The sequence below is a fragment of the Siniperca chuatsi genome, linkage group LG11, assembly GCF_020085105.1.
Source record: "Siniperca chuatsi isolate FFG_IHB_CAS linkage group LG11, ASM2008510v1, whole genome shotgun sequence".
NCBI lineage: Eukaryota > Metazoa > Chordata > Actinopteri > Centrarchiformes > Sinipercidae > Siniperca > Siniperca chuatsi.
The window spans coordinates 18,322,170-18,394,258 of NC_058052.1; the positions used below are offsets into that span (position 1 = coordinate 18,322,170).

The window sequence follows — 72,089 nt, forward strand, 5'->3', positions numbered from 1 at the left end:
TTAAAATGTGTCATTACCAAAAACTAAAAAAATGTTTTAAATAGGCTGCTGAAAGTGTCTGGCCCATCTACATTTCCTGGTTTTAAAATCTGGCCCAATTGAATCTAAACTAAAGAAAGTTGGCTTTAGTGCAGTAGTGTTAGCTATGCAAACTAACACATAGACTCAAAAAAAGCTAAAACTAACATCTTATTCTCATTATATACATTTTTTTTTTTTAAATAATCATCTTTGGGACTTCTTGCAGGTCTTTGCTCTTGTATGTCAAGTTTGCATGTTGTTCCCATTGACTAAGATTATTTTGTATGGCTTTGACGTAATCCCCCACCCCTCCTTAAGAAATGTAGTATATATTGCAGACCTTGGATTGCATTAGACAGTACAGGCATTCATATTCTTACATCCATGCCCTGTAATAACAGTACTTTATGAATCATTAAGCCATGAACTTCTAACAAATTTAGAGAAATCTAAGACATTTAAGATGTCCGCAAAATCAATATTCCCTGTTTTTCAGTGAAGTACATTCCTCTCTGTGCCTCTCTCTCTGTCTCACTGTCTCTATTACTCCCTCTCGTCATTTCATTTTCTCTCTTGCCTCAGATTCTCATTAACTCTGATGCCCTGTTGGCTCTTTGCCTTCTCTGTTCCCCTCTTTATGGAGCTATAGAGTCACTTCTCTTTTCCTTTGCTCGATTCATCCCCCTTCACCACCTCTCATAAACAATGTGTAAGATGTATGAAAGTAACGGGGGCCAGGAGACATCCAATTAAAAGCACGATGCATTATTATTTCACAGCTCCCCCTCTCTGCCATCTCCTGAAGCCCTTCAGATTATATAACAGCTCAGTGTCAACAAAGCCAGCCTGGGGAGGACAAGTTAAGGAGGTCTTCGCAGATGATGCAGCTCAGCGACTCTGGACTTTCCCCAGCAGCTTGCGTACTACCCCTCACTCCTCCTCCTTCTTTCTCCCTTTGCCATATCCACCCACCCATCCACCCACCAGCCCACCCTTTCCCTGCCTTTCTTACACACACATACACACATACATTCAATCACGAATGCACAGGGATTGCAGCAACAGCAGCAGCACCGCGAGATGGAGATCTCCGCTGCGTGTGTGAGTGCCTGTTCCCGGTGAGTGCAGGGACAAGAACGAATGAGTGTCAGTGATGCTTGAATGAGGTGTAAGAGGGAGAGAGAGCAGAGTTAAAGGCAGGAGAGGGATATCAGTGAGGACCCGATGAGGTTTTGAGGCAATGTCTTTCTGCTTTTTTCCCTCTCCCATCCCGATAACCTGAATCTTTGCCGGATGTGCCACAACTACTCCAGCTGTCACTGCACCGGCTGCCTCTCTCTCTGTACTCCCGCAGCCTGTGAGAGCTGCTCCAGTGGCTGGACGGTACCCCGGCACCCACTGAATACATGGATGAACACTGGCTCTACAGGGGATCTGTGCTTTCTTGTCCTTTGCACCTCTGATCTGTTTCTCAAGGTAAGAGTTATGCTTCCTTTTTTGGAGTTGCACACATATTCACAGGTATTGCAAAAAAGAGTGTGGGATTCATCTGGTCTGCCTTTTCAAATCTTAACTGAATCAAGGTGGATATCAGAAGCATGCATGAATTATGATAAAATACTGTTAAAAGTCTTTGGTTGGTGATGCATGCATGTGTATGATCCCTGCATGCATTATATGGATAAATTAGGGAGGGGGCATTTCTGCATCCAAGCATTGAAAGGTTTCATGACTAATCAGGAGAACACGTCAAAGGTTTTTCTTCACAATTGAAAATGAAGATGAATGGTGATATAATTTGACTTGATTTATATACTTATCATAATGCGTGTCTTTGCAGCCTTTGACAGACATGCAGTATTTATCTGATGAGGCAGAGGCTGATTATCGAGATTGCTGTACTTGTGTTTTGGGCTTAATAGTGAAGAATATTGATGAGCCCTCACTAATAGACTATTGTATATTGTACTGTAATAGACTGTCGGAATGATGATTATTATGATCGTATTTTGTGGCATAGACTATATGACAAATGCGATGAGTGATGTGCTCCTCAACGCTGAATTTGATCAAAGGTGGATTCATGATAAGTCTGAATCCACCTTGTGTGATCTGGGAAGCTGTAGGGCACTGCATCACTAACACAGCGACCCCCTCCCCCCGTCCCATCCCTCTATTTTCTACACGTCGTTCCTTGACTGAATTTATAGGAAACACAGACGGGTACACCTGTAAGGTGCCAAACACACTGTGGCTTGTCTATCTCAGCATCTTTTTCACTTATAATTCATCTTCTACATTGAACCCAAGTCATCAATTTGACCTGAGTACACATGTATGTCCGTAGCCCGACCCCTTATTAATCAATGAACTCATCAGGGTGATGCACTATAGCACTCTCTATGCACTAAGGCAGTGACTGCCCAAAATGCCCTTCTGCATATCAGCCACTCCAAACTTAGTCCTTCCAAGGATCCATTTCACAGCCAGTGCTCTCATGCAGGAGATACAGGGATGGGAGCTTTTTAAAACCTCCGACTATTCCCCATAACATAAAATGCTGCTCAGTGATAAATCTTTTAAGCCAATGTCATAAAGCAAACTTTCACAGGTTTAGCCAGCAGCCCGGATAGAAACTGATAGCTCTGGATGACAGTAGGAAGAAGATGGTGTGTGTATGTGTGTGTCTTTGTGTGTCTTGCATGACAGTGGAGCTCTCAAAACTGGCTGGGATTGTTTTAAAAATTTGAACAAAAGACAGTATAAAAATCTTGGACCAAAGGGGCTTACATTGTTGCAGGAAGAAGAGCTTGATGTTGTATTGAGAAGAAGATTACTGCAACGTGGAGTGTGTAGGGACCTGAACCTATACCATACAAATGCACAGTGCTATAGGAATGCAAATGACTACACACACACAACCTTATGGATTGGACAAAGGCAGTGATATCTCGTCCTTTACGTTGTCCTTATGAAGGCATACTTGGTGCAATGTCACTTGCAAATAATGAGAATACAAAATGGATACATTGCACAGTAACAATGCACACAGTAGAATGCATGATAGTGATGAGCAAAGCGTCAACCTGTGTTATAATGAAGAGTGAAGCATTGACCTTGTAATACACAATTGTTTGAGCACATATTACTTAACTATGAGCTGTAGCATTGACGAACATCCCGTGTTTATGATGCACTCAGTTTGTATTGATGGTGCAGTGGCGATTACTATGTTTGAGGAGTGGTAGGCCACAAGAACATTACTTAACTATTAATGAGAGTGGCTAGACAGTGTTATCCTATGCAAATATATCCTACAGATGCACTTCAGTACTTATTGCGTTGATGCAGGCTGACAAGGATGTAAGGCAATCTAAGCTAAGCCGTCGCTTTCTCTCTGCTTTGCGATGTGGCTTAAATCATGAGTCAGCAGTGTTATAGACCTGCTATTGCATGCAAAATTGATCTGACCCCCCCATTACAATTCTTTACAAACAACCACGTTGTGGTCATAATAAATCAACCATGATACTGTAGCTAAAGGTGTTTTTTTTCTCAGAACTGCAGCATTTTAGCGTGAAGAACTGAAGGGCAACTGGAACTGACAACGTGGTCTGCCAGAGTACATAAGGAGATTTCAGAGGATTACTTTTGCAATTTTAGAGTCAATGCATTATTCATAATCCTTTGGATAGCTGAGGCCAAATCAGGGAAGGACCTCAGGTCATTAGCAGAGATATAGCACGCTTTGAGAAGAGGAGGAGGAGAAAGAAGACGACGAGGCAAAGGAGATTCTCACTCAACTATCTGAATATATCCATGTGTCACATCAGTCTCGCTCTCACTCTCTGTGTATCTGACTTCCAACAATAAGTCATTGAAGAGCTTTTCTTGATTCCCTTTGTGTGAATTACCATTTAGCTGCTTTACATGCCTTACGTGACTGCATAAGAAATTGTATGCGCTTAGAGGAGACTTCCTGCAGATGTGATTACCTTTTCAGTGGTGTGAGATTGGTATTTCTGAGTGTGAAATAGCATGATCCCATGTGAATCAGCCTCAAACAAATTCTTTTTATCTGTGGAACCGCTTCTGACAAACAACTTACGCTAAAATCAAAGTGCATACTAAGCTATGTTTCAGAACAAATACCACCCACAATAAAATTCAGCTGCTCCAAATTCCAAAACAACTGTGTGTAAATTCATGACACAGCATACCATATTGTTTATGTATAATGAGATTGAGCTAGTTGCTTGTTTTGGGGGGTTTTTCTCATCTGGCACTGAATGTATTGCAGTGACTGAAGTGACACTAGAAGCTGTTGGCATGCAGTGTTTTTTCCCAGTATTAATAGGAAGCAAGATGAAAAACAGTTACCTATAAATATATTCAATTTCATCAACAGTTTGAGCTGAGGGTTAGATTACAGTGGACAGTCTGCAAGGTGAAACACATGGCAGGAGTCCCAAGAAATACAACCTTATGCTTTTTATTATCAGTCCTGTGTGTGTGTGTGTGTGTGTGTGTGTGTGTGTGTGTGTGTGCTTGTGTTTGTGTTTGTACACACGCTCCTTAAGATGCTGGCAAAGGCCTCTCTTTCAAAAGGTGACAACATGGCCCACACTAATGCACAGAGATATGCAAACATGTATATGTGCATGTATGTACTCACACAAAAAAACAACGTAGAGTCACATGGAATAAAGACAGTTTTGCCATCATTAAAAAGTGTGTATTGTTTTCATATTACACTGAGTTATTCGTTCTTTTGTAAGCACTTTTTAAACACTGAGTCATTACGTCACTGGAACTCTATATGCACTGCAGATGTAGATCAACTGCAGATCAGAAATAAACATAAATCTAATCTACCCCTGCTTTTTCTTTTACAAATTTCATGGGAGTAGTGAAACTGACAGTAAGGAAATGTCTCTTCAGTATAAATTTCCCCACCAGAACAATCACACTGATGGATTTACAATGTCTCAGAATGATAAAACATGATTACTTTCAGAGAAGCTGTGACACCATGAATAGCTTGCTTTTGTGTGGTAATAAATGATTCATTGGAGTTTATTTATCACATGGTGTCTTGTCATATGAAAATGATTAACCAGCTCTTTCTGATGTTTCCTTTCAACCATATCATACATCAACTCATTTCCTTCTGCTGCTTGATATATTTCATGCTCTAGCTACGAAATGTGTTTCATCACAGATGAGACAGAAAATGCAATATTTCTCATTTGATCGTATGGACCTTCATTTGAAACTCTGCATGGGGAGTGACTATAAACAAATAGTACTTTTTTGTATTATGAAAGTAACTTTTATCTTCTTTGTGTGATCAAAGCAATTTGTGATTTATTACATAATCAATATAAATCAAGCTATGCTATTGGAAATGTTAAAAATGAAGGAAAGACTTAAAAATGCTTTAAGCTGTTTGGTAATAATAAATTAACATGAAAAAATGTGTTACTAATTATATGAGAAATGTATGTTAATGATTGGGGCATGATTAGTTTTACAGTAGTTAAACGAGACACATCTTGTAAATGAACATTTCTAGTTCAGTTCTAGCTCATCATAGTGCTACATTTACAAACGCAAGAAGTTGTAATTTTATTGAGGATCTAAAAATGATTTGCTGATCTTAAACAACCATGGTTTGAATGCTTCAGAGCAGTTATTTCAATTTCTGTCATTAAACTGTTGCACAAACCCATGTATTATAAACCATATTCTAAAGCAGTTGTTGGAAAATATGCTTAACACTTATTGGAGACACTCCTACTCTAAAGTGAAAACTGTTTCTCATTTACAAATATGTTCAAGTGATTTCAAGCCATTCGTAAACTTATTCAGTTACTTATGGTTGAGTTGCAAATGTCTTCAAGAACTGTTTGTTTTTCACTGCAGCCCTTAATATAAAGTTGTCAAAAACAGTAATCTGTAAACATTTAAAGTTTAAGGTCAGTTCAGTAAGCCAACTCACATGGAACAGATTTATGATGTGATCACAGAAAATTTGCGGAGTTTGTATTTGGTGTTTAGGCTCTGACCTCGTCACTCCGCTCAGCACAGCAAAGATTGGGGAGTGATGATAATAAATTTCCCTCTAGGGACTTAGAGCCTACAGGTGGATACCGGTGGAGGAGCCCAACACCAGCTATTATGCAGAGTCTAGTATGTGTGGGCCACAGCTGCTGTGTGGTCATTTCCTCTGCTAGGGACCTCAGACCACAAGGAGAATATATTATATTATAAACACCTTCTACTAGTGGGCAAAGCAACAACCGCCCCGCGGCCATTTCTTAACAAGACACCTCCAACCATTGTGGGGAAAATACTGTCACGCAGAACCTTACAAAAATATCTCTTATGAAATGTTATGTAGCATTGATAAGGAGATGACCATAAGTGGGTGGATTTACAGTAAGCTTAAGGTTGGTAATGAATGCAGCAGTGCAGAGCAGAGAACAGGAGCTCAGCAGTTCAGATGTAATTATGATATGAAGAGCTGTCACATAAATCCATTTGTTTGAGTTGGAATGTTTCCCTAATGTATAGCTGAAGATGATCTGCGTGGACAAAATGTAAATGCGACTGTGCGGCAAAAGAGACTTTCCCATGAAGCCAAGTGAATGCGCTGTGTGCAAGACAGCAGTCATGTTTAAATCACTAAAGCTAATGTACACTAGCCTCTAAGAAAGACCGCAGCTTGCAGTAATCCAATAGGAAACCCCAAAAATGACATCTGCTAAGGGGGAAATAAGCCAAATCAACTGAGCCCAGAACACTTACAATACTGAAACATGAGTATTACTGTTTCACCACTACATAATTCAATAACATAAATGTTTCATTTGTAAAACAAAAGCCAAAAGAAAAATAAGGTCCGCTACTGAAAGTTAACACTTACAAGCACATATACGGGAGAGCAATAACAGCTACGAATACGTATATGTTAGCATAACTAGCAAATACTTTAGCTTGATGAGGTAAAGCAGTGATCTGGCATCTCGACAGTGATAACACTACAAGTTAACAGCAAAATTGTGCTTCTAGCTTAAGGTGTGTATTTGAGGCTGATATAAAGAACAGTCTGAATGGTGAAAGCAGCAGTTGCAAGGACCGCAGCACAAACACAATTATTATTCCAAACAAGTGTCCTAAAGTAAATGATCAGACTTTTGGAAGGCTTATTAAAAATTAACGTACATAACTAGTAGTTGTAAGTGTTGGCAGAGTTAGCAATGAGCTGTGCAGCACAAGCGCTAGCAATAAGGACGTTCCATTAATTTTCTCGATAGACAATGTTAAGTGACTCACAGTTGGAGCACATTACAACTTGGATGGACATGAAACTAACTGAGTCAGTAAATATCTGGTTCTTTGATAAAAAGTCGAAGGTACAAGCTTGCAGGTGGAAGCTAAAGATTATTTTGATGCCTTAATAAAGTTTTGGAGTCTGGGTCAATTATAATTCAGGAACTATTGCACAGAATAGTTACATTATCCATGAGATTCATGTGTTTCTGTGTTAAGCAACCCTGAGGATGTCATTAAAAGAGACATATGAAATGGGAAATACAGAACGGAAAACACTTCCGTAACATCCTAATCAATAATTTGTGTGACTAGATACAAGTGTTTTCACATACATAATTGGAGAGTTTGACTTGTAGATGAAATAGAAGTTATTTATATCTTTGTCGTGTAGTGGTTTTCGATGTTTTACTTTTGGCACATTTCACCATGTGTATTGATAAATACTGTGCTTTCAATTTTGGATCTTGGATTTTGGATTTTAGATCACAGATCGCGCCTTTAATAGATGCTTATAATGTGTTATCAGAATGTAAAGTTATGGTCCCATAAGGAGAAATGAATCAGGTCATCTGCTACAGTATCTTACTGGAGTGATCATAGATCAGTTCCCTTCCACTAGATAACAGAGTAACACACAGTCTCTGATTTTTTTCTCTTTTACCTTTTTCAGGAAATATGGTGAGCAAAGAAGACACCAAATGCATTGTCTCAAATTCAGATGAATCGGATTCAGAGACAGGGCAATCACACAGCCTTGATGCGCAGTCTGGACCAGAATCAGGCAAGCAGCAGGTGAAGAAGAGAAACAAAGCCTTACAAGTGCGTTTTAAGGACATCTGTGATGCTCAAAATGAGCATCGGGGAAAGCGCTCCAGATCCATTTCCTGTAAAGTGACTCACAGAAAGTACATGACCATGCCTGCCAGACGTTCTATTCCAAATGTGACCAAGAGTACTGGTGTCCAGACGTCGCCAGACCTCACTAAGCGATACAAGACTTTCCCTTTTGAGAGGAAAAAAGGACATACATTTAAACACACTGCTTTGGTGGAAGATTACAGAGGACAAAACAATGGTTTTTTGAGTGATATAAAGGCAGGAGGAGAGGATGGACAAACTAGCGGGGAGTCCTCTAAGTACAAGGGTAAGATTGTGGGGCAGACAAAAGCATTGCTTCACCACACAGATGACAGCAGTGATACAGAGGATTTGCTTTCCAGTGCCAACTGTGTGGATGGACCCTCCTGTCCAGACTCTTCACATTTCTCGGAAGAGTGCCATCCGCACAGCTCTCCTTCCAAAAGAGAAACAGAGTACCAGGTTTGTGGGACAAGAACCAAACACAAAGGATTACCCAAAGAAGACATGGACGCTGGCACTTCCTCAAAGCGCCAGCTGGCTAACACAGAGTTTTTACAGGACAAGTCAAAGGGCATGGGCCCTGTTGCGTGGAACTCTTTGACACAGGTGGAGTCTTTAGGAAGCCCGTCTGTGAGCTGTAAACGGAAAAAGGGTACACAGCTAAACGAACAGCAGTCACAGACACTTCCCCATAGTGCCAAATGTTCTGTACAGTCACAAGGGCAGTGTCGGACAAGGCATGTGTCAGCCTCCTCTAAACTCCAGCAAACAGTTGGGGGGGACGAGGGCTTTCCTCCAGGAGACAAAAGAGCCCCAGGCATGGGGAGCAGCCAGCAGATAATGCCCTTATCTGGAGACAAGGATATCAAAGCACAGCTGCAGGCCATGGAGAGCCTCATCAGCTCGAGCCAGGAGACCATCAAGGTCCTACTTGGAGTTATTCAGGAGCTGGAGAAAGGTGAAGCACAGAGAGAGGGGTGAGTAGAGTGAGCTTTATAGTGCAGTACGTACATTATACACTGTACATGTGTGCACATTTCACAGTGTGCTGTCAGAAAAAGGCTATGATAAAGGGTAATTCCAGTTTATTACAACTTGAGTCGTATTTTTGTAGCTTTAGCCATTATTTCTATTGGTTATCACCAAAGTAATTGTTAAGATCTGGGAACACGTCAACATCAATACAATGCAGTTCGATGCCAAGCAGAAATACAAGCAGTCGAACTGGTTGTAAACAAGCCAACAGTTCAGCCAGATTATTTTAACCACTTAATTTGGAGTTAAAACCAAAAGACAGAGAGCCGGAAATGTTGGTACTAATCTCTCTTCTCAAAGGAAAACTGTGTGCAAGTATGGTAAGTCAAATTTGAACCAGGAAGTCGGTCTGTAAACTGTTACGGATGTTTACAATTGGCATTTTTTGGTGCTAATTTTACAGTGTATTTTCCAGATAAGTTTGGCTATAACCTGTATGATTGTATGACAGCCGGTGTTTATTGCCTCGTCAGATTTCTTTTTAGCGATTTCACTGTATTCCCAGATTTCAGCAATTATCTTGGTAAGTGCAATTTTATTATGAACAATTGGAATGGAACTGGGGATGTCATTAGTTTTGCAAGTATTTGGATGTAAACCGAAATTTTGACCTCATGATTGTGCTAGATGAAAATCATTAGGTTCCAACCTCTGGGAACCATGAATATCTGTACAAATTTGGTGCCAATCCATCAAGTAGATGTTGAGATATTTCAATGAATATTGAAAACTTTGCTGCTCGTGGCTCAAGAGTAAAAGTCAGAGGATTGCCAAGCAATGACTAAAAATTGTATTAGTGGTGTTATGTGATAATCAACCTTCAAGGTCTAATGGGGCATTTCAAATTCACAGTACAACACATGTCAGTACTGTCTCTCTGTGTAATTTTAATGCAAGAACAAATAATTCTTTGTCATATTTCATTAGAGACTTACGTGTAAAGGAGAGAACGCAATAACAAACTTAATAAAGTCCTCAAGCTATGTCCATAGCCAGACTCTTACAGCAGTGCAATTGTAAGAATCAATGTACTCCATCTCTAAAACCCATAGCAACACAAAGCAAATTGTATTTAAGTCTTATCCATATGCAGTGAAGAACAAGGCACCCTAGTGTGGCTCTGTGGAACTTGGTTTTAAAGGCCCAATTAGTGCAGCCTCATAACACTTTGCCTTTCATCTCCACAAAACTGTGCCTGCTATAGTGCCTTCACTGTGTTGTGTTCCATCAGCATTATTAGAGAGGTGCAGTTACAGGGTGCAAAGCCTGCCTTTTACATTCCCAAATACTCTTCCCTTTTTTTTGCATGGCTGGACAGTCAGATAGCCTTCTTTAAAGCTATACTTTGAGATGAGCCAAAAAGCAACTAAAAGCCTCCTTGTTCTCACTGGAAATAAATACATGATTTACTGTGATTTTTAACTGCTTTTAGCATACATGCAGTGACAAAAGGATAAAGTAATCTATTGGTCCATCAAGGGTACAGGGACAATGTTTGTTAGAAGGCATTGTATTCATATTGATTCCACTTCACTGTTTACATTGGAAAAAATTTCATTGATAAATATCATACTTCTCCATTTTTGGGGGATTTTTCTTGCTGTCCCTCATGTGTCCCATGAGCTGATTACAAATACGGAAAATATTTCTTGTAAAACTCCAACAGGAACTCAAAATAATGCACATGCTAGTCATCTGTTTCACACCTCCTTAAGCTTGATGATTCACACTTAATGTTGGATACTTGCTGGATCAATAACATCCTGCAAAACGGAACTAGAAACAATGTTTTGTCTTAAGGTTTTCCAGACATAAGCAACAGTGGGTCAGTGACACTTGAGAATGCTTGATGTCAGACACTGATGAATCACATACCTCTGTAAATTAAAATATTACAGTTGTTCTGGTTCCTTACTCAATTACAGCATAATTGAATATATCTTCAAACTCTGACCAGGTTTTATGCATTATATAAACTGTAGTGTGTGAAGTGATAACAAACAAAACTTTTCAGTTACACACAGAATATTAGTCTTTTCATGACCTCATATATAACAACAGTCCATAGTGTGATGCATGTCAACTCTAGGTTATACTGTATTGATAAACTTGCCATAATACTGTTATACATACACGATTATATCAGAATCAGAAATACTTTATTGATCTCCAAGGGGAACCTCTTTCGAAACATGTGTATAACACAGGATGACATACAGTATTTACCCCATATATAAAGCATTGAATGCCATGTGAGACAATATGGCCTTATCTGACTGTCGCTTTGGTTCACAGGTCATCAATAAAACACACACTACTAAGCAGTGCTCAGACAGACAGAGCAGCAGGCACGTAGGCAGGGGGTGTGGACAGTGAAAGTGGAGTGACGAGGGCAGGACGTGTCCCAGGACAGCTGACGTGGGCAAACAACACAGCAGTGAATCTGTGCCAACAAACAGTTAGCTTAGAGAACGACTTTCAGAGATGCAGTTATTTTTTCCCCCCATGAAGCATCTATGAAATCATTCACTGTGACATTCTGTGCCTTAATACAGTGCCACTATATTGGGTCATGAACATTTTACCCTGAATGGGACAAATCATTTATTTATTTTTTGTCCTGAGTACAGTACAGTGTTTATAAATTTAGGTTAATGCGCTTTGATTATTTGAGCAAAGCTCTTTAAATTACAAGGATGTACATGAAAAGCCAAGCAGCAGCACAGCACTAGTGTAGACCTTGTCTGTGCAGTGAGTTACTGTCCTTGCTCACAGCTGTTCAAAGAGACTTCATTTGAGAACAGGGCAGGATGGATGAACTTGCTGACCTTGAGCTCCCATCAGCATTTTCGATCCACACAGGCTGTTGTGTCTCCCCCGCTGAGGTCACCTCTCATGTCATGGTGAACAGTTGAGGTCTAATCCTTCCACATGTCATCCAACAGGGTGAAGGGCTACCGTGACAGCAAGCAATTACATGTGCAGCTCTAACACAGCCCCTCCCCTCATCCCCAGACCACTGCAGCCTGTCACTGCATGCAATGACATATAGCGCGAATAACAATATCCTCACCTGCACACTTATGTAAATTCAAATGAGGAAATATGAATGCAAAAACTGGCGATATGAGAGACGGGGACAAAAGCCATTGTATATTTGATGTGTCCTCTTTGACATGTGTACACATAAGCCTCCGTCATGCCCCAAGAGATGGTTTAATTTGGTCCTTTGCGGAGGTCTTTCAACATAAAAAATTACAACTTTTATACAGTAAAGACAACAGACCCTTGGGGCTGTGTACCTATGCCATAAACAAAGCAGATACAATTTGTCTTGTTGATTGCTTTTTTGAATCCTTGATGCTCATTATGTCTGTAGCAAAGTGAGTTGGATGAGAAATATAAAAGATGTACAGTATAGTGCAGAATATAAAGGCATTGATTTTTCATTACACATGATTCATGCAGCATTTAGTTGCTACTTGCTTCCTATTGCCTATAGAATAGAGACACAGAGCATATTTTAAAATTATGTCATGGCAAAGTGAGGTAATCCTATTATGTAAAATCAGCAAGTATACACACTTTATTAACCAAATCTGAGAGAACTGCAGGATCAGAGCTTGTGCTGCATTTTCAACTGTTAAATAGGAATAGGAATAGGAATAAACAACACTGGGTGAAAACCAAGCTGAACTAATTTGGCTGATAGCTGATGCCCACAGGTGTTGAAATGTGAAGCTAAAGCCTGCTACTGGAGATCACATATATCTTTTCATCTCTCTGTTCACAGGCTCTCCTACCGAACAGGACAAGACACAGCAAATTGTGACACTTGTCGAAACAGCGCATGCATCATTTACAGGTGGGCCCTTTTCACTGCCAGTGTGTCATTAAAGCTGCATTAAATGTTGTTTTCTGTATGATAATTTGGTTCGGTGTGAAAGGAATGCTTACAAGAGGTGTTTGGTGCAGTGATGTTTTTCTGCACAGAAAATGTAAAAGGAGATTTAGTATGTGGAGAGTATTGCATATACAGTGATCTGACTAAGATAGCTAAAAAAAATTAAAACTAATAAAAATGTTATGAATAAACTGAAAATGTAAGATGTTGTGTGTAACAGTAATTGGAATCCAAACGAGAAGAATCATAAAATAAGCATCAGGGATATGGAAAGAATAATTCTAAGAAGTAAATGTGCAGCTACTGGCAGTACTGTATACAGTATATTGGGTATTGCACTATAGCATGTTTTTTTACAATGGATGATAAAATAAATAATACCTCCAATATCATTTGCAAGGGTTTCTGGGGAATGTAATGAATAAGTAATCATACACAGCAGTGGGAAGTGAACTTGACAGGAAAATACAATTGACCCTGTCACAGAGTATATGAGGACCTAGAATTTTAACACGTCTCATAAAACATGTCAAAGAAACAAAGACTGGATTAACTCTATACTTTTTCAGAAATCCCAATCAGTATTGCACTGATTTCTTTTTTGTCATTTTTAAAAGACACTGTATTTCTGTCAAAACGGTTTTGTGCGGTATAAGTGTTCTGAAATGCTCTGAGCTGAAAAATGGCTCAGAAGCAGGTGGGAAATCCACTCAAGCTTTAACCTTGTGTCATTTGTCACTTCAATCCAAAAACCTCTACTGCTGAACCCCTTTGTTACTTTGTTCTCTAAAACAGGAAACAGACAGCTGTTTGGAAAACACTCTCAGGCCCAGAAAATACACTTTGTACAGTGGCACTTTTCAGTTGTTTTCACATGGGCCTGTGTGAAAGTAGCTTAAAAACCACACAATCAAAAATTATAGATGTAAACTTTGTATCCATTTTGAATATAAACGTTTGCTGCAGTAAAGGGATCTTTTTCAGAACTTCTGCTTTTGCTTCTCTTTTTACACAATAGCTACTACACTACTACAGAGACAGTAAGGTAATAAGGGCTGTCCACTCTGCTGTCCTTTTGGATTATTTACAACACTTTGAAAATTCTAAACTCATTTGCACACATACCAGTGCAAAGAAAAGGAAAACTGCCCTGCCCTGGACATGTTTTTCAGGATTTTTCCTTTCTATAACATTTTCAAGATGCCTCCTCTCTCTTCTCCCTTGACAAGTGCATTGTGTGAAGCTGACCCAGCTTGTGGTTTAAGACCATTGTGGAACTTGAAAGCAGAATCTTCATTTCCTCATCAGATACAGGGGGATTGTGAAATCATTGGGCTTCATGCAAGAGCCACTTCTATTCTACGAACAGATTTGTTCTTGAGTGGCATTAGTCGCAGTTCTTGATCATTTCAAATGGGGGTGCAGGCTGGGGCCACATGCGATTTTAGGGTTACCAAATATAATAAGCACAACTGTTAGATACCACCACCAACCCCATAGGTTTGGTCCTCCAAAAGACTAATGATACACATAAAACAATAAACGAAAGAATACACATTTAATGTTAATACATTTTATTTATCACATTTATCATAATTTCCCCTCTCTGGGGATAAATGTGGGGTGAAAAATGTAAAAAATAAAAATAAAAACAACAATAAAAAACAGCCTATAACTGCAACAGGTTTATCTGTGTTTTTTGTGGTTTCTTGCAAAGATATCAACAAAATCATTCATATTTAAGGCCTAAGCCCTTCGAAACTCGATACTTAGGAAACCCAAGTGACTCAATCTCTCATCTGCCATGGCAGACGAAAGATGAGTTTTGACCAATTTCAGAGGAAGCTGTACTTATTGATATTGCAACTGAATTTTGCAGTTACAGATGAGTAATGTAGTTTATTATTTATGCTGGCCGATCACATCACAAATTTTGAAAAAACTTCTTGCCTAATGGTTAACATAATGGTAACATACTATAAATATGTTTTCATGATAATTAGTGTTCAAAAGTATGTATGCATGTAATCGCTACAGACTGCTTTTTAAAACCATTGCATGCTCCAAGAACTTAAAAAAAAAATCCCATACTGTAGTCAAATCGGTTGCAATTTTCTTGCTGGTAAAAATCATAGATATGTAATAGACTTATATTTATATCCATGGTAAAAACACTGAAAAACAGAAATGAATATCATGGTATACAGAAGGTTATACTACGAAATGACACAATGTAAAAGTGCTGATCTACCTTGACATACAGATAAACAAAAGATAAAGAAATGTATTCTTTCTTGTCCATCTCCATGATTGTTACGTCCCCTTGACTGCCTCCCATCTAAGTCAAGGACTGCTTTGCTCTAGCAAGACTTTTTTTGCCATCGAAATTCATGTCAAACCATTTTTTTTTTTTCTGTCAGTGTGACAACGACGGCTGTAGTAATATTTTTTTCCATGATCTGGGCAGTACACTAATCAAGACTTACAGAATATGAACACCACAACTGACCCAGACATGAGCCGCTGGCTTGCCTGAGGAGCAAGACTAAAGACTGTTACATGTTCTACGTCTGGTATATCAAAACAGGAGCTTTGGTCTGATGTTGGTCGAAGTAGAAGCAAAAATAGAAGCAAAAGTCTTTCCTCTGTCAATATCTCTCCAAAAACACAACAAGATAACAGAGACAGAGTGCTGCAGAGCGACAGCCACTCTCACTCCTCCACACCATTGCAAAACAGAGAGCAGCTGTGGACTGTAGTCAGTAAAACTGAAAAAAAGATTTAAGCCTTTACTGAATGAGCCTGAGTCGCCATCAAAGAAAAGGTTCAACAACCATCGACACTAAGGCAAAGAGGGAGATCACCACTCCTCAGCAAGAACTGAAATACTGACTTGACACTCCTTGGTAATGCAAAACAAACACACCAGATCTCAGCAACACCAAATTACTGGAACTGAATCTGATTCTGCTTTCAGAGATATTGACTGGTGTCCAGTAGGCGATTTGTTAATTTTTAGTAGGGTGGATGACCCAATGGGAGCACCCCCATTGCCTTTCATGAGCATTCAAGGGCACATTTTGGTCCAAGCTCTTTCTCTCTTTCAAGAATATCCATAAATTGTTGCGTTTCTATTTTAACCAGCGCAGCTTTTCTTTCCTTTTATGGCACTGGTTTAGCGGCCCAGGAAACTCAGACCAATTGCATGCATTGTAAATCCTCTCACGATGCTAGTCAGCCAATCAAATCTGTGCATAACCATTGCAAGTCGAGTGAGTGAGTGAGGTACACACACACACAGAGTACGAGATGAGTCTGAAAAATCATTTCACGTGGTTTGCTCTGAAAAAGAATGGACAGACTCTTACATGTTATGTTATGAGACCGTGGCAAATATTAAAAGTTGCAATGTGAAGTGCTACTACAGGTCAAAGCACAGAGCATCTTTTGAGCAGGTTAACAAGGGGGATGGATTTTGGTCATTTTGCTAACAAGGGGGATGGCATCCACCCTCGTCCCCCCTCATATCACCTACTGCTGGTGTCGGCATTAAGAATTTCAAGGCTGTTGCTTTCCTGATGCCTGTTGGTTTCCTGGTGTCTCACCTAAATATAAAGATCCTTCAAATATTGTCTGCCTACCAATATGTGAAGACTGTATAGTGCATGTGGGAAGCTGTTCACCTTTAACCTACGAAATTCCTTCATCCAGCTGTTCATACCACTCCTAAAGATGTAAACAAGGCCAGGGTTATAAGAGAGGAATGGCCCCATTCTCCAAGACAAATTGTCGCCCTCTTTCTCTGTCTTTGCTCTAACATGGACAAATCTCATCAAACTGTCCAGATCAAAAACAATTAATATCTCCACGGTCATGGTCTCCCCGCGTCAGTTTTCCAAGTGCTTTGTTTTCTAACTTGGTCCCAAGGACCTCACTGAGCCAGAAAACTTGAGAGGAGGACAGAACTGAGGCAGCTCTCCTTTAAAGACAGCTCTCCTTAAAGCAGTAAAATACATCAGAATGGATTTGGATACCTGAAAGCCATCTATTATTGTATGGTACGGAACAAATACCATAATATAGAGCGAACAACGACACAGCAAGTAATGTAACAAACATTAGCTAGGTTGTGGGTTAGCCGACTGTCCCTACAGCTGTTGCTGCAAGGCTAACAGCCAGAGAGGATGAGACAATTTCCGAGAGCCAGCAAACCAGCTCCAGACAGCGATACTCACAACTCTCCTGCTACTATAGCAAACATCACAACAACAGCATATCTTGGCTAACTAGAAAGTAAACTGAATGTCTGTGGGCAAGTCATTTAACGTTACCTGACACACAAATCATGCCTGGAATGGCTGGAATAGTGCTGTGTGGCCCAGTTCAGGCACTTTGTTTATTTCACATTTACAGAGCCACGGCTGTGTACAAACACGAGAGTTTTTTTCCAGCACACACACAGAACAGACAACTAGTGTACCGTGAGGAGATATTTGTTGAATTTGACAAAAAGACGTGTATTGGATTAGAATCGCATACTCAACCTTTAATCTCATTGCTGCAGCTCATACAGTTTAGCCTGATCTCCTTGGCACAGTTATTGACTCATTAGGTCTACAGGATACTACTCCGTTTCCCTCAGGGAGTTCGGTAAGAGTAAATATTTTTTGTGGCGTGCCCCAAGGTTCAGTCCTGGGCCACATTCTTTTCTGTTAGTATATGCTGCATTATAGGCCCTATCCGCATACATGGTATCAGTTTCCATTGCTATACAGATGACACACTATATCTCACCAGACAATCTGAGCCCAGTTGACAATCTTGTAAATAACATTTCAGAAATTAGTGCTTGGATGGCACAAAAAAAGTTTTTTCAGTTAAATAAGGACAAAACATGGGTTTTAGTTTGGAAAAAAAGAAACAAATTTGTGCCTCATATTATCTTGACATTACACTGATCTTTGATAGTGATTTAAATTTTGAAGTAAAAATTCAGAACACCACTCAACTGTCCTTTTAGCACTTAAAGAACATTTCTCTTGCGGTACAACTGTGAAAAACATATTCACGCTTTTGTTTACACTCTTCTCAAATACTGTAATGCACTGTTCACAGGTCTTTCTAAGAATCATTGTATAATTAATCAGTTTTAAATGTAATTTCTTCTTCTTAAATAATACAGGCAAGTAGAAAACGAGATCATGTGGCACTGCAAAGATTAGTTTACATTGTAAATAAAGTAATGGACATGCCCTCATCCTCCAGTTAGAAAAGTAATTTCCATAGCAACCAAAGTCAGTCTCATCAACAGGTTAATGAACTTAATAAACCCCATCTGAAAAATAGTGCAGTGTATCACAGGCAACAACATTGAATGGTAAATAATTCAGGATCTCCTGGCTTTATGGAGCTTAAAATTTGAATCTTCGACCCACAATAGACCTACAATATCACTCAATTCCAACAGTTTCCACTGTCCACAAAATAATTGACAAGTCTTACAGTAGATGATTATAATCTTTGTAATTGCTACATACTTTCCATGAATCATGTAAAGATCAGAATTAATTAATGTGACAAACCATACAGGGTGAGAGATAATCAAGATATGCACACAAAGAAATATTTTTTCATTTTTTAAATATATCTTATCCTGTGTACATTCTCCTAAGTTTCTTTTTTATGTACAGTACTGCAGGTGCTCTCTTGAGTAACAGCCAGAATATTGCAGTGTGTGTGTGTGTGCGTGTGAATTTGTGTCCCCATTGATCAAACAGGCCTTTTTATTGATTTGTTTTCATGGGTTTAGCCAATATTATTATTTAAGTGTGGCTTTCAATATGGGGGTGAGTATGTAAGAATATTTAGAAGTACTAAACTAAATGTCCTTGTGAAGGATATTTTCTGTATCATATGATTTTGACTGAATCTATTGTTTAATTATGTCTTGTTGCAGATAAATGGGGCAACAGAGTACATTTTGGGTTTCATCTAACTGAGAGGCAAACATTATAGATGTAACAAGCAATATAATTTGCAAGATTGAAGCAAGAAGCCCACTGCATAGAGGAGCAAAGAAACATCCTAAAGCCTACAGTATATCTGAGTTTCTCTTTTTTTTTTTGTCTCACTGATCTTATCTTGATAAGATGAAGTGCGCCAATTCTGTATGTCGGTGAAGCAACTTGGCTTAATTAACAAACTGAACAATTTTTGATGGCAAAAGAAGTGCCTTTAGTCTATTGTCACTAAACTAAATCATGTGGTATGGTAATAAAATCACCATGAAGATGCACTCTGCAGAGTACTAATAAAGTGGAAGATTATCATTTCATCTGTGCTCTGTATCATTAAATAGGTAATTTTAACAGTCATTGAACAGAGATGAGCTGTAGTTGGCAAGCAGGGTAGTAATCTATCACGGTCCTATTTATCTCTGCCAAAGAAATTGTCATAAATATCTTAAATTCTGCAAATAGCGCTGTTTAATATTCTTCAGCAAAACCCAGCTGCTCAAACCTTCCGAGACTGAATTATATTTTTAGAGAAAAAAAACATTTCTTTATTGTTTATCTCTGCTCTTTATTTCAGATGTACTTTTTACTGTTACAAAAAACTAGCTTACTATTCCAACTGCTGTACAGTCCCATCACTGTTATTATACCAGTCTATTAATCCAGTAAGTTAAACTGCTGACAGGTCAGCAGTAATCACCTTGCTGGACAAACCACTCTGTCTGACAACCTGATGAGGAGGCCTGAGTACAGTGAGGCAAATTAAAACAAGCCACGAAAAGCAAGTTGGGACCAAAAGACCAATTAACCCTCAAAGTTAGACAGCTACTGCATGTTGCAACTGTAACCAAGATTAGCAGCCTCTGGAATGTAGCCCTTAATTTTGTAGCAGTCCAGCATCTTCAGTATGTCCAATAAATTCAGGACTGTAGCAGCTGCTGAGCTCAGGTAGTCAATCTATGGGTCTTATCCAGACTTCGGCTTTCCCCTGACAGTCTTCACCCACCCTTGGTATACTGCAGCATCTCATACATCATTGCAACAAATAGGGCATACATATGGCAAGTAAAAGAGAAGGGGAGAGAGAGGCTGAAGGTATGGACGAGAATAGGAGAATAACTATAATGATACAGTCCATCACATAATGAAAAAAAGGGATCTCTTAAAGGGTTGCTTCACCCATATTACAAAAATATGTCCAGATCACCTAGCTCTATTGGTATCTAGCAATGCAGATAGTTTTGGGTTTATCTGCCCACATTTTGAGAGATCCATCTCTGAGATTTCTGCCACTACCCGAAGAGAGTTACAAAGTGGGAGGAGTCGCTGGTGTCCGGAAGTGTCAATTTTGTAGTCCCATTTAAATTTTTTTGTTAAACAATGTCCTCAGTGTTACTTAGCATGGAAACACAGGACTCCCCTGCATGATCTTATACTTTGTTATGGCTACCAGTTTTAATTATTTTAACTTTGTTTCTGAGAAATCATGTTTTGTCCATAATTTTGGCATGGCAGACAAGTCTAAATACTACAATACCCATGATCCTCTGCCACCATTGGCATGGAGAAGAGGCCAGTCAGGGGCGTGAATCAGAGTGGTAGCAAATTCAAAATACCTCATTGTTGTAGAATCGAGAACAAAACACAGCGCCATTGTTACTGAATTCACCCACAATTGACCCAGAATTTAAGTTGATTTAAACTGCATATTGTCTTTTCAGTTTTCTCAAAACTGTAATCTTTAGCTTCCACTCGCTGTTAGCGGCGCATTTAACTTTATTTAACAGAATTTAACAGTAAAGAGAAAATATAAAGAAGCACTCAGAAACAATGCGAGTGGCTAGCATGCTAGTGCAGTCTATAGGTCTAGATGCAGCCACACTTAATTGGTTCCACTTTTACCTTACAGAGAGAACTCAGACTGCTGTTGCTGATGGTACTCAGTCAAGCCATCTTACAATTAGAAACGGGTTGCCACATGGGTCTATCCTTGCTGTTTACTCTGTACATAAATAACATAATTATTCCTAATCAATACTTCAATGTCCATTTTTTTTGCTGATGATACAAATTTTATATGCCCCAGGCTCAACCCCAGCCCAGACTCTGACTCGTCTTCAGTCTGCCTTTGATGTTTTCCAGTTATCACTCCTTAATCACTAGTTTTTAATGCAGAAAAGACCACGTACATGGTATTCTCCACCTCCACCTGTCTTCTTCCAACTGTAAAACTATTGTGCAGTGAACCTTCATGTCCTTTACTATGGAGATATTCTGTATTGTCATGCTGCCCAATCAACACTTCAGCAGTTAAATCCTCTTTATCACAGTGCATTACGCTTTATCACACACTCAGCATTGTTCTCTGTATCACATGGTTTGATGGACTTCCTTACAGTCAAGATGAAATAGCCATCTCATGTTATTCATTTATAAATCTCTACTGCTGAAGCTTCCAAACTATCTCACATCTCTTATTTAAATCTAGTAACTACAGTACACAATCCAGTAACTACCTAACCTTATATCCCTCAAGTATGCACTAATGTTGGCAGAACTGGTATCAGGTACAATGCACCTTTTAAATTGAATGAACTGCAAACTGCCCTGAAACTAGAGCCTTGGAGATTTTGTTTTATATGATTCTTGTAATAATTCCTTGTTTATTGTGTAGTTGTGTTGTTTCCGTTGTTCCGCTGATTGTGTTCTTGTGAATGTTTCTTGTTCTCAGGTCTTTCTTGGAAAAGAGATCTTAATCTCAAGTCTCAGACTGCCTGATTAAATAAAGGTTAAATATAAATAAAATTGTGTCTAAGTTTTTAGGTGAACCAATCCTTTTAAGGAACCAAAACATTCAACCCAAAGTGGGTACAGAAGACTGTATGATGAAGATTTACATTGTGCACTGAGTGTACAGCAGGAAGCCCAGTTTAAAAAAAACAAAAGAAAAACATGCTCAGATCAAAGCATTAAAATATTTTATTCTATCATGCTGTGTTGAATAAGAACCAGCATTTGAATCAAAGTATACAATGTAGTGTTTCCAATTTGGAACTAACAATGACTTTGAAAAACAGTTAAGTTCAGGGAAAGGCAACTGCAATACAATATGATGAGAGGCAAGGAGCTAATTAGCACTTGTGTCCCACGCTGAGGTGGCAGAGCTGTGGTTGTTTTGGTGAACAATTGTCAAGATTGCCTATTCTATTTTGTTCTCATTAATGAGAATGGGTTTTTCTCTGTGCATCTGTGAAGCAGAAAGCCATGTAATAGACAACGGCAATGGCTTTTATATCAGATATACATGACAGGGGAAGAATTTCTGCATCTGATTTACATAACCTTTCTGCTTCAACTGTTGCCTGTCAGTGTAGGAAATAACTGTCGCTCTCAGGTGATTTAGTCAACTATGCCCCGTCATGTCGTTCTGAAGATGTTATACTATACTGGGCCTGAACCACTCATGTTGTCAAATGGAGAGTTTGAACTGTGAACGGCCAAAGGGGAAATCACGGGAGGAGAAATGACTTTACGCTGAAATGTGCCAGTAGCAGAAAGAACAGAGAATAGTAGCGAGCAGGTATACACTGTGGAATGAATAGAGTATGCCGAGCTAAAAAGACATCTCACAGCAGCAAAATCCCTCCCAGGAGCAACAATCATTGAATGGTGCTCAGCATGCCACGACCACAGACAAACAAACGGCTCGCCACTGATCACAGCAACAGCTACTCACACTGCATAGCTAAAGAGATGATTAATCTGCTTTGCTGAATGCCCTAGAAAAGCCTCCCAGTCTCCAGCCGCTTCAATCTGTTTGTGTACAGAGATGATCTTAGATATAGGGCTTTGTTTGCTGAAGCACCTGCTCCCCAGTGCCACCCGCATCGTACAGTGTTGCCTCTGGCTTCCCACTGAGGCATTTGTCCACAGCGTACAGTAATTGTAGTGATCTGCCAAGTGATTAATTGCTTAATAATTGCTGAGGCTATTTTGTGTTGCACTGTGCTGCTGTGATTCTGTTCTGCTTTCTGTCAAGTCAACATTATTTAAACAGTAGTTGTAAAAGACAAAGTTTTTAACATAAAACAAAAGATACAAATAGAGATAAAAGCAGGAGGAAATGAAACAATGGATCATATGAATAAGAGATGTTGTAAAACAAGTGCATCACATCCTGCAAGAAATAGCAGTTCTGCCTAGATAAAGGCTTCAGTCCATCCTTAAAACTGAATTTCTCATTGTCAGGGCTTCAGCATTCAGAAGACCTCCAAGTGTAAGCTTTTATTTGAAGTGGAAATGAGAAAAAAAATGCACATAAGAAAATAAAGCACTGAGCAACAAGAGGTTTTATATTAATAATGATGTTGAGTTTCAAGCATCCACAAACCCAGGCTCCTGTACATTTTTGGCTTTTCATTGAATCTAGCATACTGATTCATTAGAAGTCCCAGCCTGCCAAACTACTATCCAGCCCTCCATCCAGTTTCTCCCCTGAAGGCTTTAATAGAGCTCTGTTCTTAACTGACACTTATCTTAAGGGTGAGAACAGTTCCCAGGATCCATTATGTCACTTTGAGTATAGCATATCCTTCAGTGAACTAATTACACTGCCCATCAAAGCGGTTACCCCATCAGGCCAAGCTTTGTACCTTAATGTCTATTTGTGTGCCTGCAGACAAGGAGAGGACTACATGTTTGACCTTGACATGTCAGATGTCATCTCTTTTGGCAGCTTCACTTGTCCCTTCTACTTTTAATCCTCTAGACTTTGAATGACAGAAATGAGCTTTGTAAGCTGTTGTATTCACTGTGCTTTTTAAATGCAGTGTGTTAAGTAATGTTGGCTGGGAAAAAATAAATAAATAAAAATGAGGATGAATCAAAAATGCCCCAAACCAAAAAGCAACAGAACATTTCATTATCAGGTATGGTTTGTTGAGGAGTGTCTCTTTGGCAGGCACATAGCAGATGATTAATTCTCTTTTATTTCCAAAATTTATTGCATACCCGAGGAATAAATACATTAACAGAGCACTAGAAATCAATAGCAATGAAGTGAAAGGAGATGGTGTATAATAATGCATTTATCCCTCGCTTGAATACAGGCAGTTAATCAGGGTTTGCTTGGCCTCTCTGTGGTTTCATTTGGATGGGATTAAGCCCCACATTTCTCCCAGGCCTGAGAGATTTAATCGGAGAGAGAGTTCAACTACGGTACCGGAACAAAATCAGACGATGACCAGCCTGGGATTATACTGGCGGATGTGGAAGTCTGATGTCAGGAGCAACCCACATTCTGGCTCATTTGTAATACAAATATAATCTATGCAGGAAAAGCCCTTTGACTGCATGCATAAAAAATACAGAGATGATGCAAAAGAACTCTATTACTCGGAGGAGTCTCTGAAATATGGATATGTGCCGCAAGAGATATGTGCTGCCAGGGTGTCTGTCAGTGCATTTGAACTGTTTGCCTCCCTCCCAGCCTCCATCTGGACATCAGTGGATTACAAACATAAAAAATAAGTCAAAAACTGAGTCATAAATGTTATAGCCACCCAAAAGATAAATCGCTAACTTCAAAAAACTTCAGATTGGTGCTCCTTATTTTACAGTCAGTCAGTTGTAGAAATCTACAATCAAATCATTGTCTTGTAAATACAATACTGAACTGAATAATCTAAATATTCTAAAATTCTACCTCTTATGTTTGTTTTACAGTGTTGAGCTGGACTTCAAGCAGCAGGAGGACAAGCTACAGTCCCTGATGAAGAGACTTTGCCCCCTGGACAGCCAACAATGCCCTGCTCTGCCTTACTCCAATGAAGTGTTCACATCCACCCCGAAACGCAAGTCCAAGACAGAGTCCAAAAAGCATGCTCGTTGGAAACTCTGGTTCCTTTGAATAAAACACGAAGGCTTTGGAAACAGCCTTTTTATTGGGCACATTGATACCCCTGTTAGTCTCAAAATGAATGAAGGAGTATTCAGAGGGAGCAATCAACATATGAGAATGGATAACGGCAGAAACCGGTTCATTTGTGGTTCTGAGTTGAGACTGCACATTAAGTCAGCTGGGGGACAGCAGAGACAAAAAAAAATTTAAATTCTGTCAAACCTTTTTCTGGCATGTTTGCTGAAGATGATCGACACACACCTGCAAAAACTAGGTGAGCTATGGCGTACATTTTTGTACATGTATTTTTTAAGCTGTGTAAAGATTGATGATATTTATATACTGGGTAAATGCACCTCTCACTTTATATTTACATGTTTTTATTGCATCCACCAATGCGATGCACTGTTGGTCTTTTTCCCCTTAGAGCATATTGCTTGGCAACAAGAGGAGGCGCCATGTGGAGGGCCTTTTATGAGTGAAGCTATAATCTTTGAATGGACATCAGCCCCACCTCCAGCAAAGCACAAACATTTGACTATTGGGAGGAATATGCGTAAAAAAGACTGAAACACAGTACAGTTCTTATAACCCTGTCTATTCTCTCCTCTTCCTCCTTATCTGTTAACATCCTGCTCAGTTGGTCTGTTTGACTGAACACCTGCTTGCCTTTGTCAATAAGCCCTGTCTCCTCCCTCTCTTTGTAACTCTGTCCCTTTGTATCTCTCCATTTAGCTCACTGTGCAACCAACCAACTAGCCAGCCAGCTTTGCCTCAGTCATCCTTTTCCGTTGGCTACACTGACACATAATGTTCAGAATCTATATTTTAGAATATCTACATGTTTTTAGAAAAGTACTGTGAAACAACATTTTAAAATACTTATGTTTGGGCCCCTCCTCTTGAAGTAGGTACAAAAAATGTTGAAAATGCAGAACTTCTGGGTTAGGTCAGATTTTTTAACAACATATATAATGTTTTGACTACTTCTAAGGAAGAATATTTTCTATGATAACTTAACTTAGTGTTTGTTTTTTGAATTTCCAACAAAAAGTAAAGGCTATTTTGACATTTCTCTTTGAGTCCATTAAGAGTTTTGCATTGCCTCTCAGTCACTCATTGTGTCACAGCAAAGTTCTGATGTGAAGTCTTGAACCCAGTTTATTTTTAAGTAATCTGTTTCATGTCCAGTTAGCTAACACCTGAAGTGTTGCTCTGTAATATTGATTTGTCTTGCCATTCAACTGCAAGTTCCATCTTGTAAAATGAAACAATTTTTTTCTGCAGAAGATACCAAACACCTGTCTACCAACCTACACAAACAACTGTGCACTGAACTTGCAAGAGTAGAAGGGCTATATACAGTGCTGAAGGAGTATGGTAGCAATCATACAGCAGAGAAGACTTGTAGCCACCAGCTTTGGTTAAGTACAAAAAACAAACAAAAAACAAACAAAACACTGATCATGTAGCAATGATACTGAACTTGCACGCCGTTATAAAGCAGGTATTTACTGAATTCTTAAAGTAATTTTATAACAGCAGTTCTTATGTAGATTATGGTACTATTAAATGTCCAAGAAATGTCAGGAAGACACATACTGGCCTCTCATCGTTAGCGTATGCAGTAGATTACATTATTCAGGTCACCAATGTCCATTCAGGTCACCAATGTCCAGATCTGTACCTTGAGAAAGTGCAATTTAGTGATTATGTGCAATATTATGCATTTTTCTACTGTTTCTACATCACAATTAAAACATTTTCAACTGAAGGTGATTTGGTGTGCTGCTATGTCTACTGAATGCTAGAGGCAATAGAGTTCCAAAGTGGGAGGAGCTATTTTGCGCACTCCTGGTTCCGGAAGTAAAAGTCCCATTTATTTTTCCCATAGACAACGTTACGTTGAATTACAGTTGGAGCACTTCTACGGCTTCAATCGGAAAGAAACTCTCCCAGGTACAAAAGATGAAAGGAAAACTGATTTTCAACCAGCTTTGTATCATTACAATGTCAGTAGTATATGCAAATGAACACTGGTTAACTTCCCTCCATGTTGCCTGTACCCAGAGCTCCCCGTTAATTTGCTGGCAAAAGTCCGCCGGATGACGCGTTTACTTTTGCTGGCTCTAGGACTACAGATTGTACTTCTGTATTTTTTGTATGCCACCTCCACGGGCAGTTGGATCAAGAGAGGGGCGGCTCCTCACTGCTCCAAAATCAAACATCCTGTGTGCCATTTTGTCTACTCAGTTACACTAAAACAACAAATGGAAGACAATGGCAGAAGGAAATGTTCCTGTAATGTCAGACATGGAAGAAAACTATTTTAACAGTTTTTTTCTGGAATCTGACATTCTGGGCTATTTATATGAGCCTTGTATTGTAGTATTTAGAGCTGTCATATGCCATATGCCAAAATGATGGACAAATTTCTCAACAAAAAAAAATTAAAAGTAATGACTATAACATAAGCCTATATGATTGTTAAATTATCCAGGAGTGTCCCGTGTTTCTATGTTAAGTAACATTGAGGATATCGTTGAAAGAAAAAATTGAAATGGGAATACAGAAAAGGGAAAAACACTTCCGGAGCCAGCGGCCCCTCCCACTTTGCAACTCTATGTGAGAGCAGACAACTACACCAGTACTGGGTGTAGTTACAGCCAGAGCTGCATTCACCCAGTATCAAATAGTCCACTCTTTTGTGCTTTAGTGAAGCAGAGTTGGACCATGACCAGGGCTCAGCAGCAGTGCAGTTGAGCTCCTTCTTCTCTCTTCTAATGTGATTAGTCCTCAATAGCAAGAAGAGACGCAACCTTCAAGTCAAGACCGGGAAGTGAGTGGGGGTTCCAGTCCATCAAACTGAGTAACCTGATCCCACATCCATCCCTCTCCCCTGATTACCCCTGCGGTGTCTGTCTCGTTCATTCTCCTCAGCTGATTCTCTTTTTTTACCAGTGTCCTCTATCATTTGATCCTACATCATTTCCTTCCTCTATTTTTTCCACAGCTCATAGTTGTCTCTACATTCATCTCCCTCCACTACCATCTGCCTCTTACTCTCAAGCACGTAGGAGTACTCATTTTCAGTTTCTCTTTACAAAGCCAAATTAGTTTATTAATCAAATGCAGTTTAGAAAACTGCTTCTCTTCCATTTTTGGTATTATTTGTATCAGTATGTCTATTATATGTAAAATTTTCCTTATTATGAATTGTTTTAAAATAGGGCAAAACAACACGACCAGGTATTGTTATAGTAACTGATAAGAATATATAAATATATTCATTAAAATAATTTAAAACATTTATTGAAATCATTTATCTCAAAAATACTATTAAGATTCAAGGGTGTACAGATACATTTGGGTTTTGCAAATTATACATTATAAAGCCAGAATAAATATAATGCAACACCAAACATATTCATTCTCTGTACCATGGTGTGTAAGAGTTTTTACAATTATATCATGTGATTATATAAAAGTATTGTATTGTAATGTATTATGTCAAAGTAAAGTGCAATTTATTTAGTGACATCAAGGATTTTATGGTATGGAAGCCCATTTATGCGAAGAAATGGTAAGTCAAAAATTGACTTTGTCATAATTTTAATTTAGTAACTCATCATTTTGGCTTACCATGAGTATTTTTATTTTCTCATGTATAACTTTTCATCTATTTTTCCCCTGGCAGAAATGGTCTTTCAAAGTATGACACTAGTTATTGTCAAGTAAAAACACTGAGAAAAAAAAGTCTCTCCCCAAGACTTCCTCTAATTTAATACCAGGCAGAAAAGACCACACCTAACAATGATGTCACAGTCTACTGACCACACCCTCGAGTACATTTCTACACACTGCGGCAAAACGAGAAGTTAAACTGCTGGAGGTCAGCAAAAACAAGATTTTAAGTTGATGTTAAACTACTCTTCTTATTGGATTTTTCTAAGGTTAGTGGTTACCAAAGAGCATCCTAAACATTGCACAACAATACAGTAAGGTGCACAGCTGACCCAGGGAATTTACTAAGACTGGAATTCTAATAACTACAAATACAATTGTCTGATTAGAATAATGGTGACGATATTTGTTGATACTTGTTTTTTTGTATACTATATATACTGTGAGGTGCATTTCAGTTTCTCTTGACACAGATGGCTACTCTAAGATCAGTGCTTTTTGGGTAGTGTTACGAACACTCTTGAGGAAGACCATGAGGCTGGATCCGCCGGTTCCTGTGGTGTTCAGCGCAGTGCCCACACCTCTGAGTGGGCAGCCCATGGTGCGGGTGTGATTACCGGGCACAACAACGTACTTGGTCACAATACTGAGGTGGTAGTTCCGTAAATCCACCAATGCTGAGACACAGGAGTTGTAGGCCTGGCAGAGATCAGAGCTGTAGTGGGACAAGATGAAGTCTCGCAGAGAGGGACAGACAGACAGAGTTTCTATCAGTTGACGGTGGGCAGGAGGCATGTAATCCCTCATGCGTGTCAGGAAGGCTCCTAGATGGAGTGAATCAATGAAGGGAACAGAAAAGAGACTTTGAAAGAAAGAAAATAACAACCTTTCCTGGAGACATTTTCTGTCAGAGTAATCAACTGACTGCACAAACAGTGTGATTCATTTATGAGAAGCATCTGAGTGGGTCAAAGGTTGAAGGAAATGCATCTTTACCTGTCTCATTCTCATGCTGGATGCACAGCAAAGCATCAAAGCACTGAATAGCTGAACTCTGGGCTGCACTTCCGCCTGATAATAAAATTGGCTCATTGCTCACACCTTCATACAACAGCCCCCTTGGAAGCATTGGGTTGTCTCGCCACCTAAAACAGTTCAAACCACATACATGTTTTATAAACCTCCTTTTTATAGATGCACATGCAATTACAAGCACATGGTACCATTTTATATGTTAAACATACAGTTTGGCAATGGTGAAAAGTACAATAGAAGGGTAGAAGTAGAAGGGGATGTTGATGCCTTATAGCAAGATAAATCTGCACCATATGAGATAAGTATTAAAAGCATTAATAACTTCAGTATGCAGGACATTGTAACGGCCCTAAAACTCACCCCGAAACAAAAATTCTCAATGTTCCATGAAACGCAGTTGGATCTACATGATCTGCAAAGAGCATAAATTCAGTTATTCTGATTACCTTGAATTTCCCTGCCTTCATAAAAGGTACAGCATGTAAGTTGATTGAATTCAGATTGGGCTAGGTTTAATTTTACAAAGTAAAGTTTTAATCTAAAACTTACTGTGCATGAGTTTGAAAGTTTCCCTCATTTTCTTCAAAGACTGAGTCACTTTGACGAGACCTTTCTGTATGCCAATTAGGTCTGAGGTTTTCATAGCATGCATCACCTCCAGAGCCCCCTGGTTAGAGTTTAAAGTTTAAAATCCATCATTAAGTGCAAAGGGACAGACACATACAGTATGTGGATGGGAGGCAAAAAAGGAAGGGGACAGATGAACAGACAGCATTAGGCTGAGGTTCAGAAAGAGTTAACATGAAAAAGAGGAAGAGTAACAACAGCCAGTACTAACCGTTATACCTGAACAGGCTGCCATCTCAACCAACAATGACACTATGAAAAATCCCCTGCAACTCTCACCACCAGGAAAGGAAAATATCAAGTCCATGTTCCTATTTTTGAAAGTAATGTTTAGAAAATATATGAGCTGAACACATGAGTATCAGACAACGAAAAACGTGCAAAAGTGCCATTGAGAAATTCAAAACAGACTGAATGACTTTTCTTTTCCTTCTACTCACCCACTTTCCATATCCCTAAATGAAAATGAAAGAAAAGAGAAGTTTTTTCAGTGGACAAAAAAATACCTAGCTATTTTTCTATGTGAGTGACATACAATTTAGACATACATTTTTACTGTAATTTTTATGGACTATGGACATTAAGTCAAGACATTAAACAAGGCAACAAAACAACATTACTCACCCTGCGGGATCCCTTAATTTCCAGTTGGCTAAAACTGAATCTGCATAAGTCAGGATGGGTGGAAGGCCGAGCCTGCGAGATACCAGCCAATAGGGCCAGGCCAGGGCTTTTGGGAGGATCTGTCAAACAACCATTGTTACATTTCAATCCAGTGGTGCTGCCTTACTGAGATATCAGCAATTTTTAGCCACGTTAGCGGTACGTCTCTAGGGTTGGCAATGGCTGTTGGTCTGTCCACCACTTTGGTCCTGACTGAAATATCTCAAAAGCTATTGTATTGCCATGACATTTTGATGCCCAGAGGATGAATCCTACTGACTTTAAACATTTCCCTGACTTTTCTTCTAGCGCCACTAGTTGGTCAAAGTTTTCAAATTATCCTGTGAAATATCTCAGCATCTACTTGATGGATTGGTACAAGACATTTAGTACAGACATTCATGGTTCCCAGACAATGTATCCTAACGACTTTAGCGATCCCTTGACGTTTTCTCTAGCGACACCATGAGGTTCACATTTGTAGTTTTAAGTGAAATGTTGGATGGATTACCATGAAATTTGGTTCAAACATTCATGTCCCCCTCTGGATGAATTGTATTTACTGTACTTTGGCAATCCCCTTGGCTTTTCATCTAGCGCCATCAAAATTATAATTTTCCCAGTACTTGGGTTTATGACCAAATACCGGCAAAATGAATGACATTTCCATCTGCATCTACTTTCTGTTTAATGCGAATGAACAAATGTTAGCATTCTAACAAGCTAAACTAAGATGCTGACCATGGTAAACAGTCTACCTTCTTAACATCAGCATGTTAGCGTATTGACATTAGCATTTAGCTCTTTGTAGAAACTTAGTCTTGTTTTATATGTCACATTGTTAATACACCATTGACTGAAATATCTTTTTTTTCTCATTCCACTGCACTGTTGTGTTTTACCTGAGCAGGTGCCTGTTGTCCTTCCTGCCATACATATCCCATGCTGATGAATCCCAGCGCTAGGTGAGCCAGCCTGAGCTCCCGATGGTTACTCAAGAGATGGGGATTCAAGACCGGCATCTGGATTGTAATCAGATTTTCTGTTTTCACATTTCCATTTTCATGTCCACATTTACATGCATGGATTCTCAACTCTGATTGCACCTAGTCTATGCATTAGGAAGGCTTTGCTCATTCTCACCTTATGAACCAGATCCCGTAGTTTATGTGACTCTATCAGATGTGTGACATTATTTGCCAGGTCCATCCATACCCGATAATAGTCTGGAAGGTTAGTCTAGACGATAAAAAGAATAAAATGTCCAATGATTTTTGATAGCTTTTTTTTTTGCATGGAAGAGTTTCATGTAGATTGTAATCAGTGACATCATCAGCTGATGTTTAGCATGGTGCCTGACTTGCATGTCAGGGAATGACTGGAGCTATCAATCAGAGAGAAAGCACATTTAAAAAGGAGGCAGTAGAAGATTGAGAAAATTAGCCAAACAGAAAACAAGGGATGCCCAGATGGGACTTTATAAACAGACGAGTAGGATGTGCTTAATGCCAATGTTTAATTCAATTTGTCAATGTTGATATCTAATGTTTATAAATCTATCATTCTCATAGGCTGTTAACTGATTTTTCAACTGTATATACTGTCAAATTTTAGGCATATGTACTATTTTATTTCTAATAAATGTCTTCTCAGACATGAAAGAGTTGGTATGACAAGAATATCCAAATTTGGCATTTTAAGTGTAATGAACTGTTTAATGTACAGTGCTATACGTACAGTGCTATACAGTGAGCAAGCTCAGTCATGTTAATGGCTCAGAAGAAACTTGAAGAGACAGGCTTTCATTGGATCAATAACCCTTTATAACCTTACTCAAAAACAAACAAAATTATCTGTTTCAACCCAGAGGGACTATGTGTGCTGCTGACCAAATACATAAACAAGGCAATAGAAAAAGACAAAATTGTCCTCCTGGTAAACAAAAATGTCTCTGTCTGTACAGTATGTACAGTGTTGTTTTTGTCATGACAGCTTGTAGCCTCGTTTTAGATCTGTTTTGATTTTAAAAAAAATACTATACAGATAGGGAATGTCTGTTGTATGAGAAAAGAAAAGACAATAAAACTTACCAGTGGCTCTTCAAGGAGAAATCCCAGCTCCTCAGAAATATCAAATGTATCAAAGTCTGCCTGCAGTGTTTCTCTGATGTTAGTCTCCATATGCTCTGCCCTGTAGTTTGGCTTAAAGAGGAGAATCGCTCGGTGCGTCTGACACACAGATATAGTACAGAATATAAGTGTTAAACTTGTTCTGTGCCTGCTTTTACCACCTTTGTCACATCCCTTTTTTGCACACTCTCAACAGCAAAGAGCCAATCAGATTTCTTGTACTGTAATGTCAGGAGTTCACAGAGCAAAGCTGAAATTCCCATTTTTTTTGTACAGTATGCAATACAAAATTTTCCAATTTTTGGCAGTTGATGAATGCAAAACTGAAAAAGAATAGCTGCTGTCAAAATTGTACTTGCACACATTCTGCTAAACGAACCAGTAAAATATGACTCAACCTTTGCATTAGTGATGATTATATTTATATTTATGAGTCGGTTATTGAGACAAATACCAAAAGATTTAATAATGCACACTGCTGTCTGTTCCAAACTCAATGCTTACGCTTGTGTTGATTCCTCACCACTGAAAAACATTTTGACTCTCAAATGTGTTATGTAACCAGAAAGAAAAGTCTTTGTGGATAAAGGTTTTGAATTATTCTCATTTTTCAACCCACCATGCCTTCTACACTTGCATAGGTCATTACATTTATATGTTGTTGCTCTTCAACAAAATACTTGACACACCAACTTTGTTTACATATATTAGAGTTAGATATTGTCCTCATATTCAGCTATCCATCATCATTGGGGTTCTAAAAGTCCACAATAAGATGGAGAGCTATAGATAAAGCACCAGACTGAGACTAAATTTTGCAAACTTAACCCAAATACCTCAGTCAAAACCATCCTTCCAGCTCATTGACTGGGGGATGGAATGCTTCCAAAAATCTAACCTAATGTATTATGTTTTTTCTGAGTGTTGCTCTGGTTGACAACTGACACAACAGAGGGTGTTAGTTTGAGAAAGGTGACCCCATTTTATCCACAACAGAACACTAAAAACTGTGATATGATTGCAAATGTGGGACAAAAAAGCAGTTTCAAATTTTCCACAGATTAATGTCTTGCAGGATTGTGTGAGGTGAGAAAAATCAAGTGATAATATTTATTTGCATTATCTGCATCATTTTCTGTAATATATTTATTTGTCTCCTGCACTCCTTTTTCCAACCATACGACACAAATGTTGTCTTTGAACATTTTGATTGCAGAGACAAATATTGTATTTGTACATTCTTGTTCCTACATTTTAAGTTCAGCTGATGCTTAACAAAGCACATTTTGCCGACTAATTATTCTCTTTGAGCTCTCTCTTTCGTACCTCTGGACCACATTTGTCCATCTATGAAAGTCTCACTAAATACTCTAGTCCAACCTATATTGGTCATTATTTTACAGATGTCTTTCAACAATCAGATATCAGATATAGTCAGAAAACAAGCCTCATCTGAAAAAAACTGTAATAAATTCTCCACAGTGGAGCACTATATACTTTACTAATCTTTAGTAATGCTGCATGGTGGCTTGTCACTAAGGCAGTACCCTCAAAGGTACAGCAGTTGTACCATTGACAGTGGGTACTTATTTGTACCCTTGTGGTTTGTATCTTAAATATAGAGACCAGTCTTGTACCTCCGGTGACAATTTTGTCACAAATGTAAAATGCATATGCAACAAAAAAAAAATTCACCTTTAAAAAAAAAGTTACAAAATTGGCTTTTACAGGGTACAGTAGTACCCTGTATATTATTTATATATTTGTATTTACATATATATATGTCTCTGGTAGAGGACCCGAGCTCGAAGGATGAGACCACCCGCGGAGGGTGAAGGACAAAGTTTTTTTTATGTAAAATCCATTCTCCATCAACCTTGACACTGCTTGCATGAAAGTAACAGCCATGACAAAAGAACCAACATTTTACCACAAAGGATGCACATGGTGTCTACATTAAAAATGTACTTGAGTTGCCAAAATAGTGGAATTATCTCTGAATGCATTACATCCATGACAAATACATCTATGACGGCATACTTGACACACGTTGGATAGCTTTGTCTGTAAAATCTACATTACAGAGGTTTTGATTGCCTGTCAGGGCTCTCTGCAGTTCCACAGGTAGAAATAAATGGAGTGCTCACACTTTTTCCAGGCACCTTTTCAAATTCACCCAGCATACCCTGAAGAAAACTCCCAGCACTGTCTGAACTGGTGTCTTTTGCTCAGAGTTTTAGCTATGTTCACAAAATTTCGGCAGTTATGGGCAACCATTTTAAAATATTGGTGCTTGCTCTCAAATCTTATGCACATAACAAACGCAGAGGCCCATACATTTTTATCAGTCTTGCATAATGGATTAAGTAATCACACTTAGGTGTAATAACATCCCCAAATACATCCTTCATTTCTGTCAGGAAGTACATTTAACAACAAAAGACTCTTCTCAGCTTCGAAGCTATCACAATCTCAGTAATCTCTCGACATAACAGAAAAACATGCTTAAATTTACAATTAGGTGGCACACAGTGCGCCATTAGAAAAGGCCACAGCCTGAAAAGGCACCACTTCTGAGAAGCAGATCCAGTAACACCAACATTCTGCAGTCTTTCTGATAACTGTACTGGTTTGTTTGCCTTGTCATTTTGACCAGTGTATATTTTTTGCAGTTCTTCATGTATCTCTTTTATTGTTATGTGTTTCTCTGTATGAGCTTTGCTGATAACTAGTTTCATAACTGGTGGAATTACACCCTCTAATAAATCGTGCATTATGTCTGGTAAAGCTTTTGTTGCATCAAAATAATGCAATTCCTCAAAAGGCAAAGGACTGTATACACCACAAGTCGCTTTATCATCAGGAATTTGTTGGATGCGGGCAAGATGACACATATGTTCTTAAAACAAAGCTGTCTTCCTTGAACAAATGTTTTATATCTCCATAAGTAGCCCTGCAATAGCGACAAATTCTACCAGAGTTAAATTACATGGTAAATCCACCATGTGAGCTAATAAGTTGTGACCAGATAAAGTTGCAAGAGCTGCACAAACTGTGTGCTTAGTTTCATCAGTGGATACTGTAAAACCATCAGTAGCAAGTTTTTTAAGATCATCTAGCATAGGTTTTAAGATGACATTCAAACCACGCTGTTTAGCATACGAATAGCGTACCAACAACGATGAATATCTCTCTGCTGAGATCTATACTTTTTGCCCAAATTGCCTACAGTGTAATAAAAATGCATAAATAAAATGCACACAGCTTGTGTTTGGTTCTTTTTGACCCAAAGGATTTACTATTTTGAATTCATCTTCATAAAAATGCAGCCAGAGCGCATTTGGGTGATCTTTAAAAAACTGGTGTTGTTTGAAAATGTGTCCATCACAGTAGGCTGTTAGAAACTCGCTGTCTGTCTCTGGATTATTCTCAGACAGAATTTGATCCTGGATGTCCTCATGAGAACAGTAATTTTTCAGCACCCTGTCAATGACTACATAGGAATAGGAGCCCACTGTGTTTCCTACAGAGTCCCTTAACTTATAATGGGCACGTTCTGTCATATTAAGCTTGGATTTACAATGGTCTTTTATCATATATGGAGATCGAATAGCCTTTGATGCCTCATCAAAAATGTCAGACTGTATGACATTTTTCAGCTCTGGACTTTCTGATATATCAAAACCACTTTTCTGCCGGTGGTAAGCTATAAAAGTATCATAGTTTAAAAAAAAAACACACAGTAAGAAATTAACATCATCAACAATTTCTTGTTGAACAGAGACTGGTAGGTGATTTTTCTCTCTACATTTCAGAATGAACTTGAAAAGACTTTCTCTGACATTGAGTAACAGTTCATCCCTAGATGGAGGATTTTCAATAACTGCGTCTGTGATAGGCTCATCAGAATCCTCATAGTCTACCTCATTATCATTTCCATCGTACTTTTTGTCAGGACATAAAACACATGTCATCTAAAAGACTCATATTTAGTAAATTTTGACTGGCAGTCATTAAGTCCACACGTAATAGTAAAATTGGCTTCATGGGCATGAATAAGTCCAATGTGCTGAATTAGTTTCATCAAGGTGAATCAGGCACTGTGGAGTGAATAGAGGAGATTTATTTGCCTAGTGACAGTTACTGGCATAGGCTGGTCACCATCCTCTACTATTTTGACAATGTACCTTTGGAGGATCATCAGAGTGTTCTTTAAGTGTCTTGAATATGCAAGATTGAAGACGAAATACATGCAGTAGGTGAGATGATCCCTTCAACAATTCCTGAGCTACGACACACCTCGTTGCTGTCCACTTTAGCAATGTTTGGAGCTCTCCAGGTGAAGCCGATTTTCCAGTCTTGATCAGTCAACTGAGTAGTTGGGTACGGGGTGTCAGGATCCCACTATTCAAAAGATAAAAAGACAAAACAAATTAACATGACAGCCTTATCAAATGGTGTAAAAAGTTATTATTTTTTCTTACATATACACACACACAACCCTGACAAAGTCTGGCATAAAGAGATAGTTCACCCATTTTGACATTATTTTACTTGCTCTCTAAGGAGGTATGTGATCCTGTTGTGATGCTGTTGTTACAATGCTAATTAGACATACTGCTCCAAGTGTAACAAAACGATCAATGTTCTCCTTGAAGATGTACGGCAGAAAGATGAGGGCTGCTCTAAAGTCAGTATCTGCAAGACATAAGATATACTTATATATTTACACAGCATCTTTTCTAATTCAAAAGCAGTGCAGGTAAGTATAAAGGTTAAGTACTACATATTTGGTCCAGTGCAGATGTCAATTTTTGGTTAGAGATTGGAATGTGCTTGGTTATTTAACCAGATGATTGTAGGAACTGTTAGCTTAACAGGACCGGTGAGTTCAAGGATTTGCTTGGGTTTCCGAAGTAATTAAGATTTGTAAGTATAAAGTGATTAAAGTCATTCTCCTTGCAGCAAGTGTAGCAGGTCAGTATGAAGCACTCCCTTCAGCATTCCACAGAAGAGAAGAAAATACAATTTCCCAACATCTGTAGCTTTAATTAAATATTCTGCAAACATGAGGAAAAGCAGCCTAAAAATCAGTTAATAAAAAAAAACATTTATTCATCAAGTTAGCAATCAAGCTGTAAAGTATCTTTACAATTATGTCAAAGAATACATTGTTTAGCCACAGTGATGTTTCTTAATTTGGACTGATGCATATCTGAGGGAAGTAATTAACACTCCATCATTCAGTCAGTGGGACCTGCTACCTTTGTGGCCTAGTGACATTTAGTTGTAAGCATGAAAAATTCAGTTTTTAACAGTGGATTGCATTTTCCGCACAAACATTTTTTCCTTGGAATGGCCCATTTCCGTGGTAAATTCTACAATTTCAGAATTTTGGACTCTTGTGAGGGTCTACCTAGACTGCCTTTATTAGACCCTTCAGGATTCTGCAAACACAGGAATTCACCACAGAGATAAGGAAACAGGAAAATGGTTCATACATGACAAATTGAATGTAAGACATTTAAGACTTTAAGGACATGGAAATACTGTGGTATAGGCAACAACATTTAATCAGTACCTGGTAGACCCTCAGTGAGAGCCTCTTCTTTTGCCTCCAGGTAGAGCTGGGATAGTGGGGATTTCCCTAGAGCCAGATGAAGCACCTTTGGAACAATACAGTTGAAGCCTTCATTGAATCGCCGACACCCGTTTCCCGTTGCTGGATGGATATGTTCCAACTCATCAAATAACTACAGTTGAAAAAATATTGAGCTTTAATCAGTATCAGAGTTCATGCAGACTGATACTGAACTAATTGGGAGTTCATTAAAGGCATATGGAAGTTTGTTGAAACATTGGCCTGCAAGCTACATGTTAATTTTCATGATATAAAACCATTATAATTCACATAGCCATGTCACAAAGCAACATTCTTTTGAAGGGTGCAAAACAACACACATTTATGTTGGTTTCCGCCATTTTGGAAACCAGCTAGCTGACAAGAGCGCTTAAAGTGAAACTAATACAAGCGTGTGTTGTTGTGCAGCCATCAAAACAATTTTTCAGCTTAAAATTGTGTTTTCTGGTCTGTATCTACAGTACTTAATTCATTTTGGAGCAGTACATTCCCAGGGAAGCTCTTGTTCTCACGAGAGGGAAGGAGTTAATGGATCAGACTTGATGGATGTATTACACACGCATAGAGCAGCAAATACCACTATATGGGTACTGTCACTTTAAGAAACAGGGAGGGGAGAGAGAGAGAGAGAGATATTAGAAACACACATCTGAAACTGACATGTCTTGTGTAATTCCATTTTTTTATTGAATGAACCAATCTTGACAGACCTGATAGCTGCAAAACTGTGAAAAAGAAACTGACTTATAAGAGTTTACAGATTTTTTTAAATTAAAGCACTAGTGGACCACCCCACCCCAAAAGAATCTCACATAAACATCAGATTGATAAAAAAAACATCAGATGATGCTATTTAAACCTCTAAAACCTCTACACAACCTTTAATGCAGGTTGTTCTTTTACCAAGATGACAACTGTAATTTGAACCAGCTACAATCAAATTACCCCACATTAATTAAACCACGAACCAGATCATTCATGATGTCCAAATTACAGCTATAACTGTGTTAAATGTGTCCCTGCCTTAATGTTTGAGTTACAACCTAAGTAGGTTATACATTCTACTGAGCAGAAGTAAATGAGGCATGAGGCTGTAGACAGTTGCTTTATTTTTTTTGTAACTCACCAAGAAGTGCACCAATGACCTTTCTCTGACTGCTTCTTGCAGTTTCTACAGGTTGCTTTAATTTGTTCTGGCTAAACTTCTCCTTACTACATCTCACTTCATCGTTGTCAACCAGACGTGCACGATTTGAATTTACGCTTCAGAGACATGTGTCATTTATGCTAGTTGAAACAGAAACATCAATTACCAAAGACAACTATAACATCTTCGTTTGCACTAACAACCTTTTGACAGTGATATACTGATCATGTGTTATTCCTGTCTGGATAGGACATAATGCTAAAGAACATTGATTAGCATGTTTTTTTTTATGACGGACATTTAGTATGCACATAACATTGGACACTTGTAATATCTCTAGTGTTAAGATACCGTGTATAATTATTTGCAGATTCACTTACATAACCATTTCCCTCGAGATGCTTGAGGAAAGGATATTTTACTGCCAACGTCTTTGCAGCTTGCACATATACATATAATTTGTGGGATACCTATGACAGGAAAAGAAATGTAAATCAATTGAAGGTCACCTGCCCGGAAAGAGTGAAGCACCAGGACAAAGAGTATTAATTGTCATAGGGGCAAATATGGTTTTCAAAGACTTTAACATAAAAAAATCTTGTAATTACGACCTAAAAAACCCCCTCATAGATAGCAATTAGAATGGATGCAAAGGTTAGCTTAGTCATAGCTCAACTGCTGCAAGTCTAGGTGATATCTCCTTCCACAAGTAGATGAACTTAACTTTTTTTAACTACTCCTAAGATAGATAGTTGATACGTCAGTGATATTTAATTATTACAAATCATTCTATTGCTTTACAAAGTCTAACATTACCTTCAACACACATACATTGTTTATTGTGTCACAGCTTCATAGAGGTCTTTGATTATTGTGTGTCTGTCCTCTAGGTTTTTCTGACATGGTTCTTTGTAGTCTAGTTTTGTTTGTAAAATGTTGGGATGTCAAAACTAGCAGGCAGTCTCACATTAGCTCCATTGCTGTAAAATAGCAGATTTTTTTGTCTTGTAATTTTAGGTGGAAATCGGCTTAAAATACACAACTTACATTGCTCTGACCATACGAGTTAGTCAGTTACCTACCAATAAGTAAAATGCATTTACAGTCTTTCACAACATTTTTTTTTGCTTACAGAAAGTATTTCTTATAACAAGTGAGGTATAAAAATGTAGGCAGCATTAAAACAGCAAAGTCAGCCCTAAACATTAACTGCTTTCTAGGCAATAATAACTAGAAAAGTTATGGTAACGGTACTCTTAAGCTTCAAGCTGGTCACTCATGCTGAGATGAAACATAACTCAGGAAGATGCTCTCAAAACATTATACACACACTTACCTTAATGTAGCTGAAGAGGTAGATTGCTGACATTCCTCTGGAGACACATGCTCTATAGTCTGTGTTATTACTGGCTCTTTCAGCCTCCACACAAACTGAATTATACCTGCTTCTTGAAAGACCCTTGAAACAAGTATGCAACCATACTGTGAGGCCACAATCAACCGTTTCACATCCACATCATTATCTGAAAAAAGTAAACAGAGGGAAATGAAGTAGCTGCACACTTAACCAGAAAGTAGTCAAGATAAACTCAGCTAATTTAACTTGGGAGATAACATTAGCTTTATGTCCACCACCCAAGGGATGCCTAGCCACGCAAAATTAAAATTCAGTAACATTCAATGTTTCCTCCACCATATAATCTAGATCAACAATTTAAGCAACCCATAAATGCAAAAGTTAAATTATCACCACTATAACCCCTTTTCAGTTATTTACTTTCCATGCAAAGCAAACAGTAACTTTACTCCATTTTTGTATTACTTTGTAGGGAAAGATGTTAACCAGCAAAACCACATGTATCATTTCACAGTAGCAATTTATGCCGTTTTAGTCAGCTAGTACGTGGGGGGAAATTAACTAACATTAGCAAGCTTAGCCAGCAAGCTACAAGCGGCATTTTACATCAGCCGCACTTAGCGAGCTGCCCAGATAGCAATGAAAGTTTGGCCCAAATGTGGCCCACATTTGCCGTTTTGTTAATGTGTTAAGGGCCAGGTCTGGGCCAAATCGATGGCCAGAGGAAATTACCAAAGCTTCACCTTAAAAGGGCCAAATGTCAGGTATCTTATGGGCCAGACGTGAGCCAGATTAGGGCCATACCATACGCTCACCACATGTGCCGTATGTCTGGCACATTGTAGGCCAGGTTTGGGCCAAATCGGGGCCAAAGGAATTAACCACAGCTTCACCTTACATAGGCTGTATGTCTGGCATGTACCAGGAGAGGGGAAGAGGAATTCACAAGTTAATGTTCATGCTGGGTGCCAGCAGGACCTAGAAAATTAATCTTAAATGGACCAGGACAATTTACTACAGGTCCACCTTTGATGAGTCAGATATGCAACAATTTACCTGTTCTGCATTAGCAGCACACCACTCCAAACCTAGTAATAGAGCAGTTCTACGTAGTAACAGACAATGAGTTGAAATGATAAATTCAACATGCACATCAAAAATAACACGTAAACAGGGACTTGTCAAGACAAATAGAATTGTATGATTATGTGCTCCCATAATGTGTCAAATAGCTCACTATCAATGTAACTGTCATTAGGTTTGTTAATTCCCTGGGATTCTTCTTCTGTGCCTACTTTTTACACCACTAGAGGAAACCGTGTCAGTGTCATACCTAGGAGTGAAAACTACACAGTGGACCGATGTGTGTATTATTTGCTTTGGCGTGATACTGCAGTGAAGTTAGCAAATATACAACGTCCAGTTAGACTTTTAAAATAAAGCTCCAAGGCACCAAAACTACTTGGTTAGGATTAGAAAAAGATCATTGTTTGGGTTAAAATAACTACTTCCTTAAAACAATGAACATTGACTATTGGAATCAAACCCCAGTCTTCTGTGTGAAAGTCCTGTGTTTGACCCATCCAACCCCCTCTCTCACCTCCTCCATACATGCACTTTTTGCTCTTTGTACTATGTTCAATTGTCCTTTGCTCCTGTCATTATCGTCCCCTGGTGGTACTGCACCTTCATACACATGTACTTTTCACGCTTAGGTGAGGCAAAACGTGACACTGCCACGGATCGGCGGGTGTATTACACGCTTTGGCGTGATACTGGGCTGTATATTCTCAAAATATATAAAGACACACATGTTAACCTTATTTTAGCCAGAAAAGGTTGGAATCTGCGCTGGTTGTCTGTTGACAAGACTTTAGGAAGGCCAAGAAATAATTTCAGCACGTAACTCCTTGTAACTACAAGTTGTTGTTTTTTACATTTATGTTTGTGTGTAGGTTAATCAAACAAGATACATTATCTTAATTAATGAGCTTTGATTGAGCAAGTCTAGCTATTCCCTCTTTCCAATCACAAAATTATGACAACAAAGCTAATCGAGTCTAGCTGCACTTCTACCGTGAATATCACCACAATAACCACTTCTACACCAAAAACTTCCCCACCACAGGAAGAGACTAGAAATCCAAGCTGAAGTAGCCTGTAGTTCTTCCTTCATCCAGATGAATAAATTGCTAAAAATGCAGAAATGTGAAATAAATTGCCAGAATTGGAAGATGAACTGCATTACCTAAAGAAGCTAAGAGCTGAAATACATTGCTAGAAAAGCTGTAAGCTAAACTGGAATATTATTGAATATGGTTTTCACTTCTATTGCAATAAATTGATTGATTGAGTAGATGCATAAATGTCCTTAAAAACAAATTTTAACATTTGAATGGTTTCTGTATCTTAATATGCAGAAGTAGTAGTTGACCGAAAAACATACAGAAGAAGAATAAATTATAAAGCACTGCTGAAAATGCAGAAATCTGAAATGTATTACTTATAAAATTAGGTCCATCTCTAGTTTCCTATTAACATATTGGGTGATTTTTATTTTGGAAATTCTGGCCCATCCTGGTTTTATATGGGTATGAGAGACAGGTAGATTTGAATTGTGAACTAAGAAATAAGATTTGAATATTTATCCCATTATCAGAAAATTTAGAAAATATAATATATATTTTTATATTTAAAAATATTTTTAAAAGTATGAAAGGTAGTAACATTTTGATATTTGAATGGTTTATGTAGCTAAATGGAGACAGACAGACAGAACAAGGTAGATTTGAATACTGAATCAAACCTGAAACAGCTCAACATTTGATTTTATTAACAGTTGAGGGCAGAGGTATCAACTGAGAAAAATAGCTCAACATCAATCCACCAATCAGACAAAGAGGAAGAAACTACTTTGATGATTAATCAGACAATCAACCTCAGCAGTTGTGTAACTGGCTAAGTCACTGAAAACAGTCAGAGACCTGTAAAAGTTCAAGACATCCTTCCCTAGTAAGCTCAGTCTTATCAACGTAACTGTCATTAGGTTTGTTAATTCCCTGGGATTCTTCTTCTGTGCCTACTTTTTACACCACTAGAGGAAACCGTGTCAGTGTCATACCTAGGAGTGAAAACTACACAGTGGACCGATGTGTGTATTATTTGCTTTGGCGTGATACTGCAGTGAAGTTAGCAAATATACAACGTCCAGTTAGACTTTTAAAATAAAGCTCCAAGGCACCAAAACTACTTGGTTAGGATTAGAAAAAGATCATTGTTTGGGTTAAAATAACTACTTCCTTAAAACAATGAACATTGACTATTGGAATCAAACCCCAGTCTTCTGTGTGAAAGTCCTGTGTTTGACCCATCCAACCCCCTCTCTCACCTCCTCCATACATGCACTTTTTTGCTCTTTGTACTATGTTCAATTGTCCTTTGCTCCTGTCATTATCGTCCCCTGGTGGTACTGCACCTTCATACACATGTACTTTTCACGCTTAGGTGAGGCAAAACATGACACTGCCACAGATCGGCGGGTGTATTACACGCTTTGGCGTGATACTGGGCTGTATATTCTCAAAATATATAAAGACACACATGTTAACCTTATTTTAGCCAGAAAAGGTTGGAATCTGCGCTGGTTGTCTGTTGACAAGACTTTAGGAAGGCCAAGAAATAATTTCAGCACGTAACTCCTTGTAACTACAAGTTGTTGTTTTTTACATTTATGTTTGTGTGTAGGTTAATCAAACAAGATACATTATCTTAATTAATGAGCTTTGATTGAGCAAGTCTAGCTATTTCCTCCTTCCAATCATTAAATTATGCTAAGCTAATCACCTGCTGGATCTCATATTTAGAGTACTGACAGAGAGCAATATTGATGTTCACTTCCCAAAATGTTGAGCTATTCCTTCAAATCTTAAAATGTTTATTTGTGTCTTGTACTCTTTTGAAGTACAAACATGAACAACAAAACTGTGTAAGAAGCATTTTATTATTTTTGATCAGCAGAAATTTGATACCAAGTTTACGTGTTCATGTAGAAAAGCACTTTTGTGGAAACGGTGCTGGAAACATCCATTACTATTGTAAAGGAATATCTAGAATCATTTCCAAGTAGTTTGGCTTGTCCCACTACAACACCTTAATCTTATTCCTGGCACATTTCATGCTTTCTCTGTTTGGAATGCATGTAATATATAGACTCAAACACATCTGCAGTAGCTCCGCAATCAAGGCCCAGTGGGGTACATTGAGATGCCAAGTGAAAATTTAAATGTTGACCAAGGCTGTGTACCAAATTTGAGCCTTTGAGAAGGTTGTGCCAGTTTCCTTGCATTACAGAGCAGTGCAAGCTCAGTCCAAACAATGTGAAACATCTCATCAAAAGAAAGAATTTCCAAAAGGCTTCATCAATGCATAATTCTCTTTAATTCTGACAGAAAAAGACCAGATTTCCCTGCTTAAATTGTATTGTATTGTATTCTAGGCCAGGATGTGTATAATTATGTGTATGTTTTTTTATATACCTTATTGCATAAGTGAGTGCTTGTTTGTGTGTGTGTCATGTATAATTTTTTATATCAGGATGCTGTGGGAAATAGAAATATTTATTGTAGTCCCAGTATTTAGATTTGTATCCAAAGATGATGATGACTTTTCAAAAAAAGTCATTAATACCTCTGAAATATGAGTTCATATCTATGGATACACTGTAGATCCTACTTAAAATTACATCATAATCCATTATGAATTATGTATGAGTTGGAACTTAACATGCATAAAAAAATACTGCTGGATTTTTTTTCCAAAGGGTAAACTAGTTTCATAGAGGCTGCTTTGTCCTCTGGCACCGGGAGGTTATGGCTCTGGGATTTTATCAGGTCAGGAGTTTAGACCCATATCTGGGCTGCTTTGTCAAACAGCTGCATCACAGCAACATTAGCAGTGCAATTGCCTGCCCCCACCTATCATGCAAGCCCCCGTGCCTCCTATTGTCAGCATGCTTTACTACCACTGCCAGCAATCTCTCAATCCATTTAACCCTCCAAAGCGGCAGGAAAAACAGACAGGAAGGAGAGAGGAGCAGGGGGGATGAAAGCTGTGGTGCTCAAATTAATTTCAAGACCACTTACCAAGTCATCAGACACAGGGGGCGCAAAGGGACGGTAAATTTACTCTGCAAGGGGAAAAGTGGATAAATTGGTAAAAGGGACTTTCAGGACAGCATATGTGCAATGTTATACTACAAGGAGGGAAAGGGGGATACCTACAGCAGCAGTGTTTGGAGCTGAGGTTCATCTTGTAGATTTGTACACTGTTTCAGTCACTAATCCTCCATCCTGCCATCCCTCATTTCTATTTCTTGCTCACTGTCTGCTACTCCCCAACTTGTTTTCTTTCCTCTCCCACATCCACATTGTCTGGAGGCAAAAGAATGATGTCCAACTGGCACATCTACTGATGGAAAGAGAACAGCAAGAGCAACGGATCTTGCTCATTCTTTTGCTTCCGGGTTGATAAAAGGACCAGGAGTCACTGGATAAAACACGGAAGGGGAGGGACTTCACCTCTCTATTAGGGGTGTACTAATACACAAAAGTCACGGTTCAGTTCATACACAGTTTCAGAGAAATGGTTCCCAAACAACTGATTTAAATGACGCTGGTCAGTTCTTCCAGCTCCAGCGTTTCATTTGCGCTTGCCGTAGTGTGACTGACTGGCAGGCCAATCAACTTGCTGCTAACAGCGTATGGCTAAAAGTTTTCGGGCAGAACTCGCGCTTGTGAACTTTTATTCCACATTAAGTGCACCAATCTACATACCATGTAGTCTGTGTGCATCCGTTACAGCCGTGTCTTCTATAGTTATCCCAATAATGCATACTATTACTGGTCTAAGTCTTTCTCATCGTCTACATGTATGGGGATCTAATCCATCCTGTCATGCTATTTATGCAGTATGTTTACAATGATTTTTTGTTAAATCAAGTTGCTAATGAAAAACACTTTTGCGTTTAGTTCAATTCATCAAACATTGTGCCAATGAGGTGGGCCAAATCTAAACCTCTCTTCAACAAGATAATCTAGTATTTGTCTGATTAAAATGTATAATTTTTTCCTCTTTAAAATGATGTCAAATTTGCAATTTATTTAAACACAAACCACTGTTTTTAATTAACATAAGGTCTAAAAGGTTTTTGGCTTTGTCATCTCATGTGGCGAGTTTTGCAAATTGCCTTATTTGTAATTCATTCAAAATAATTCCCCATGCACAGTCATCCTTGTTTCAGACACGCTAAGCATTGAAACTAAGGTTAAGAACTTGTCTAAATGTTCTCTATGAAATGTCTTAAATGATGCACCAGCCAAGTGTCAAACATAAACCAGTTTAAATCTCACAGTCCTATCCTCAGGGTAACTTTTTCAAATGTTGCCTAATTCCAGTTGTTATTTACCCACAGTTGGACTAATAACAAAGTTGATTTTACAGCAATTCATTCCTACGCACTGCTCCACTTCACTTTGTGAAAGTGGGTAGTGCCTATTAAGAAAGTGCTGTACCATACTTATTGCATTGGGGCTCGTTAACAAAAGCCTGGCTGATGCTTTTTGGACATACAGAAGTTCTTTTGTTACTCATCAAACTCCAAAGCTGCTGTAATAATTGGCTAAGTTTTCAAGATCTTGGATTTTGAGAAAGTCTATGAGAACTATCACAACCTGAGATTTAGAGCTTAACCTTTTCAGCATGAAGAGGAACACTTAATTGGGGTTAAACTGGGTCAAATTAGGGTTTTGTTCAGACAAAGCATTATAGTTAAGAAAATGTACACTGTACATCTAATACACTGTAATAAATATAATGAACCAAGTCAATCATATGACTTTGTAAACTACAATTGCATATAATTTTTTTTTATAATTGGGTTGTTACATAATTTCTTATAATTGAGTTGTAAAAATATCAGTGTGACTGTGAGATTCGGAGTACACTTCATATGAGTCAATTGACCATAATCCCCATCTTTACTGTTGCTACACATGTCAAAATTTTGTTCTCACATGGTAGATTATTTACAATTAAAACCACTCGAAATTCAGATTTCAGACAGAGCAGGCTTTTCATTTCTAGCCGGCTAACGGCAATTCCACCAGCTGAAATGACAACTGTCAGATTTCATCAGCTGTAGCTAGGTAGCTAATTAAGCTAACATTGGTTTCATAAGTTGGTTGAGCTGTCACTGGCTAACTTTTTAATGTTTCCAGCTGACTCATTTTAACACAAGATATTTTACTAATATTTGTACTAAAATATGCACTTCATTGCTATGTACATGATAGCGTGCTAAAATACTGAGGCTAAAAACAAAGTTAGCATCCTCACCAGCTGATGATCCATGTTGAAGACATGGAAATAGAGAAACATAATTGGTTTTGTATTGCAGTGTAAAGCTAGTTAATCTAAGTATATGGTGACCAGACGTCCCGGTTTGTCTGGGATTGTCCCGGTTTCAAGCTGGGTGTCCCAAATTGTCCCGGTTTTCACCACAATTAAAATATTACACTTGTTTTCAGTGCTTACATAGACGTTTCTCATGTTCTGTCCCACTCATTATCCCCTAACCCAATATAAATATAAACATAAACATAAACAATGCACCACATGTCTGAATTCAACACTGATTTGTCTGTAGGCTATGTATGTCAATCAATCAATGTGTCGTTGTCAAGGCTGTTGCTAGCCTATGAGCCATAGGCAAGCAGCTCTTTCTGACAGAACCTGGCAATATGCTAACGGTTAGATGAGAAAGTCAGTCTTTTATTCTAAAGTAACTTTTTAGCTGCTTAGCTTACACAACAGTTACTTGTTCATATTTTCAAACTGTATAGGTAGTAAGCTAGTTAGCTGGACATGCTAACAATTGCAGATTACAGTAACAGCTTTAGCAGACTAACACACTGTTTAATCCTCTGCACTTTTTAAATGACAGGTATCACTCTAACTACAACTAGGGTATGTGAATGCTCTGATTAATTCAATTCATTTCAGTTCAGTTTTATTTATATAGTGCCAATTCATAACAGAAGTTATCTCATTTCACGTTTCTTAATACTATATACAGAGACCCAACAAATCACCAATAAATATATTCTTTAATTTTGAAACTTGTTATTGTTGTTTAGGCTTAGGCCTGAGGCAGTCCTGTTGAAAGCCGCTGTCAGGCATAATGTAGCAATGCTGTCACTCACATGCATTATCTGTTTGGGTAGTGGAACATAACATGACAGACAGGTTGAGGGATAACAGCAGGAGGGTTTCTGTCTCATTCAAATCACCCTGTCTTAATAGTCTAACCTGTAATATTTCTCTCCCATAGACTTGCACTGAATAGATTTTCAAAAATACGGAACAAAGTGCATCTCATATCAGTTCAAATGGAACACGTCTTTTAGTTTCCAATTATGGGACGATTCTGTATTTTAACTACAGCCACATGCACACCACTTCAGCAGCTGCGATTTGACAGTCGCTGTTTAGGGGAAGGGTTTAGAAAATGGTCAGTTCAGAATTTTAATATGCTAATGTTGCATTCACTGAAATAAACAGCAGAACTTTCACTCTCTCTTTAATTATATAAAGAATAACACATTGTCTTACATATAAAACAAGAGCATTTCTGGATCTTGTTGTTTTCAGTTATGTACTATATCAAAAATATATACTTTTTAAATGTACTCTTTTTAAAATCTTTTAAGGCTCTAGGCCAAGCATTCATTAAACATGAATAGTGTTTTTGCATTATTCAACCCATATCATTAAGCATAGACTATTTTGCTGTAGGACCTTTAAAATGGTGTTATTATGCATGTAGTTTCTTTCTCTCAGTTGGGAAACTGTGACTCTGTTGAACAATGAGAGGTATGACAAATTCTGACAGCCAATTTATCAGTCTCCCTTGTACCACTGTACCTAGTATATCTCCTGAAGATGTCACATAAGACAAGTACAGAATCCATTCTGCTCCTGGTCATGCCTCTAACATATGGGACATGTCAACAGAGAAAGGAAACAAAGACTAAATGTTTTGGATAAAGGACACAACCATCTTCTCGTCAAGAATGTACGCACACACACAGGCATGCATACACATACACAAACCCCGCTAAACCACCATCTCCATTACTTTAAAAATCCACTTGCTGCCACCTTCCAGAGAGACAGAGCAAAGGCGGGGGTCATTCGTCAAAGCTAGGGGTGTGTGGTATCCATTCTGCGCTGGAGCAGGATGCCATTCTGGATTAGTACAGAACTGATGCTGGGATAGGCAGAGAATGGTTCCCCTTTCTGTACCTCTTGAACTATATCCATATTTCAACTGAACTGTCAGAGAGCCCACAGCTGAGGGCACTACTGGAAGCAGCCAGTCAGTCACAGTATGAAGTTTGGCACTGCTTCTGTAACAAGAAAGTGTGGAGTAACCACTGGGTGAATTAAATAAAGATGGTGCAATTTCAATATTTGGAGAGGAAGAGTGCACAGTTATGATACCACAAGAAAATTAATACTGTGATTTGATATAAGTAAATAATTGATTATTCTAAACAGGGTGAGAACAACCCAGATAAGCAATAAGGAGGTTAAGGTTCACAATTATGTAGGTTACTGTATCTCTCATTGTGCCACATTTATAAAATTCAAAAATGTGTGTATAGGTTTGTATGTTTCGGCTGCACACTGTATGTCTTTCACTTTTTGTACACTATACTCTATGTATTCTAATAACTTATCTAAAGGTTTTAGCCCACAGAAAAATGCTAAAACTACAAATATATGACTCAAGCCACAGGAAAGAGCAAAGGACAGCAAGATCTACAAAACACATGTGCGTATTGGTGCACATCTGTAACTTTACTCATATAGTACTTTTCAAAAATAATTTGAAACGTGCTTTGCAAAGACACATACATTTAGAAATACGTATAAACCGGAGTGAAATGTGAACTTAAATAAATAAAACGTCAAAATGCAATAACAGTATAAAAAGATGCAGGCTATAATTTTTAAATAATATTACATAATTAAAGTGAAAGCAAGTCTAAAATGATGTGCTTTTAAAAGAGATTTCAAAGAAGATAAAGAGCTAGGTTGCGCTCTGGTTTTTAGCTTCAACCTCCGAACCACTAACAAGGACCCACTGGAGGAGCTCAGGCTGCGCTCAGGCTGATTTGGAGTTAAGAGGTCAGTAACATAGTCAGCAACTAATCCCATATAGGCCTTAACATTATCATTAAAATCTTCAATAAAGCACAATGCACAGAGGCTGAATTTAAGGTTATGCACTCTCCTGTTAGATCTTAGATCGTGAGGGTCACACTATTCCATTTAAAGCAAGGTGTCCAGAACTACCACACATTTTTAAATGGATAATCAGTATAACATCGTTCAGGGGGGCACTGAGGCAAGTGCTGGTGAAAAGGTTAAGTGTGTTTGTTTATATACTCCTCTTGACACTGCCATTAGTAGTGCCTGTGCATTTTTTTCCTAGAATGCTTATGCTGCATAAAGCCGTTAGATGTTGACCTTTGCATTATCAGTGTGGAACCTTTCTCGTAGTACCACTTGACTATGGCACCATGGATAGGCGGGATGTTCTACACTGGGCCAGTGCTACCTCACTGCTTACAGTATGTAAAAGGAGGGTTAGTTTTTAACCTGAATGTCATCATTCCTGTCTTGAATGTCACAACAAAGTTTGAGCTAACTTCTATGTGTGATAGACTGAGACCCCATAGCACTCATGTTAGGTTAAAAGGTAAACCTGCATTCTTTATTGCCACACTAAAATGCAAGAATATAAGTTGATTAATGGGTCTGAATGTATGTAATAGCAATTCATGGTCATAGCTGTAGAGGGATACAAAATATGTGTATTTGTCAGTGGCTTGGCATGTAATGCATCAAGCAGTTGTGAATGTATGTATACTGAAATAGAGCATACTAAAAATGATTAAGACAAGACACATCACACATTCAAATTATCTACTGTTGTGCATCCCATGAACATCTTGTGCCACACATCCTTAATCTTCATAACATTAATATTTATAGCCATTTACGTGTCCCATATTCAAACCTATCTGCAAATTGGACAATTCCAAGTAAATCCAGTTGAGCTTTTATACACTGATATGCTAGCAGGGAAGCTAGTCTGCTTTAATAAAAGAAAAATATGCCATGCCATATGTTGTGGACTTAACTGTGGTGTATTTATATTTCAGTTTTAGTACACATGAAGACAGGGCAGCTTCTGGCCATGTTGATGTCTTAGATGTTGACATCTACTGGTGCCCAACCACATGGCAGCTTTGTGATAAAGATGGCATGTTGTTGTTGGCATAAACAATGCACCCAACCGACATATTGTTTGGTAACCTGCTAATGATCAGGATCAAGATCAAGGGGTCAAAATCTCTGCATGTATCAAAATCATGTGCAAATAATGCTTAGAAAAAAACAATGAATGCAGAATTTTTCTTTAAAGGTTGTATGGGTACAAGTCCTGGACTTTTATATATAACAAATGCATCTGGAGATGTCAGAGATGCTGTAAAAGTTGATAAATGCAGACTTAATAGTTGCCCTTGAATAAATTCCCTGATGTGCTAACAGTTTTTGATTAATGCATCCAGAAGTCACAGTGTAGCATTGATTGTAATCCACTATATGAAAAATAAGTTTCTTTCTTTGTGTGCTTCAAAAGTATTCTATCTAATGGCTGCTGGCTGTGATAAAGCAAATATTACACAACAAGATTTTTGGCTGACTTTCAAAAATGTTCATATAGCTGCTGCAGCATTAACAGAACATAACACAAAAGTACAATGAAAGTTTCCATACAGAGATATTAGAGTGAAACATCTCTGAATGACTTAAACATGTCACATAAAAACACATTCAAGGTTATCATTAGTCTCACCTTGAGAATTATCTGTTCATCCAGTTCATTTTTGATTTATTTGCTTAAATTTAGAGATATTTACTGTATCTCCTCATGATAATGCATTCAGTGTCATCTGGTCTGTGGTGTTCAACATAGCAAAAGATTACATCTGACGACAGCAATGTGTCTTTTCAAATTTAGTGACATGGACACGTGATAATCCCCAGACAGGTTGTGCTTTTCTACTAAATGTTGCTGTTTGTATGTCTCCAGGCAGATATAAGAAGAAGCTCACAACAAAATATTATTAATGTGAGCTACTTCACTTCAGCAAAACAAAGGAAAAGGACTCTGGGTAATAAGCAAACTTTCTTCGGGGAAGGTTATCATGTTTTTACGTGTACTGTGCCTTTTAGTTTTGTATGCATTCTTGATGCAGAGAAGCAAGAGAAAAGAAAATAATTCCATAACCCACACTTCCTACAGCCAATGATCAGTGTCATACTTACTGACCTGTAGGTATCATTTAATGGGCAAACTAATCCTTAGTTTGCCTTTTGAGGAAACAACAACCCTTGTTGCTGTTGGGTGATTTCCGGAATCACTGACAGTTCTGACAACTTTGACAAGAAGGCTCCTGGAGATGCACTGTCCCAGACACTGAAGTCTGTCTTTTCAACATCCAGCTTGCAGTGCTGCCAAACAGGTAACATTAATCAACACTAACAGCTAGTGAAACTGATCAAGGGGAAACGATGCACAAGATTGTGTGATGGAAGTGTAATCATCATCAATCATGTAAACATTTTGTAAATAATAAAAAAAAAAAAATTAATAAAATAAACAGAAAAATAAAGACAACCATAAACACAAAATAATACAAGTTGTGTTTTCACTTGTAATTGGATCAGTGGCAGATGAGAATACAGAACATGATTCTCATCTGTGAATCAATAACTCAGATTCATGCATGGAAGAAAGTTGATTCTTGCGCCTCATGCAGTCCAAAGCACTCGCATGAATTTATTCATACGATCTGCACTGACAGCAGGCTGTAAATAATCATTTGGCTCATACAAGTGGTGGAAGCATATTGTCTGAGGAATAGATTGCTGTCTGAGATTCCTCAGCTGTCTTCCTGTTTTAATTCCCAGATAAATGAGACCTGCACAAGTTTTGATAGATTGTCTGTCATTCAGTATGTGATAGCTTTTGGTGTGTATGCCTGTGTGTGTGTGTTTGTCTGGGTGTGTTTGTTTCTGGGTATTTTGGGACAATGTTGTCATTCCACAATAAGATGTTGGAGAATATTCCCTTAATAACAAATGTGTAGTGTTTGAAAAATGTCAGCGTCAACAAATTGACTGCTTGCATCCAGAAAAATCACCTTGAACAACACGAGTCCATTTCAACATGGCATGGGTAATCAATTATATATCTTGATGGGTTGTTGTTCTGACTCAAAAATAAAACACTTCATGCAAATGCTAAACATTGTACACAGCACTTTACTGCAAATGTACATAAAGACTGTGTGAGTCAACAGTCCTGCCACGTTTCTTTTTACATATTGACTTTTGTCATTACCTCACATGAGTGATGTTAAATGAAAGCAAATGGTGCAGTGAAATGTATAAGAATGATGGCCCCCCTCAGGCCATGAATAACTTAGAGACCTTCACAGTCAGTGAATCTATCTAAAGGGTTCTCCCATATACTGGAGAATATGTGGAGGATATGTAAATGGTTATGTGCTCACATACTTTGCTATTGTGGGTGTGCGCACATGCACACTAATGTGTTTATGACAGTGTTGTTAGTCCAGCTCTTGCAAATTGATTTCACCAGGTTTAGACCCCGGCTCCTGCTCCATCCCTCCTCTCTCACCAATTATCTGCCACCATGTTGGCTGCTGCTCTCTGACATGTGGGCTGCAGATGGCCGTCCTGTGTAACACTGCCAGGACAGGGGCAACTGTTCCCTGTGCAAAACAACTGGCACGATTTGCCACATGACGCTTCCCTTCTAATGAGTCTCATTCACTAAAATCGCCATGTCTTCCGAGGGCATGCATACACAACAGGCCTTTCTGTACTTCTGCACAGCAGCAGACAGTCGTGTCAGGAATAAATGTGAGGGGTTCCAAAGAAGCTCTGCAAATGTATAAATTTGTAGTTTGTCAAGAAAAAGGAGAGAAAAGCTCTACCTACAGTGAGTCATCCTGTAAAAACATATTGACCACATGGGACATTTACGTCATGCACAGTGTATCTTTCTATTGCTCTCTCTCTCATTCAGTCACCATTACAGATCTGAAGCTGTAATGTAATTGCCAGCCATATGGGCAGATGGTCCCTGTACTGCATGCTTATCATGTCACACTGCACATTCAGCTATCTTTTAATTTATGAAACCTCTGTCAGCGTGCCCTACATTATGGATTTTAAGCGATCATGATTAGCAGATTCCCATCATAGACGCACTATACAATATGCATTTTGTTAATGCTTTAAGTAATTAAGGGGAGAGCAATTACTGTGGTGCTATTCTGAATATCACAATGTTATCTGGCCTTCGACTTCAATCGTAACTCTCTAAGTCTATCTTTTATCTCATTTAGGCTCATTGTTTTGCTGTCTGTGTTGCGTGAATATAGATGTTATTCAGTCTTAAAACACCAGACAGAAACTGGTTATGACATTGAATTTGGAAGGAAAATTATATAAACATTGTCACTTTTGACTGACCTTCATAGGAAGGATGTTAAAGTGCTGTGTAATAGCCCAAAGAAATACATTATTTAATACAAATCATTTGCATTCAATTTAAAATTGTGCCTCACAAATGTACTTTTTAAATTAATTTATCATCATTGTAACTTATTTAATTCCACCACTACCTGGTGCCAGTACCAAATAATTTACAGTGTAATATTATCACTGACTAAATTGCCAGAATTATGACAGGTTCTGTTCTCTAACCTCTGTGATCACCATAATAACAATGGGATAATGTACTGTATAATGTGATGGATTCACTGGCTTGGTGGTTTATTTGGAGGTTCATCAGTCAAATCAGTTTCCAGTAGATTACTTCTTCTCAGCGGGAGCAAGGTCTTATTAAGGCTGACTAACTGATTATGAGCTCTCCTGCCTCCCTACCTTCAGTGTAATTACTTCTGCCACTGAGGTTATGTTTGCGGTCCCATTTGTTTGTCATTTTGCTAGTTAGCAGGGTGACTCAAAAATGCTGAAATAGATTTCAATGAAATTTGGTGAAAAGTTCAACCATGGCCCATAGAAATACAAGTGATTAGTTTTTATTATTTTTCAAATTACTTCTTAATATTTTAGGCAAGACACAGGCATTTATGGCCATTTTCTGTTTTTTTCTTATGTTGCACCCACCTGCACATTTTCTATTATTACAACAAAAAATCAAGAGGGCAGTGCAGCCTTGGCAGGGGTATGCACTCACTCACCGCTTTCTAGTATTCAGATGGTTTTGGAAGAGCTGTTGGCCTGGCACTGACTTCTGAACATAATATAGGAATATCACCAACGAGCAAAGCAACAATACTGTACTTTTCCAATATTTTGTGTGTTTCACATTTCATGACTGTTCTCAGTTTATTTGAGTGAATATAAATCAGGGAGATTTCCATGTATGACACCACCAGCAATTACTGTTGTTTTTTTGTTTTTTGTTTTTTGTTTTTGTTTTTTTATTGGGGGGGGGGGGGTTATGTGACTGTTGAAGTTTATGATGCAAATAATACATGCTGCATAAAAACAACAGGCAAAGGAGAACAGCAGATGGTACATTTCAAAGTTGTTCTCATGAAAAATGCATTATAATGCAAACCAACCCTTTACTAAAAACAACTATTGGCAAATGCGGCGCAACACTGTATTACTGTAATACTGTAAAAAAAAAAAAAAAAAAAAAGAATACTGTAGTTATCTAGCACAACATTTTAAAGATTCATCTTCAGCCAGGCAAACACACTGGTAACAAACCAGAGAACTGTGTGTGTGTGTGTGTGTGTGTGTGTGTGTGTGTGTGTGTGTGTGTGTGTGTGTGTGTGTGTGTGTGTGTAGAGTGAGAGTCTCCCTCCCACATGCTGTAGGCATGACTGCCACAGGTAAGGAGTGTAACAAGCAGCCTCCGTCTAGCCAACTCAAACACACACATATATATATATATATATATATGCCCTGTGATTTGAGCATGCATGACAGCCAATCTTGTCAGACTCTCACAGTGTCATGCTTCTTATCTGTGTTAACAACAGCTGTTCAACCTCTCTGCAAAGATGAGGAGGTGTACCATGTCTAATCTGCTGAGTTAAAGCAATTACTGTAGCACTAGTTAATGAGGGAATAGAATAGAATAGAAATACCGCATGCGATTAAAAAGGTCGATTGCAAAGCGTGGGCATTGTTTCTGACTCTACAGTGCTGTTGTATACAAACATCAACATCATGAGGAGTGCAAAATTGTTAAAACAATAGTTATCAATGACATGGACTGTACAAATAACAGATGTGCAAAAAGTGACAATAACAAGTCACGTTGGAACTAGGAGGTCACATGTATTACATTTTAAGGGGAGACAGTCTGTTACATCTACGTCTGACACAGAGAATGCAATCTACTGTCCTCAAGTGTCTAAGCAACAGATCTTCCCATCTACACAGCTGTCGTTATGGGTCTACTGCAGGAGACAGCAAAATGAACTAATGCTAGAGACACAGAGGTCTTTTCATTTCTAGGTGTGCAAGTGACCCCAGTCGTGACATGTGCATGACCTGTACCTCACCTGACACCCACACTAGGGCCCTCTAAGGAAAGTTCCTGCACAGTAATGAGTTACTGATTTGAATCAATGAGCAAAGCAGAACAATCACATCAATACTGGCTTTCCTCGGATGTAAAAGCACAATACAACAAGTGTTTTTTTTTTTTTTATTGTCACGTGTGTTTTCCTCCATGTTTGTTTCTCTCTGTGAAAGTTTATAAGCTCGTCTCTGCCAGGGTTGTCAGGTCATTGAAGACTATGAAGAGATGCCACATCTCCTCCCTGCCTGTCTGTCAAACAAAAGAAACTTCTCTATACTCTATTCAGTGTGCCTGCTGTTATGTCAAGAATGTTGTGCAATGGAGAGCAAAGAAAAGTGTGACAATGTGTAAAATCTGCTAACCATTTCTTCCTGTTATCAAAGTATTAATCCTGCAAACCATTCTCAGACTCCATCGACTCACTGCAGGAGAAAGAATGTATGCTTTTTCTCTTCTCCTGCAGCCAGTGACAGTGCCAGAACTCATTAAGATTCCTTCTTAAAAAATGGTCCATATAGCAGCATACTCGTCACCTTTCAGCGATATTCGCATTATTGAATTAAATTATGGCACCTGCATGATATCTGTAGTTCTGAAGACCCACGTGAGCAAATCATAGTCACAGCAGTCAAACTTGATGCAGGACCCTACTTAACCACATGTTTATGATGCAAACAGTTTTCATTTGCTGTTACTTGAAATTTTGCTGTTTAACTGAGCTACAGTAATGTTGCCCTGTACAAAGTAAACTACCTTTAGCTGTCTGTCCCAGAGAAAGCAGCAACCCACTGAAAGCAATGCAAACCGAAGTTTGTCCCTATTTATTTTCTACGGGACAATGCCTTGTAGCCAATGGCGTATGACACACTTCAAAATACCTGCGCCAATTGTTTTCTGTGTAAAATCTGACACCATCTTGATTCACGTTAAAGCTTCAGAAAAGCAACAATTTTATCAAGTCTGTTCCCTCCTGGATCAACACATTTCGACACTACTTCTGTCTTTATGGTGAGTCCGATGTGTGGACAGGTATAAACGACGTGACAGTTGAGTTTTACTGGCAGCCATCCTCAAGTGCAGCAGAGAGAAGGAGAGATGTGGTCAAGGAAGAAAAAAATGGCAAGAAAGAGGCAGATAGCTAAGCACCGACAAGTACTTGAAATCTTGATCCAGGTCAAAAGACAGAGAAAATTATTACAAGTTGCTCTTGTAGCCCTTGCACTTGTTTGTTTTTTGTTTTTTGGGGGATTAATTGTTTGGCCTATAATATCTCAGATAATAATGAAAAATGCCTTCCATAATTTCCCAGAACCCATGTAAGGTGATGTCTTCAAATTACTTGTTTTGTTAGTAAATCTAAAACCCAAGGATTTAATTTACAACTGAGAACAGAGAAATTTGAGAAGCATTAAAATTGCTGGCCATCTGCAGAAACCATTTATGAACTGTCACCTTTTCCATCCCACTTGAGTTTGCAGGCCTAATTGTAATGCATTCAATGTGTAATGTGCAGTGCAGTGAGCAGTATATGAGCCTCTGCTACCCACAGTTCTGCAGTTGCTATACTGGCAAATACACTCACAGGGTCAAAAAAGCAGAGTAACACTCAGGAAAGAAAAGCAATCTTTTTTGTTGGTGAATGTTGACCACCTTCGTTCGCATACGTGCATGTCCACAAAAATCCACACAAACACTCAGAGATCCCGGGGGAATGATGACAAACGGTAGCAAGGGGGTTGGGGGGGAACAAACTGCAAAGACACAGTTTCTCTAATCAATATTTTGCTAGAAGGAGACAAAGAGCCTAACAAAATGTTGATTTCAGGAAAGCAACTGTTTCTCCATAGGGTTCCCAGCTGACACTCATTATCTCTTGGGCTAAAATAACCAATCCGTACACAGATAGCTTCTCAAGTGGTAAAAGGATTCCTGCAGTATGTCATGCAGAAAGACCACTAAAGCAATGGGCTGTCTCTCATTATTGGTCAACTTATAGGGGGAAAAAAATGTTTTTACAATCAGTAACATCACAAGAACAATAACCCCACTAACACTGGCCATGATCATAGTCCATAGTATAAGAAGAATAGTCAAGGATTTTATTGTTACAATTTCTATAAGTGATTCAGCAGCAGCGCACTTTAAATGTATGGAACTACATTTCCATTTGTTTCAGTATCTCTTCAAATAATAGAAAATGCTGTAATATAATTCACAGTAATCCTCTCCACTCTGTTCACCTGAAATGAAAAGTATGATTCTCACTGCTGTTTTCAAGGAACAGGAGATTGAAGTAAGCTGTGTTTCTAGAGTAACTCATCTCTTAAATTCAAGTGTCAACTGTGCAGTGAGGCTATGTGTCTGTAGCTTCATTATTGCCAAGGAGTGTCAGCAATGTTTTCAGTCCTTTTTCTTTGTTTGTTTCTTAGTCACTGAAATTTGGTGGACAGATAGCCATGAATCAAGGAACAAGTGAAACTTTTTAATGCTGATCTGGATCCAGAATCTGTTTTTGATTTTTAATCATAGTGAGATAGGGCTTTTTCTAATGAATTACTGCACATAAATGAAAATAATCCAGATACACATTAAGGTATTCTCTCTATTATTAAAATAGCTCACAAGGTGAACAAGGTGCTCTCTAAGTGCTTTCTAGTTCAATTATGCTTCAAATAATTGTTTTTATATTCTGGATTTCAACCACACCGCAGCACTGAGATTGTCACGGTTTTAAATTACATTCAACTGAACACTGACCGTTGCAAAATCTCATTTGTAGGGCATAGTGCTGCAATCAATCATAGTAACCAAACAGACTAAACAACAAAGCTAGATTTTGCAGCACATGTCCTAAACTGGTTCAAATCCTGTTAACAGGAAAAGAGAATATGTTCAATATATGGCAATCTGTCGCCACATATTTCAGACCAAAATGACATGCGGAGTACCCCAACAGTCAATTCTCAGGCCTCTACTGTTTAATTTATACATGCTCTTTCTGGTTCAAACTGTACAAAACAGCAAAATCACTCATATTTACACTGCTGTATCATCAAATTATTATTGAATTCACGTATTAAATTCAAGTTCCTGGAAAGTGTGGAACTTTGTTAATCACATTTTTGGTGTGGATAACAAAGTTCAAATTTCAGTGCTCACCTTGTTTTTTTTTTTACTGAAAAATAATAAAGTCAGGAAACTCAGACCCACATTTTAATAGCCACGTAATGATAATAATAGTAGGAGTAATAATAGTCACATAATCAGACTACCTTAAAAGATCTCCTTAAAAGATATTTACTAACAGCATCTTTACCAATCTAAGAAAAACAAATTATTTCACGTCTCCGATCATTGCACAAAGCATTGATCTTAAAATTGTATTACTTGTTTTTAAGAACTTAATGGTTTGGGACCAAATTACATATCTGATGAACGCACCAGACCTCTGATACCTGGGACTTGTTTGATTATTGCCAGAGGATTAAAACAAAACATGGAAAAGCATTTTTTTAATCAAGCTGAAAAACAAGATACTTAAAGTGAAAGGCAACACTCCAGTATGTCTGAAATGGTTGGTATAAGCTGTACAATGGCTCTGGTACTGAATTAATACTGAAATATCAATGTTAAAATGTTGCAAGTATATCAGCAGTCTCCTATATCTTGTATAGGCTTCCAAGTCCTCCCCGGCGTCCCTCTTGGGACATAAGAGTGTGAAGAACCTAGTTTCCAGATTTATTAAATTTATCTTCGGTGCGACAGGTTACATATATAATCATAGGAAAAAGAAATATAAAAATCTGATTAATCATCTTTTTTGTTTCTGTGATACAATATATTTGATTGTGTGTCAACAACAAAACCCATTACAAACCTGCAGTTGAAAAGGACACTTGTCCAAAGGCTTCCTCTAATTATTAACAGAAAATCTTCTTATATGGTTCAGAGCAGTCATAGATTCACCTCTACAGTGTTAGGCCTTTTTCACACCATTTAATCACACTTTGCACCTTGTTATGATGAAACGACTCGAGTATTTGACCATAGCTTACACCTAATGTTTTGACTTTGTGTTTGTTGCCTCATTTGTCACTGTTTCATCTCATTTGTCACTTATCCAATTTGTGTTTCCACTGAAACCCAGAGGCAAAATGCAAGATGTTTGTTAAAGATCAATAGGCTGCATACAGCGCAGTGTATCTTCTCCAGGACACATTCTGTAAATGTCTGTGACAAAGTGTATGGGCTTTAGCTCAGACTGATAATTCTGTCTCTTGATATATTAATGAATACATACATTACATTTTACAATACATTTTAACTAGGGAGACACTGCAGAAATCTCTTGACATTGGTTAGCAAAACTTGCTCTATCAATTGTGTCTTGCTGTTAACCATTTCCTCTATTTTCAACTAATGAGACTGTAGTAATTGTAGGAGGATAGCAGCAGCCTGTGGTGTATGGTATAGGTGGTTAGTATGGGGCTTTTTTATATATCTTTATTCAAGAGCGTGGTCTTTGAATTTGAAAGCATGAGTCATTGATTTCACGTTCAGATTTTGTAATCCTTTCTCTCAAAACCATGACCTCGCACTCAAATAGGCCCTGCTTGCACTTAGATTTGCTCTGCTGCTGCTCAAACTGTGTGCTTGCACTCAGATATACAGTATTGTTCAAAATAATAGCAGTACAATGTGACTAACCAGAATAATCAAGGTTTTTAGTATATTTTTTATTGCTACGTGGCAAACAAGTTACCAGTAGGTTCAGTAGATTCTCAGAAAACAAACAAGACCCAGCATTCATGATATGCACGCTCTTAAGGCTGTGCAATTGGGGTATTAGTTGAAAGGGGTGTGTTCAAAAAAATAGCAGTGTGGCATTCAATCACTGAGGTCATCAATTTTGTGAAGAAACAGGTGTGAATCAGGTGGCCCCTATTTAAGGATGAAGCCAACACTTGTTGAACATGCATTTGAAAGCTGAGGAAAATGGGTCGTTCAAGACATTGTTCAGAAGAACAGCGTACTTTGATTAAAAAGTTGATTGGAGAGGGGAAAACCTATAAAGAGGTGCAAAAAATGATAGGCTGTTCAGCTAAAATGATCTCCAATGCCTTAAAATGGAGAGCAAAACCAGAGAGACGTGGAAGAAAACGGAAGACAACCATCAAAATGGATAGAAGAATAACCAGAATGGCAAAGGCTCAGCCAATGATCACCTCCAGGATGATCAAAGACAGTCTGGAGTTACCTGTAAGTACTGTGACAGTTAGAAGACGTCTGTGTGAAGCTAATCTATTTTCAAGAATCCCCATAAAGTCCCTCTGTTAAAAAAAGGCATGTGCAGAAGAGGTTACAATTTGCCAAAGAACACATCAACTGGCCTAAAGAGAAATGGAGGAACATTTTGTGGACTGATGAGAGCAAAATAGTTCTTTTTGGGTCCAAGGGCCACAGGCAGTTTGTGAGACGACCCCAAACTCTGAATTCAAGCCACAGTACACAGTGAAGACAGTGAAGCATGGAGGTGCAAGCATCATGATATGGGCATGTTTCTCCTACTATGGTGTTGGGCCTATTTATCGCATACCAGGGATCATGGATCAGTTTGCATATGTTAAAATACTTGAAGAGGTCATGTTGCCCTATGCTGAAGAGGACATGCCCTTGAAATGGTTGTTTCAACAAGACAATGACCCAAAACACACTAGTAAACGGGCAAAGTCTTGGTTCCAAACCAACAAAATTAATGTTATGGAGTGGCCAGCCCAATCTCCAGACCTTAATCCAATTGAGAACTTGTGGGGTGATATCAAAAATGCTGTTTCTGAAGCAAAACCAAGAAATGTGAATGAATTGTGGAATGTTGTTAAAGAATCATGGAGTGGAATAACAGCTGAGAGGTGCCACAAGTTGGTTGACTCCATGCCACACAGATGTCAAGCAGTTTTAAAAACTGTGGTCATACAACTAAATATTAGTTTAGTGATTCACAGGATTGCTAAATCCCAGAATTTTTTTTTTTTTTTTTGTACAAAATAGTTTTGAGTTTGTACAGTCAAAGGTAGACACTGCTATTTTTTTGAACACACCCCTTTCAACTAATACCCCAATTGCACAGCCTTAAGAGCGTGCATATCATGAATGCTGGGTCTTGTTTGTTTTCTGAGAATCTACTGAACCTACTGGTAACTTGTTTGCCACGTAGCAATAAAAAATATACTAAAAACCTTGATTATTCTGGTTAGTCACATTGTACTGCTATTATTTTGAACAATACTGTATTGTTGCTTGCACAGATTTCCTGCGCTCCAGCTTCAGCCCTTCTCCTTGCACTCAGGCTGCTTTTGTACGCTTTTGAAACGTCTGCTCTCAGATTTTTTTGTGCAATAACCCTGTCAAAATTCCCCAACCAATAAAATGCCAGGTGTAGTGTTGACCAATGAAATGATCCTTGCCTCGTTGCGGGCGCGTTCGTTTTATGTCTTACAGCATCCCTTACGGGCATTAAATCTGAACGTGAAATCAATGAGTCATGCTATCAAATTGAAAGACCACGCTCTTGAATAAAGATAGGAAAAAAGCTCTATATTGGTCATGGTATCTCATCTCTTCTGATCCGTAATCACTATCATTATGTTTTGTCCAATATTGTTTTAACAGTTTCACTTGCTGTCCAGTTCCAGTACCTGTCTTCAACCTTTAGTGGAACTGTGTTATAGCATAGCAGTGCATCTACACGTATAGGGAGGGCAGAGGATTGTGTTTCATATATTTATGTGTGAGCATGCATGTACTCTGTGTCCTGTGTTTCATACAGTTTGTGTAGGGTTATGTTTGTAGTTCATATGTATGCTTGTCAACAGCCAAGTTTTAATGGCATCCTGTATTTTGTCAGTACACAGAGAATCAAATATTAATTATGTACAGAATATACAAAATGAAAAATGATTTCTTCTCTCTAATCATCTCTTTCTCATACATGTGCAAACTCAAGAACACTAACAGTAAGTTATGTCCACTGATCAGTGCTCGTGGAATAATGTTTGTACTTCCGGTCTACTCTGTCAAGCACTTGCCAGAGCCGTCTGAGAGGATTCTCAGAGATGACAGCATAATATAGCAGTGTGTGACAGCCAAACATTTAAGACCATTCAAATTCCACTTGTTTTGCCATAACTTGTTAAATCCTGTTGTCTTACTGTAAAAGTTTGTAAGAACAATCAAACGATGATGCTAACATAAAAAGTTAAATGAAAATGGGGGGTGGCTAAGAACTTAAAGGCTCAGAGAACTTTCTTTCAATTCCTGGACCTGATAACACTAAAATTTAGTAGTAAAAAGTAAGTAAAAAGGTATAATAAGTACACACATATCACTTCAGTCGCTGTGAATGATGATTTAAGAAACGTTACTCTTTTTTTGTAGATGAGCTGCGGCTACACTTTACTGCGGCAATTTACTATCACTCATAATGAGAAAATTTTTCATTTACAAGAAGAAGCATGACGCAGTCATGCTACGCTGTAGACACACAGTCATGCTATTCTGCTGACACACAGTCATGCTATTCTGCTGACACACAGTCATGCTACGCTGCAGACACACAGTCATGCTACTCTGAATTTATACCATAATTGTGAAATTAGGCAAACTATTGTGAAATCAAGTTCCTCAAAATCCAGCTGTCTCCTCTTCAAATTTCATTAGAAAATCAAGTGTCGTCAAGATGCCTAGAGACAATTGATTTCCTCATCTTTTCTGTTATTTTGTGTTTATTTTGGCACGGATTTCATGTTAAACAGAAGTGTAATACTTCCACATTATTTACAGTTTTTCCAGTTGCTAACAAGCATTGTTCAATACTGAAACCACATTTTCAAAACTCTTCACACAGTCTGCATTACCAGCATGAATGTTGGCCAAACAGTTAATCTCACCTACAAAACTCACTCAGACCGACATAACACTGGCAACACTTCTCATTCAGAAAACACACATTTCATTCACAACACACTGACCTAAAAAACACTAACAACAGTGAGCATTACATGATTGATGAACTTTTCTTTTTTAAAGTTTCAGTGATTTTCCACATAAATACTGTAACACAATTTCACTTTATTGAAAGCATTTGTAACACGAATTAATCAGAAATTAATCAAAATTTCATTTTTTTATATGAATATAGTACTTGAAAATTATAACCAAAAGGTGAAAAAAGAGGGGAAAAACTCCAGGGCTGCGATAATAAAAAAGAATAAATATAATACATTCTACACATTACTGTGACAACATGTGTAGTTGTTCATTATAGTAAATTACAGTGATGGTTCTAGTCTGCTCTCTCTGTTCTCATCAATATCACATCTGATGTCGTCTCTGTCTCTCTTTAGTGCACAACTAACTACCATAATTATGATGGAACTGAATGTAAAATCAACTTACATTTTGCATATGTTTCCATGTTAGTGGAACATGTGCTACCTGAACTTGAAAATGAACAATACTGTACTGTACCTTTATTTTCATGAGGCACAGAAAAACACAGCCAATTTGATTATACAAGACAAACATGGGAACCTTGACTGGAAACCTTTTTTTTGTTTGAGAGAAGTTGCAGAAAGTAGGAAGTTTGTAGTAAAATTTTACTGCAAGCATTTTAAAAGCCATCGAATCATCATACATTTTCATATGGACTCACTGATTGCAGATGACATCTATAACTTTACACTTGTCACTCCAGTCCAACTTTTATCATGTGAACACGTAGGGGTGCATTTAGTGACAAAGGTAACTATAGCTTTTCCAACTCTCCACCTAGAAGAGAAAGACTTGAGACAAGAAAATAGACCATATTCCAGTGATTAGAAGCTGACCTTGAGTTTCTTTTATGATCCAGATTATTGAAATTCTTTCAAGCAGTGGCCTTAAATGACAAATCCAAATATGCCATTGTGAAAAATTAACATAACAGGACTGGAGAGAGCTTTAGTACAGTATGCCCATGGTGTCTCTGATGTAGGCAAAAGGATCCTTTACATTAAGAGAGAAGATAAATTGCTTAGATCTTTTCTAATGACATAGTTCGCTTTAGAGCACAAGATTGATTGCATAAATCCCTATGAAACTTGAAACAGTGACAGTCAAATGAAAAGTGACATTGCTGGAAGACTTAGGGTGGGCATACTGTACAACATGAGAATTTAAACAGGATTAGCTCAGAATAGACTCCCCTTCACATATCATATTTATGGTGAGAAAACCCCATTTCACAGTTTTTTTCTCAGTTACTTTCTCAGAGCTCTCAAACTAGAATATTTGAGTGAAACAGCAACTTTATGTGTTCATTTCAAGAGATCTAGCCACCCATAGCAACATTTCAAATAGTAATAAAAAAGGTTTAAAAGGTTAAGGTGGGAAGAGGTACAAGGAAGATTTAAAAAGACTTGGCTCAGCTCGATGCACTGAAGCTATATACAACAGCCACAATGGTCATGAAGGTTTCTTCAAACTAATGGATTGTTAAGAGAACCTATGAAGCAAGAAAAGCTTTAAGCAGTTTCCAGGTGACAGAACTGTTGAGGAAGTCCATTTTTGCTACAGTCAAATATATCTCTAGATATCTAAATGGATCAACGCAGAACTGAAAAAGAGTAATATCACATTTAATGCATAAATGTCTCATCAACTAATCGATACATCAAATGACAGAAAGTTAATCAATTAATGTTTTGGGGAACTGATTAATTGTTTAATACATGTATCAGTGATTGTCAGGTGAGGAAACTATTACATATTTTAAATGCTGATAACGTGAGTGATCTTATTTTCTGAATTATGTTTTGCTAATGTTATCACTAGGTTCATGTTTACAATATGAATTAAAGATTGAACCTCGTCACTATATTACATTATGAGCAACTCAGCAAACTCATTTAATGTGTTTCATTCAAAACATGTAATTACATTACATTAGTTGACACACCACAACATTTTGAGGTGATCAACCAGCATGGAGGAAAGAAAATTTAACATACTAGGTTGTAATATATAAAAGGCACCATAAAAGAAAAATGCATGCTATTCATTACATAAAGAAAAATATATATGTGTATTACTATAAAATGATTACTGTGTGTATCCATATTTACAACTATTTAGAAGTATACCAGTGTATGCCTCAGATGATAGCTGGAGATAGAAGTCATTGATCATCACCTTGCTTCATGCAGTATTCACATCAGCATAACCACTGGGTTACTGAAATACACCTCAATGTTTTTACTGTTTTAGTCAAGTAACTGGGTAATTCATCATTGAGAAAGTGTAAACTTACTGTACTTTACTGTGACTTTTATTTGCTACCCTACTTTGCCTGGGTTGCATAAAGGGGAGAAACAATAACTTGAATATTCAGCACTTTCAGTGCTGTACCATATCTAGACATTTATTTATAGTTTTGCCTTTACTCTCTCTGTTCTTTTGTCCACATCCAGGTCTGCCTATTCCAAGAAGATGTATGTGTCTTTTCAAAGAAGCTTTGGGAGAATATCTTGGAAAGTATTGGTTTGAGTAAGCACTTGAAAGAGTAAACGCAGGAGCAAACAGCCTCATTTTTATTTTATCTATCTATATATTTTTTTTGTCTTTGCTGCGTCAGTAAGGCAACTGCAAGAGCTGTTGAGAGCCCCTGACTCCATTAATAACTTGTGCAGTGTGGACCTATTATGCAAGTCCTGAAACCTGAGAGCCAGTCACCTGTTCTGCTACCTGAGCCTGGGCTCTGGGGACGGAGGAGGAGAGAAGAAGGGTAGACAGCCTTACTAGGCTGCCTGCCTGCCTGCCTGCCTGACTGACTGGAGGACTCAGCTCATGTGGATAAGGCCGAGGGTACTGCTGGAAGCTCAACAGATCCCTGGTGGTTGTTTTTTAACCAGCATAATTAAACCAGAGGTGTTTGTAGGGAATGAATTAACTAAGAAAATATCTACTGAGGTGTGTCCACCAGAGCCATCACTGTAAGATGTGCCAAGGACACAAGCTCGCCTTCTCTTTCATTTGCAGAGCACATTCAGCTCTTAACACTCAGGTGGCTAACATAAGCTCACAGGGCCATTTGTAAAAATATACTGAGTTGTGCTTTGCTCCTTGATTCCCTGTCAGCTGAGAGGAGTTTCCACTGGTGCTTGAGAAAAGACCACAGAGCACTCTCGGCTACCAGGTGGCTGCACGGATTTGTTATACTCCTGGCTCAGTGCACGAGAGTTTGGACTCTGGCCTCTGTTGAAAGAAGTGAATATACCTGATCCGAAGACGGGAGCAACAGTTCATGTCTTGGCCTTGACACATCAGGTAAGAAGGCTCCACAATATGTACAGTAAGGGTTGGACAGTAGATTTCAGAATTATGCTTCTATTTTTTCTCTGTAATAATTTTGTTTTTAACAGTAACAGTATGTCAATCTAGTTTTCCTCAATGAAAAAAGAAATATATATATATATAAATAATAAATAAATATTAAGGTAAAATGTTAGGACAATAATTGCTGCATTTATGGCAAATGTATATGAATACACCAGCTATTCTACATCAGTTCAGTTCAGTTTCAATTTATTCACAAACAGTGAATAAAATACAAAATACAATACTCGTACAAAGTACAATCATATGAGACATAATGGGGATAAGTGAAATGGGACACCCTGATAAGCTATCTGAAGCTTGAGAATAGGGGCCCAGACACTATGCAGATAGTATTTTAAACATATATGTTTACTAACACGAGATATTACGCTCACAGGCACTACCAATATAATCTACTAAAACCAAGCACAAAGTCTTGTTAGCACAAGTAGCTGTTCATAATTCAAATAGTTGCTAACGTGGAGAACATTCATAGTTTGTTTTTGCTGTCTCAGGTGGGGATAAATGTTGAATATCACTGGTATGTTTTCCTACTGTGAATTCAAACAGATTATGGCCCATGTGACCACATTCCAGTGATCCACAGTCAGGACCATTACAGCATGCTTAACTCGGTCTGACAAATTGTTTTAATACAGAAACCAGTGTGTAACTGCTTCAGCTTATGACAAGGAACGTGGACTCTGCGTGTACGTCATCCTTACAATCCATGATTCACTGACCAATGATAAGTGTGTGTTCAGAAAGCTATTTAACCTTGAATCAAGAGCACATTTGAAACTGAAATATAGAGGTAAATATTCATCATACAAGAGGCGATTTCGAGATCATTAGGTTGCTCTTTCTTATCATTGAAAATTTGTTGAATTGGGGTTACAAAGGACAGTGTGCAGGGAAATGAAAGACATTGTGGGCATAAAGGAAAAGGCTAGGATAATAAGACTAGTTCATGACAATAAATAACATCAGCACATATGTCACATCTGAATACCAGCATTTTGTCCCAGAGCTTTTTGACACTGGCTGTGCTGATGGGTTTACAGTATCTCTCATATGCCCACAGCTCTGCACAGCCTGTCTGCTTCCTAACCAGCTGTAGGTCCCACGGCCTTCCTCTATGTTCCTGGTTCTGTCACGAACACCAATATTTACTCAATCACTGGTTTCCATGCATGCAACAATAAGCACATGGTCACATCAGCCAAGTACAAACCCTGTTTGCTCTCTGTGTACTGTCACTCTATCTGTCTCTCTCACAAACACACACTCACACTATTTTTTTCTCAAACAGGTCTTGCATATTTTTCTCTGTCTCTAACAGACCCATTGGTTGGTGCATATGGTTTACTTTTAAAGGATAAGGCTGGCTATATTCTATATTATATGTCAACAAATCCCATGAAAAGACCAAAATCAACAATGCGTTCCCCAGTCTGTGGCTCTCAGCCCCAAGCCCATTCATTTCTACCAATGACATAAATCTTAAAAAAAATGGGAGCGTCTGTATTTGTTATGTTTCCCTACTCATTTACTCAGGTTTGTCCTTGAATTTGTCACCGTCTGTACAGCCACAGTTTATGCAATATAGACAAATGTACATATACATGCACTTTCACCCATATATACAGTAGTATTAATTTTAATTTTCTTTAACACATACTACAGTATACAGTATATGCTGTTTGATGTTAAAAATATTCATCTTTAGTTGAAAGACTCTCACCCTCTGTCTCCATTCTTTCAGTGCTCAATCTAGATATTTAGTTTAATTCCCCATTTTAAGCCATATGTCCTTCAGGGTCCCCGATCATAGTTAGTCTCTCACACAAACAAACCCCTATCCAACCCGCTTTTGTAGAGTGCAATATTATAAAAATATTGTTGTTCCTTCAATTACACTTGCTGGCTGGGCAAAAATAAATCAAAGGAAAACTGGGGTGAAACTGTGAATGTATAAATTTCTATTTCAGTTTTGTTGTACAAGCCTGCATTCCCGTTCCATGTGACTCACCTCAAAGTGGAACACAGGGATAAACCTAATTACATTTCTTGTATTATATCCACTGTACCATTCATGCAAACATCTTAACAGGCCAACAACATGACTTCAAATTGTAAGGTCTCACTGTGACATGGCACAAAACAGAATGACTGCTCTGCATGCTTGACAAGTTTATTTAAGAGTAAATTGTGCCTCCATTTGTTATAATCTCAGTTTTATTGACCGTAATAGCAGCATTTGGCTTTATACCAGCTGAATTGAGAGCAGTGCACTTGGTGTATCATGATTAAAAAACTGAATTATATTGAGCTGTGAATAAAATGAGTTGATAAGCCCCTTCCTATGCCTTCTGAAACAATAGGCCTAAACATTTAAGCTATTGTTTGGTGTTAAGGAATTATCCAAAATGTGCCAGGCAAGCAAGGCAGATAACCACTTTAGGAGAGTCATCGTCAGCTGAGCTGAGGAGCAGAAAGGCAGAGAGAGATATGTTTTTCTTTTGCGTGC

The 72,089-nt window shown here is 38.2% G+C and overlaps 3 protein-coding genes across 8 annotated transcripts in view; 2 read left to right on the forward strand and 1 right to left on the reverse strand.

Annotated features, from left to right (window-relative positions):
• The first annotated feature begins 881 nt into the window (after window positions 1–881).
• Window positions 882–26,846, forward strand: insyn2ab (inhibitory synaptic factor 2Ab). Of its 3 annotated transcripts, none has more exons than XR_006379942.1 (5): window positions 882–1,497; window positions 8,030–9,197; window positions 13,049–13,120; window positions 24,898–25,346; window positions 25,500–26,846. XR_006379942.1 is itself a non-coding variant. In XM_044214878.1 (5 exons), exons 3-5 carry the CDS (start codon window positions 8,035–8,037, stop codon window positions 25,079–25,081), a joined length of 1,419 nt encoding a protein of 472 aa, XP_044070813.1. In that variant the 5' UTR covers window positions 882–1,139; window positions 1,335–1,497; window positions 8,030–8,034; the 3' UTR covers window positions 25,082–26,846. The 3 variants fall into 3 exon arrangements, 2 of the variants coding, with proteins under 2 accessions (XP_044070813.1, XP_044070814.1); XM_044214878.1 differs by having other exon boundaries at window positions 882–1,139; window positions 1,335–1,497; window positions 24,898–26,846; XM_044214879.1 differs by having other exon boundaries at window positions 882–1,122; window positions 1,335–1,497; window positions 24,898–26,846.
• Window positions 26,847–28,358: 1,512 nt separating this feature from the next.
• Window positions 28,359–36,433, reverse strand: LOC122884667 (indoleamine 2,3-dioxygenase 2-like). Its single transcript, XM_044214880.1, has 10 exons — window positions 33,172–36,433; window positions 32,225–32,320; window positions 31,984–32,103; window positions 31,043–31,161; window positions 30,859–30,873; window positions 30,630–30,729; window positions 30,341–30,458; window positions 30,152–30,203; window positions 29,753–29,901; window positions 28,359–29,580 (listed from the first exon to the last, which is right to left on the reverse strand). Exons 1-10 carry the CDS (start codon window positions 33,259–33,261, stop codon window positions 29,234–29,236), a joined length of 1,206 nt encoding a protein of 401 aa, XP_044070815.1. The 5' UTR covers window positions 33,262–36,433; the 3' UTR covers window positions 28,359–29,233.
• A 32,495-nt stretch (window positions 36,434–68,928) lies between these two features.
• Window positions 68,929–72,089, forward strand: part of LOC122884635 — a 15,534-nt gene continuing 12,373 nt past the window's right edge. For 2 of the 4 annotated variants that reach the window (XM_044214780.1, XM_044214781.1), the window contains exon 1: window positions 68,930–69,508. The gene's annotated coding sequence lies outside the window, so the exon portion shown is untranslated. Of the gene's footprint in view, window positions 69,509–72,089 lie in introns of all 4 variants that reach the window. The other 2 variants (XM_044214782.1, XM_044214783.1) reach the window with 2 other exon arrangements.

Excerpts from the sequence above, each read along its gene's own strand:
- insyn2ab (XM_044214878.1), top strand. The coding sequence starts at position 8,035 with ATGGTGAGCAAAGAAGACACCAAATGCATTGTCTCAAATTCAGATGAA. Across the intron at positions 9,198-13,048 it reads GGTGAAGCACAGAGAGAGGG|GCTCTCCTACCGAACAGGAC; the intron begins GTGAGTAGAGTG and ends CTCTGTTCACAG. Across the intron at positions 13,121-24,897 it reads AGCGCATGCATCATTTACAG|TGTTGAGCTGGACTTCAAGC; the intron begins GTGGGCCCTTTT and ends TTTGTTTTACAG.
- LOC122884667 (XM_044214880.1), bottom strand. The coding sequence starts at position 33,261 with ATGGAGACTAACATCAGAGAAACACTGCAGGCAGACTTTGATACATTT. Across the intron at positions 32,321-33,171 it reads TTCTCCTTGAAGAGCCACTG|ACTAACCTTCCAGACTATTA; the intron begins GTAAGTTTTATT and ends TTTATCGTCTAG. Across the intron at positions 29,902-30,151 it reads TTGAGAATTTTTGTTTCGGG|GTGGCGAGACAACCCAATGC; the intron begins GTGAGTTTTAGG and ends GAACTGTTTTAG.